This window comes from Amblyomma maculatum, chromosome 8, assembly GCF_055883805.1.
Source record: "Amblyomma maculatum isolate TAMU_Amacu chromosome 8, ASM5588380v1, whole genome shotgun sequence".
In the NCBI taxonomy this organism is placed as follows: Eukaryota; Metazoa; Arthropoda; class Arachnida; order Ixodida; family Ixodidae; genus Amblyomma; species Amblyomma maculatum.
Genome location: NC_139351.1, coordinates 6,202,341 through 6,274,429, shown reverse-complemented (window position 1 = coordinate 6,274,429; position 72,089 = coordinate 6,202,341). Strand labels below are relative to the sequence as shown.

The 72,089-nt window shown below is 45.2% G+C and overlaps 1 protein-coding gene across 1 annotated transcript; it reads left to right on the top strand.

The window, feature by feature from the left end:
- Positions 1-18,794: 18,794 nt before the first annotated feature.
- Positions 18,795-68,620, top strand: LOC146180483 (sphingomyelin phosphodiesterase-like). The gene is made up of 12 exons (XM_084577794.1): positions 18,795-18,941; positions 28,377-28,571; positions 29,139-29,294; positions 29,989-30,219; positions 38,517-38,686; positions 47,278-47,388; positions 52,334-52,414; positions 53,835-53,922; positions 60,835-60,917; positions 62,953-63,145; positions 64,017-64,207; positions 66,739-68,620. Exons 1-12 carry the CDS (start codon positions 18,801-18,803, stop codon positions 66,845-66,847), a joined length of 1,749 nt encoding a protein of 582 aa, XP_084433920.1. The 5' UTR covers positions 18,795-18,800; the 3' UTR covers positions 66,848-68,620.
- Positions 68,621-72,089: the final 3,469 nt, after the last annotated feature.

Here is a 72,089-nt window from a genome sequence, read left to right as displayed (position 1 = left end):
AACCACGAAACCCGGCATCAATACCATCCTTCATAATTCACTAAGGCCCTATCACTCTGTTTTACCTTCTCCACTATATTGATACTAGAAAGATGAAGCGAAAATGAATCACTTCGAGATGTTTACCATCCCCACTGCGACCGCCCTACGCCAAATTGCAGGTGCGGCCATCTCGGTACTCGATAATAAGATCGTGCCTGCTTCTGCAGCTGTCGGTGAGAAGGCAGTAAAACTTCCATTACATCTACCATCAACAAAGATAGAAGACATCAAAGTGGGGTTTTCGCATTTTATAATTGCTACAAGTGTTAAAACTGTTAAAACTCTGTTTAGTATCTTATGCTCTCTTCTGTCTATGTTGCCTAGGTTCGATTCCATCATACCACCCTCAGCAACCTCCGTTTACGTAAATATAGTTTTACTCCGACAAAAGTAAATCAAATATGCATAGGCTATTTACAACGACGCATTTTGACCACAGCGTAGAGCATAAGAATAAAAAGCGTCACCAGCTATAAGAAATGTAAACTATAGACGGTGGCAATATTGTCACAGACCAGATGAAGTACAGTCCTAGACGTCGAGGGGGACCGTAGAACGGCCGAGTGTTAATTGTTCAGATCAGAAGTAGCTCGAGCCAGGTCCGTGGCATTCCTACCCCGGCAAAGAAGAGCATCGTCCCAAGGTGAGGGTCAGTACAAAACAGAAATAGACGCAAAAAGAAAAAATGTAGAACATTAAAAAGAAATGTTTCGGCATAGTGCATGAAGAGGAAAAGCACGAATAAAATGATAAACATTTATTTTAAATTAACATGCAGAACCCGAACACAGTTGAAAGTGGAGCCTCATCGCCGTCACTCAAAAAGTACGGCTCAGGTCGCATTACATGCAGAATGTAAATGCGTCGTTGCCTACGACCGAGAGCCGCAGTTCCACGTGGATCAAGTTCATAATCCACGTTGCCAACATGACGGAGCACCTCAGAAGGTCCGAAATATTGGAGTAGCAGTATTTCGGACACTCCTATTTAGAACGAGGTTCCACACTTACACAGGGTCACCTGGATTGTAGGTAAGTTCTCTACGGTGCTGATTGGAACGTCTAGAGCACATGCTTGCTTAGCTCTGATGTGCATGCGAGCAAGCTGGCAACCGTGCTCGTTTGACGGAATCCGCATCTGCTGTCATGCTATCATCTGTGCTCGAAAACATGGCGTCCAGCATCATCTGCACTTGCCTTTTGTAGACAAGGGGAATGGTATAAAGCGGGTTATTCCTTGAGTCGCTGTGTTTTACACGAATGTGACTTACGGGAAGATTGGCTCTCACGTTTTGTGCTCTGAATCTACGTAAATAGAAATGATGTCGGCCAGTGTTTTATTCACGCGTTCTGTGAGCACATTTCTTTGAGGATGGTATGCTGTCGTAGTTCGATGGCTGGTGTGACTCCGCTCGAAGATGGCATGGACTAGCTGAGCTGTCAATGCTTTCTCCCGATTTTTAAAGACGAAGAACGAAGAGCCGTGTCAGAGCGTAATTGCCCGCATGAAGCAGTGCGCAACATAGAACGCTGTGCCTTGCGGAAGATAAGGCACCAAATAATCTGTCGCAACAGCTATCCATCTGTTTTCTCCCGGTGACATAAAAAATGGTCCTAGAATGTCCATGCCGATTTGTTAAAAGGTGTTTTAGGAGGCATGATCGACTACAACATTCCAGGCGGTTTCTGAGGTGGTGTCTTCCTACCTTGGCACTCACGGCGGGTTCGAACGTATCGCTTCGCACATGCATCAGGGTTGGGCCAATTGTAATTTTTCGAAATTCTGGCAAATGTTTGTGTGAATCGAAGGTTTAAGGAGCCCGCTCGTCGTCTTGTCGTGGCAGGCCAGGATGATCTCGTTGCGGAGTGAAGTTGGTATTACCATGAGGTACAGCCTTTGTTAAAATCTTAGAGCCCAAGGGGTCTGCTTCTATGTTGTAGTGGCTCTGATTTAGCATTAGTGGAGGTCCTTCCCATTATAGAGTGTAGAACAAAAAATCTTACCATCACGGAATTCTGAACACTGCCAGTGCATTACAAGCCCCATGAAGTGGCTCAGAACCGGCCCCCTTGGTGCTACACTTTCGACAAAGACTGCACCTCTTACCACTGGAATCGGAAATTTTCTTATAGAACACTCCGCCTCGAAGACACAGAAAACGCAGCCTGGGAGCCAGGAAGGAGGTGGTTTCTATGGATAGTGCCCCAGATGCTGTAGGAGGAGTTTCAACCATTCGTCTGCGCGTTGTTGGACGATGATATTGGATAATGTGACTGCACCAAAGAATTCATCGTCTTCTGCATTGTCTTGGTAATGTGGCACAGGTGTACGCGACAAACTATCAGCGTCGGTGTGCCTGCGACCAGACCTATAAATAATGGCGAAGTCAAATTACTGTAAACGTTAGACCTTAACGTGCTAGCCGGCCTCGTTGGTTTTTCAAGTTTGTCAACCAGTACAATGAGTGGTGTTCAGTTATAAGTGTCTGCCGTACAGATGGGGGCAAATATATATAATGGCCCATAAAACGGCCTAACCTTTCTTGTAAGTTGTAGAGTAGTTAATGAACGTGCACAGCTAGCATAAGCGATCACTTTTTCGACACTGTTCGGACGCTGAATGAGCAACGCTCCAAGACGACGGGGCCAGCGTCATCGTCGAAATGGGCTAGTAATGGTGGTGACTAAGGGATGTCGCAGATGGTCTAAAGTAGTTTGCTGCTCGGTGCGCCCCAAAATGTCTCATCTCGCGTCAAGCGCGTTATAGGGCTGGCCAGCATAGCAAAGTTTCTGATGAAACGCCGGTAGTACGAACGAAGGCCTAGAAATCGTAGGACGGTTTTTTATTAGTGGGACCGTAAAGTCCGCAACGGCTAAAATTTACTCCGGGTCTGCCCGGTTTCGTTCAGCGCTGACGACGTGCACGAGAAACCAATTCCGTAAAACCAAAATGGCATTTGTACGGATTTAGAGAAAGATGAGCTGACCGAATGCCTTCTAACGCTACCCTGAACCGCTGTAGATGGTGCGAAAATGTTGTTGAAGGAATTATTAAGTCGTCCAGGTACACAAGACATGTTTGCCATATAAGGCCGGTGAACACGGTATCCATCATCTCTAAACGTTGCCAGAGTACAGCAGAGTCCGAAGGGGAGATCACGAAATATAGAACGGAATAACGTAAAAGGAAAGTGTTTGAAATACCATCCTGCCCAGTGCTTTATTTTGTGTCAAGGCACAAGATGAGATTTAAAATGGCTTGGGTCCTACCCTTGATATCAGGGAGTGAACGATTGCTATTAGGAAGACTGAAAATTTTAATTGTGTCCTTATTGCATGCAAGAAACATATTGAAAGTAAGTATTAAATGCGTCAGATTTTTTTGCAGGGTTAGTAACAAAGTTCCCATCAATAATGAATGAGGTGGATTATGAGTTTGAGGGCAGAATTGAGCTCCAAAATAGGATTATTTATTAGAAGCCTTTTCAGTTGAAGGCGCAGGTAGAAGTCTAGCAGATTGCATTTTATTATGAAGCTCATTTTTCGCAGCTTTAAAGACTGCAACGGTATTTTTTCTTACCAGCCTTTTCAGTTGCACGCGGAAGCGTAAGTCAAGCAGATTACATTCTATTAAGAAGCTCATTCTTTGAAGCTTGCAAGCCAGCAACAGCATCAGGTTTACTGTTATATATCGCCAGTCTCAGCCGAGACACACGGTTTGACATGTGCAAAACTTCACGATTTTAATCCATAGAGAGTAGGATTTGTTTTGTTTGTTTTAAAGGAAACAAACCATTTAATGCGCAGCTTAACAATATTTTCAAAATAATCAACAAGTTCATTATATTTCCGTCGTGGCTAAGTGCGCAAAAGTAGTAAAAACACTCAGGCAGCTTGTCAGTTATGGAGGATTCAGCGTAATAGAAATCACGAAATGAGGTGGAGGCGTAATGCGGTCTACTAGAGAAGCGGGACATGGTGAGAAGGGTCCTAAGGTTAGAAATGCCATCAACACCCACACACTGAAAGCCGGTCTCCGTTAAGTTGGGGCTTAGGAAAATTAAACCTAGCAGTGAATCTAATCTGGTGGGGGATGTAACTATTTTGGTGGATCCAAGAGACTACGGCAGATCCATCAACTCAAATGCTATAGAAGCGTGAAGGCCAGAACAAAAGGTCAGTCAATACCAGAACATCCAAAATCATACGTGAAGATAATGTTTGGTACAGAAAGGCTGTGCATGAACTGGCTAACAGAGTGCAAAACATCAAGAGAAGTTTCAGGGCAACAGTAAAAAAAAAGCTAATTCTAACAGCTTGTTTTTCTAAAGAAAGCTCGCACCAAATTGACTCAATGTTGTAAGGAGTAGGTAGTATAGAGAATTTATGATATGGAACGAAAAACATAAGGCTACACCACCGCCTCTGCCCTCTTGAGGGTTAGCACGTATCACAACGTAACCAAGTGGGGTAAATTGAGAGTCATAAATGTCAGGGTTTAGAAAGGTTTCAGTAATGCCGAATACGTGAAGTTCATGGGAAGACGCAATCTCAAAATGATCGGGGAGTTTGTTAGAGATGTTTCTAGCATTAAGACATAGCGGAACAAGACTGGTTGGAGAGTTAGGTAGCCGTCTCGGTGATAACGAAATAATATGAGGAGATACGGTCACATCATCGCGGTGGTCTCGCTTCAGGCTACTTGATGCCTCATCCCATGCGTGCCTAATGCCATCAATAGAAACGTGGTTGTACCGTAGCTTTACTTTGGAAGCACTGTAACAGAGCGAGGAAGATGCATTCCATATTTTCTTTCGAAGCGCTTGAACACTCGCAGAGAAATCCGCAGAGGTGTAATAATATTTATCTATACGTTTTGAAAGATTCTTCAAGATAAACATCTTCCCACAGAAATAGAGGATCCAAAGTATGACAGGTCCCGTACGCCAATTACACGGTCTACCGATGGGATGGTTGAAATCTGGGTCAGTTGGTACATAGTCTTAGAGAACAAAAACCAGCCAAGGGACGAGGACGAAGGAAGACGATGTACACACGGAAGCTGGAACTAACAACAGTTGTTAGTTCCAGCTTCCGTGTGTACATCGTCTTCCTTCGTCCTCGTCCCTTGGCTGGTTTTTGTTCTCTAATACCGATGGGATGACAACGCACAATGCGCGGACATTCTATGCGAATGGTTTCAATAAAAATGCTGAACATTTGGGCAATAGAGCACTGCCATCTTCGTCAGGACTCTTAGCCAGACCGTGCGCACAAGGTTTTTCCACCTCGACCGACTTTCTAAGTCTTCATTATTTACAACCAAATTTGATATTGTTTTTTTCTAACGAAGTAATGTTCGAAAGCTGGTTACCGCGCAAGGTCTCAGAGCCAGAAGGGTTTGTACACGATTCTAGGGATGAGACACGACCCTCAAGTGCATCGAGGCGAGCTTTAAAGGATTTCTTAACATCTGCAATGCCACTAGCAATCTATTTTTGACCAGGCAATAGTTGCGATAACTGGGAACGCAAGTCTGCCACCTCCGGAGTGGACGACACATTAGGGCTAGAACGCATTGCCCGCTTCCTAGAGAGGGGCTTGTTTTTAGACGAGTTAGATGATGCTGATATTTTAGGAGGAACATGATTTTTTGAACATCCCCACTCTGGATAAGACGACAGAAGCAGAAGACAGAATTCGAACGAAGATCAACCAAACAAAAACTCTGTAGTCAGGAAATAAGCAGGAAGCAACGATCATCAGATCGAACGCGGCGAGCGTTTTGCACGAAGAACTGCACGAAGAAAATGCTCCGATTAGGCATTTTGCTGAGATGCTGCCGTCCTGCCCACTGAAGCGGTATGCCGACGTGGTCCAATTTATAGCTCGAGGAACAGCTGTCATAGACCACGAGCCGATGGTGATTGGACGGAAGCCGTCAGATGACCAAGGGAGCACACCAGATATATCACCAATAAGGGTGACATGGTAGTCCGTTTCAAATTATTTTAAAGGAAAGAAACGGCACAGTATAACTCGCAGTTCTCCACGAACACCTAGCCGAGACGCAAGAAATATGAGGAAGGTGGAAGTGTTAACGAGACAAAAAGGGGCCGTGGTGTTGGGCTTCACATTACCGCTCAAGAGAAGGTTTTTGCTCAAAGCACTATAGGGGTCTAAAGTGCCCCCTAGAATATTTTAGAGCATGAATTCCGATCTCAACCTCTCATCTCTAAGTCGAAGCCCGAGTTGGCAGCCCCTGGCAACGCGGCCATTTCATATACGCCCTGATTTCGATCGACACCATGTCCAGTCCGAGCAGAACTTGTCGCCCAGCAACTGTCACCTGTCAGAAGAAGTCTATTGATTACTCATTCCTGAGGCCATGCAGACGCCAATAGCGTCGACGCATCAAAAGCAAGATGTCATGGCATGAGATGAAAGAGCACTGAACAAAGGTAGGCGGGGTACGCCTCAGTTCGCAGGTCGAGCCAACGTTCCGACAAGTGGACGTATCGGAACGTCCTCTCGTTCTACATCTTCCTCTCGTTCTACATGGCATATGATGGTGATACGTTGACAGCATTACAAATTTGGCATTGGCAAGACGATCAAATTAGGAACGCCATATGTGACGGGTGCGGAGCCTATTTTGTCATGAAGTCAGTCATATTGTTTGATGACCCATCGCAGTGCACTGGGACATAAGGTGTACCTATTGCTGAAACCGATGAACCCAGGACCTATAGGGACCAAGCCCGTATACATTTTTTGCACAACCAATCCTCTGCAAAATGCTTAGGTGAAGATCAATATTAGACAATACTATCTCTTAATGCACCACCTGAGCAAGTCGATGCCATTATCAGTGATTAGGGATGTATAGGGTCGAATGCGAAACGCAAATGAGTATAACAACACCACGGGGTGGTTAAAACGACTGTAGGAATGATCACACGCTAAAGCAATGAAAACGGGACTTCAATTCAGATTAACGGGTCTCCAGAGAGGCGTTTCTTTCAAACCAATTTAGAGAGCCCTAGGAAGAGGCGCAGTGCTCACTTCTTATAGCAACTAGAGACCAAGTGTCTATTTCGGGCAAACAACAGTTGGGTAGAATTGAATAAGAGTATAGACAGAACAAAAGAGATTAAAGAACCAGGAGCGTGTCTAGACGGATGCCAAATTATTTGCAGATTGCACAGCACCTCCTAATGTAAACGAGGAGCTGTCTCGAAGCGCGGACGCATAGAACCCTCCATAACTATCACCACAGCGAGATCTTGAGTTCCAAGCATGCGCCACGGTACAAGTGCATAAACTCCCAATATTTTGAGATGAATCAATTCTCTCGTTCTTCAAAAGCAAATTTGATGCGATTTAATTAGAAGTTTTATACAAAAGAGGGTGTTGCTGCCAGTAAAATACGCTTTTTTCCAAGAGGAAGATGACGGCACGAAAATGTTCAATTTTTGTCTGGTTAGATGAAGCGACATACCTAAATCGGAAATGAAAACTGCTCGCGTCAATGCACCCTTATTGTTTTCAGGTCGCCGTGTCTGCGCATTTTTCAGGAACACAAGAGCGGTTGAAGTGTCTGGTCACGTGTAGGATATACATGTAACGTTCTGGAAGTGTAAGAATTAAATAATGACGCAAAAACATACGTAAACACTTCAAAAGGTATTTGTTTATACGATTATCAATAATCACGTGATCGTATGTCGTATTGAATTTTTCTGTTCGCCGTTGAGTACTGGGCTTACAGTTCTAGTTTAACCCCGAGGCCAGAGGAAACTCTGGTGGAGGTCCGAAGCGATTCTGACGTGCAAATCGATCGTCCGATCCGGGTATAGGGGCGAAAGACCAATCGAACCATCTAGTAGCTGGTTCCCTCCGAAGTTTCCCTCAGGATAGCTGGCGCTCGATGGGAGAGCAGTCACCTCGGGGTTAAAGGTGGAATTCAACGCGCCAATTTGCCGCCCGATGGCGTTTTTTCGAATCGGAAGCACTGAGATATTTTTTCAGAGGATTCTTTATATTGAGAAGTTCTTTTCTTCCCTTCTTTACCTTACTTGGTTCTTGAGTCTGTCAAGGTGCATACTTCCCCTTGCCTTTCCCGAAGAAAAAAAAAATTTGCATTCAAAGTCCAGACGCGTGCTATCAAAGTATGGCTTCTAGAGGAAAGCCAGATTTAGAAATTGGTACTGCTCTATCTCACATCCAGAACTAGAAAGCCGAACCTAGGTGGATGAGTGTAAATATCTAGGCGTCACGATAACTAAAAACTTGAACTGGACCAGCCACACCAACAAAACCTGTGCATCAGCCTTCAGGAAACTAGGTTTTCTTCGTTCTAAATTAAGGTCAGCCCCTGCCCATGTTAAGCTGCTAACATACAATACGCTTATCAGATCTCAGCTGGAGTATGCTTGTGTGGTGTGGGACCCGTACTTGAAAAAAGACATAACTAAAGTAGAAAAGGTACAGAGAAAAGCAGTTCGTTTTATATTCAATGCATATGGCAGATTCGATTCCCCATCGTCTCTAATGAGTGATAACCACATTTTGACATTAGAAACGAGAAGAATGATTTCCAGATTGCGGTTTCTGTATCGGCTTTGCAATCACCAACTTGATATTAATGCACAATTGTTCATTCATCCACGCGTGGGTCGTCCAATCCGACACTCCCATCATCACGACCTGAAACCAATCTTTGCCCGTACTAACAGATTCAAGAACTCTTTTTTTCCGCGCACTGTCTCCCAGTGGAATGCACTTCCAAAAGATGTTTTCTCCGCTAATAATGTAACAGTTTTTGAAGAAGGTGTACGAAAAGCCCTGCTTTGATTTTTTGCTTCCCTCTTTACTGATTCAATTTTTTTTCCCATCATATGTTTGCACTGTACCCTGTTCGTTTTATATTTTTGCTTGCCGATGGTGGCGCTGAAATGCATTTTCTTTTGTCCTGTATTGCCCTCCTGCTTGGTCTATATTGACTGCAGTATGTTCTAAATAAAAGAAAATAAGTAAACGCATGTCTCCTTGATTTAATTTGCTTTGGTGCCAAATGCCCCAAAGCGCCTCAGACAATGGGAGACATCGCAGTGGAGGGCTCAAGAACTTTCCACTACGTAGACATTATTTGTTTGCTCTGTCGTTGTACAGCACAAGAACGACTGCATTTCACCCCCATCGAAACACGACCGCTGCAGCATCCTTCGAACCTATGTATTCCGATTCAGTAGATGAATGCATTACCAATAAGCCACGGCTGTAGCAGCATCTGGCTTCTATGTCTTTACCGTTGCCATAATATTGATGAACTTTATTCTTCAATGACGGTTTAAGTCATCAAGGGACAGAAAATACGAATAAGCATTTCCACTTCTCATCTAACGATTTAAAAATCCCACAAGAGGATGGATATCTCGTCAGAAAATTACAATACTTAAAATGTATTCCTTTAGTGCCATATATTTAAACGAGAGCCACACGCAGCGTGACTTAAACAATTTAGTCAAAGCATTTGCGCCGAATATCGCTTTGTAACATGAGCTTCCCGTATTCTTTCCTATATGTTTTTTTTGTTATGTCGAAATAATGCTTCGTCTTGGATCTTCCCGTTTTCATATGATGTTCTGCTTGGCAGTTTTTCGCGAATTTTCCGTTGTTGTTTTCCTATTTTGTTTCTGATTGTGCTTCTTGTAATCGATTGTTAGCCTCTGCTGGTATTTGCTCAACTCCGAAAATCTCTTGACAAGTACTTAGCTGCAGCTGTGTTGGTTATCATGTTGCTTTGGAATGCTTGTTCCCTTCCCAAAAACACCTGCCAACATGGAACCTACTCCTGATTCTGGCTCATCATGTACCTAGCATTGTACTTTTCCTTGCCACTAGTGCAGTCAGCTTATTTTCTCTGTCAGGTTTAGTTTATATCAGTGCAAAAAGCATGGAAAAACAGAACGGTGTCTTGCAACTAAATATTTAATGAACGAGAGTGCAGTTCTACTGTCTAGACATGCCCATGCGGGAACAAGCATAAAAAAAAATTACAAATAGTAACGTGCTGTCACCAATGATGTAGATTCTGAAAGGACGCTTCTCATTAAACCAACTGAGAAAAACTAGTTTCCCGCAAAGAATCTCAGTATGTAACTCATCCTCCCTCACAATTGTTTGAACGAGAAGCCGCCTTCCTCTAGCAGCATTATCACTAACGACACGTTCCTGTTAGCGATATTTCGTGCTTTCCTAGCCTTGCTTTCCAACATGAGCATATCTAGATAGTTTAAACGTACTTCTTTCTGTCACTTAAGATTTCAGTTGGGAGATATCGCTGTGTCGGTCCGTTATTCTCGGTTGTCCTTGTTTTTCGTGCTAATTTCTGACTTAATAAAACCATTCCAACCAGCCCAGTTCTCCGTGCTCATTGACGTCTCTTTTAGGTTTCGGCAACGCAGGTTTTATATTCATAAAAATTAATCCCCAAGGAACTATTCTTCATTCCGTGCCATGCTCATCTCCTCCGTCGCTCGATTAATTTTGCTCGTGGAAAATAAAAGCCCATACAAACCCTGCCAGTTACGATGACGCGGCCGAAAGGCAAGTAAGAATTCATCTTGTCGAAACGTCAGCTTGACAACTGAGGTCTGGGGAAGCGCAAAAAGTATTATAGTCAGTTTTCTTTACAGGTTTTTCTATAAATTGCGCTCTTGGATTGTACCCTCATACGTCTTATGGTGTTTAAAACATGGTGCACCTCAGAAAGGACGTTTCACAGTTTCTCAATTTGTTCCAGGATATTTGTGGTCGCTCTGGGCCAAAACGCGGCATTATAAGTACCCTGTGATTGCTTTTAAAATGTTCTCTTCCATATTTTCCGAGTGCGCGTGGGCAACTTTTCTCCCCCAGTCACTATGGCGTCCGAAAACGTCGCATTTGTTTGTAAACACGATGTTAGTCATATGCCACGCGCGCTTTGGGTCGAGTGCATATAAGTCCAAAGTACTGTAATAACGCTGAGAAGAAGGAAATGTTCAGACCCACTGGTTATAGCGTTTAAGTACAAATGAACAGAGCGTAAAAGAAAAATTTGGCTTCCCCCGGAAAATGTAATTAACGATGAAATGATAAAAAAACAGCGCATATATAACTTTTCTGGGAAGAAGGTTTTCAGGCGGTTGAAACTACAACTTAGGCTTGAGAGTATATATACTCCGGTAGCACAGGATGCGGGGCCCCAGTAGGTTCGATGTAGGCAAGTGGGGCTGGGGCAACCATCATAAAACCTGCATCGGTCCCCGATGTTGCAAAAGTGGGCAAGCCCCATTTGGGCTTGTCCCTGTTCCTCCTGCATGGGTCCCATAGCGGCATTGCTCGGGCTAATGCTGATCACATTCCTGCATCCAGTCCACAGGGATCCCTTGTCGGATATTTGAGGGCAATCCAACCTAAATGTGGGCTTTTTATGGGAAAGCCATCATAGAAACGAAATAAGGCCGCCCCCATTAAATCTTTGTGGGACCACCATCGGCCGTAGTGGGGCAAGAAAACGGACATACCCATATGCTGCCCCAACCGGCCCCTTGTAGGTTACTTGAGGGCAGGTTAAATATGAATAAGAGCTCAATTTGGACCAGTCCTCGTGACGCCCAAATCAGTCAGCCTTATCTAAACCGCTTTAGGTCCCACATAGGCTCTAATGGGGCTGGAAGGCGGGCGTGCCCGCATGGTACCAAAATCGCTCTCTTGTGGGGACTTTGAAGGCACGTGCAACAGCAGGTGGGCTCTATAGGTTCAAAACAAAATCACCCATCCCAATTGGGGCTGCCCACATAAAACTGCTTTATCTCCCACATGGGCCGTAATGGGGCTGGAGGGCGGGAGGGCCCGCATGATACCAAAATCGGTCCCTTGTGGGAAATTTGAAGGCACGTGCAACAGCAAGTGGGCTTCAGGTTCAAAACCAACACCCAGCCCAATTGGGGCTGCCCACACAAAACCGCTGTAGGTCCCACATCGGCAGCAATGGGGCTGGAAGGCGTGCGTGCAATTCCGTAATCATTCTTTCCAACCTTTATTTGTATTACATGTTGCCCTAAATTACTATTATAGATGATTGGTATAACAGTTATTGCCATATTTAGTCGGTTAGAAATTTACATGGCTTTAGTTCTCGCGCTCATGCAAATTGCGCTAAAGATACTAAAACAAATCGATTGCTAACTGTTCCCCCTTATGTGGTTGCTGTGGACAGCCTGCAATTCTAAGCACAATATTACTGTTCAGAACACACATCTCCGTGGCCTGAACAAGATGTACATAAAGTCATTTAGGCTAGATGAATGTTATGAATTGTGGGTGCTCCAAGAGGGGCCGACATAGGCCCCATGGGCCCCACTAGGGACCGATGCAGGCAGCCCTTGCGGGGCTACCCACATTTTTCCGGCATTGCCAAAAGGGCACATCCCGCAAACTCCCCCCGATGGTCCTACTTTGGACAGGTTTGGGCAGCCGCTCTGGATGAATATTTTTTTATTTCGGTTATGCCCTCAGATTATATATATATATATATATATGTACTCCTGATGAAGGCCAGTTTCTGGTCGAAACGTCGAGTCCAATAAATGTTTCTTTAAATGAAGCGTACACTTCGCTCTATAGTTTTATATATATATATATATATATATATATATATATAGAAAGAGAGAAAATGAAAGTAAGAGCGGCAAGGAAAGGAGTCTGTCACATGTCTAAAGATCTATAGTTCAATAACCGCACGAGCTAGCCAATCAACGAGGAAAGAGAAGCCGAATTAACGTTTTGGTTAAGTAAAACTATTTCAAACCTTTTACCTTTCTCTGTTACTGTTTTTTACTAAAACCAATCGAATAAAATACCCCTTTTTTCCCCAGTCTGACCGCTCCATCAATAGTATGGCCAGCCATTTATTGTGGAGAACAAAGCTCCGGTTTCTTTTATGCGACCAACGTTCTTTAAAAATAAAAGACTGATAGCCAATTAGTCAAGTCACCTCTGTGTTTGTTTTCTCATCACCGTGCCTATGAAAATTCTTCGGCCATCCGTACTCATCACCAGAACACTGCCTAAAGCACAATGATCAAAAATAAATTCACTTGTACTGATCTAAACCCTCATATGCGGCTTCAAATCCAAGCTAGCCGGTTTTTATCGGTTCGACTATCGTTGCAAAGAGCGCGTTTGTTATCTTCGTCGCTACTTCTCTGCGCTGTTCCTTTTTGTGTGGGATTAGTCTAACAACAAGAATCCAGTTTAAAGACGTTCAACTTGGGACTGTTGAGAGGCCACAGGATGAGGATAATGGAACTAGAGACTTAGAGGCTGGCCTCCCACATAAAGCAGCTAGATGCGACTAGTGTGACTAATTGACGCCTGCATGGTCGAATTCAATATTCGCATGTTTTCCGGTACTACGACACCAGCAGTCCGTGTCTAGGCAATCCCCCACTGGGTGACGGATCATTAAGGTATCCTCCAACGACACATCGACTCGTATGGGACTTTTCAGACTACTAACCCCCAGCAGTAACCTTGTGCACCCCTGCTAGTCGCCAGATGTCATTTGTTGAACTACGGTCCCTATCTATATTAGCACAGCACTGGCTATATGCATAAATATGTACAAAGCTCACAGAAATTTTGTATATTGATATATTGTGATGCATAAAGACACACGTGAACCACCACTCAAAATAAAGATGCATAAAAGGATTTTATCCTGCTCATTTGTGGACGTTATACTCCTTAATCGGTTGCATCAAGCAAGATATGTATTCTAGTTAGGGTGCAACTAGAGAACGTCTGAAATGATTCCGGTCATGCCTGGGTATTAAATTATAGGTAGAACGTGCAAATTGATTCACCTAGGATTCAAAACAATATGTCGACAATGATGAAATGCCTCATTAGAGGGAAATTTTCTGCTTCATTTACTGTGCATTAAACAACTATATTTAGGAAAAAATATATAATTCAAATTAGGAAAGATAAAAGTAACATATCGGGTGTCAAAGGCGCTATGGCTGCTCTCAAATCGCATATCTCGTACATCTACATTTCCCAAATTTGAATAAAATTTATAGAACTAAGCAAACATTTGACAGCCAGAACAATGTTTTCGCAAAGGCCACTCGCTCAGCGTCCAGGCTGCCTTTTCTTTCGCCGTTCAATCTTGGCTGCGCCGAAGATTAGCAAGATCTGCACTGGGCTTGCGGAGTAAACAGATTTGAACAGGCGACATTTGTCTTTTCCGCAATCAGCCTCGTCGGTAGCACGTGATCATGACTAACGCAAGTGGCGTGTCCTGTCGCAGCAGCCGATAGCGGGCAGCTGACGAGATGGTGGGTGTGTGGAGCCGGGGCCTATCGGCTATCCCCCTGAGGGCACGTGACGAAGGCGCGGTCCCGAGATAAGGCAATCAGGAATACAAGGCTGGACATGATGACTGCTATAAGATTCGAAAGCACGACGCTGAGCCGAAACGTCTCTCTGCCGAGGAAGCCAGCGGGTGTTGCTGTTCAGAGCAGTGGACCTCTAAGAAAAAGGTGAGCCTCAACGCAATGAACATCATTTCACTTGGAAACGTGCACTCAGTACTGGCTGCAAAGTGCTATATAAAGATTTTTTATTATTGGTTCAGTGCATTGTACAGCTAGGGGTACTGCATTCTGAACAATAGTTGTAAGAAAAATATTTAAACATGTCTCATGCTTTCAAAGCTTATTAGGTTCTCTTGCTTTGGCGTGCCGAATTGTCTCGTAACTGACAGCTAACAAAATTGCATCCAACGTTTTCAGTTTCACAGGCAGATCTCTGTGACAACAACATTTTCGTGAGATTACAACATAGCTTACACCACTTTAGATTGCCATATTCTTTTATATTGACCTACCGTAAAAAATATGAAATCGTGTTTTGTACCTTGTAAAATTTCACACATATAACGTCTCAACCCTTAGAAGAGTTTATGCGAGCCGCAACCACACACAAAGCCCGAATAGCTTTCGTTTGAATAAGAACATCATCCGGCTGAGCTAATTACTTTCGCTACAAAATACAATCAATTTAACAACGAAAACAGAAGTGCGGCCTGTTTACCAAAACCGTGACTACTTGAGCAAATACATTCTTGGCAGGACCACAACGTGCATTGGCTGAACATTGAAACTGCCGGCATATCTATCTGTTTTGCTTAGATAAACAGCTCCTTTGTTTCTAGACAAATGTGTCCCGGAGAAATTCGAGGTATAGGCAGTACCACTGATTTCCGTATTGGTGTCATAAGCAGTTTGTTAACGAGCAATGACTGCTTACGCATAGTTGATAAATACAGGCGCAGGTCCCAAAGCCAAAAACTGAAGAAGGGAGCTCCTTTTATAAGCATGCAAAAAATGATGGCATACAAATAACAGCGGATGCAAGTGAACCTATTAAGCAATGTAAATATAAAACTCGCTGAAATACAAGACAGCGTGAATATAATCGCAACATTACCGAAAATAATATTACATATATCAAAAAAGCTTTTTAAAGTTGTATCATAAAACGTAGACTCTCGTGCCGCGAGTTTGCCTGTGAGGCATAGTGTCCACTAAGTCCTGTTCAACATTTCAGGGATAAATTGAATTAATATTGTAGGACAGGAGTATTTACAAAGCGTCCTATGAAAACATTGTTCAGTACGTCTCTTGAAACGTGAAATCTACCATTTTTATTTCGTCAATTATCCCAATCTTCCTTTAATAGGTATGTAAAGGCCCATGAAAGAATCGTTATCAATATCGCATGCTCTTTTCCGTTATTCTTACTCTTGTCGTATGCTGACTAAAGCTTCATACTGCAAGAAAACTCCATCTGCCGTAGAAAAAGTGATAAGCTTACATCGATGAAACACTAAGAGACATGCTTCGCTTCCGCGCAGACTGCCGCATATGTCCTAAAGTAAGTGCAGTCGCTATCTAAGAGCTAAATTCCCGCAGCTCCTATGACGACAGAAAGCAAGAAAATTCCCATAAAGAAAGCTGTTCGGCAAGGAGACAAGATCTCCTGAGTATTATACACAGCTTGCTTAGAGGAAGTATCCAGACTTGAAATGGGAGCAGTTAGGGATAAGGGTAGATGGAGAATATCTCAGTAATTTGCGATTTGATGATGACATTGCCTTGCTAAGTAACTCGGGGGATCAACTGTAAATAATGATTGATGACCTAGACAGGGAAACTAGAAAGGTAGGCTTAGAAATCAATATGCACAAGACTGAGGTAATGTTCAACAGCCTCGGGAAGGAACAGCAGTTTACGTTAGGTAGTGAAGCACTGGAAGTAGTAGGCGAATATGTTTACATGGGACAGGTAGTCACTGCAGATTCGGACCATGAAAAAGAAATAACAAGAAGAATAAGATTGGGATGGAGCGCATTTGGTAAACACTCGCAGATTATGACCACAGCTTACCGGTATCGCTCAAGAGGAAAGTATGCAATATTTGGCTCTTACCTTTACTCACCTGTGGGGCTGAAACGTGGAGGCTAACCAAGAGGGCTCTACTTAAGTTTAGGACAACTCAGACGGCTATGGAACAAAAAATGGTAGGGGTAACATTAAGAGATAAGAAGCGTGCAGAGTGGGTCAGAGAAATAACTCACGTTACTGACATTCTAGTGGAAATTAAGAAGAAGAAATGGGAATAGGCAGGACATGTAGTCCGAAGAGAGGATAACCGATAATCGCTGAGGGTAACAAACTGGAATCCAAGGGAAGGAAAGCGTAGCAGGGGGCGGCAGAAAGTTAGGTGGGCCGACGAGGTTAAGAAGTTCGCAGGGGTCAAGTGGATGCAGTTAGCCCAGAACCGGGGTAATTGGAGAAATATGAAAGAGGCCTTCGCCCTGTAGAGGGTATAGTCTGGCTGATGATGATGATGATATGACGATTTTCCTTGCACAGTCTCCAGTTTCCTTTCATTTGAAATGGAGTAGGTCATGCTCAAGAAACTTTCCGCGCTCACTGGCAGCTGAAAACGAGTCACAAAAGTATGCGCGTTTGGATGTTGAACGGAAAGGCTCGGCACATTTTACCATCCGAGTGTGGCGAAGCACCATTGATCCCTGCTCTGCATTTGGATTCAACACAGCCTCAGAGTTCTTCGCTGCGATTTGTAACGTTGATGGCTAATTAAATTTAAACCATATAAAAAAATATCTTGGAGAAAACAGCAAAAGTAACTGAGAATTGTTGAAATTTATCTCATTCTGAAGTATCACAAGCGGCTGTTTAAACCATTCATTAAGTATATAAACAGAGGATGTAGCAACAAACAAATGAGTAGTATCAATGCTTAGGAAGGAATTCAATTGTTTTAGTTGTTCATTAACCATATATAAAGGCTCAGGCGGCGTTTACTGGTTTCTTTTACGTTTTAGTAGTGAAACACTTTATGTATTGAGTAACTATCCTCCGGAGCTATTTCGGTGTATACACGTACTTTTTTAGAACGATTTCTTTTGTATATTATCAGCAGCCATGAATAAGATGTAAGAATTGTTGGGCAGAGCTGGATACTGCTCTTCTGTCCAGGCTTTCAAAACACACGTGGGTCGGAGAGAACAGCAATCAAAACATGGCGCTTTAATGTGCACGTGAATGATACAGAAAGAGCTCTGGAAAACCGCGTATTGTTCTGTGGACTACCATAGCAGATGCGTTGGCGTCAATGCAAAAAGCAAAAATGAGGACTTCGCACTACTTTTATTTCCCTTCCCACGTGCCGCAAAAAAGCGATGTGGTGGCCTAAAAAACCTCACGCTGGCGATAGGCGCTGCTTGCGCTTTGATTCGTCTCACATTGCCGGTGAAGAAACGAATGTGAATTCTCAGCGAGGTGCTGACGAAGGATACCTACATCTACAGTAGGTGGAACATCGCACCACCCCGACAATGCTGTCGTGCTCGTTCCATGTAAGACCCTTTGAGACGCGAAAGTCGCAGTTGTCGCTAGATAAAAAGTGTGCCGACGTTTTGAGTGCCTCAAATTTCAAAGGATATCAATATTAACTTAGTGCAACCGTACTCTGAGAGCTTAGGTGAATTCCTTAGCGCTTTTTAGTGCAGAACAAAAACTTTCAAGACGCCATGGACTGTAACTCTTTGAAGCTCGCCGACATATTTTCTAATTTATACCGGATGAGAACCGAACATAGCACCTAAATCATGCCCAGTTGATTCAGCCGTACGACGAATGTACCCAAGAGTACTCTCGTGTACCAAAGTATCCGTGTATTTGTATCCTTTCTTCATTGCAGTAATAAATAAAGAAGTAATACTCAAGAAATCGACAAAAACAAGAGTTGTCTTTTATTTTATACATATACATCGCTAAGCTTATAAAGCAAAACATCGTTTTTTTCTCCCTTCCTATAGGATAGCGTTCTATTTCTTATTTTTAGCCCCAGGGTAATATCTGTAATTAATGGTACATTTGCAGCGAATACAACACCATATAATCGACGTTTACTGCCCGAAGAACTAAGCAATGTTCATTAAGTTTTGATTTTCAATTAATACTGCTTTTTCATCGACATAACAGTGATGAGAGCCCATCAGCGTATTGTGCGACCCGCAGTCTTGCCCCGATTCATGGATTGCGCGATGCCTGTACTTCACTTTGAACTATGTCAATGGGACATTTTCATTCGCAGCAAACCGCAAGAACTAGGATGCGGCACGCGCTGATAATGACGTTGATGGTAGGCCTGGCATCCTGCAACCCGACCTGGCATCGGCCGCGGAGCGTTTCCGAAGATTACTGGAAGGAGCGCTTCCACAAAGCAGCCATCAAGCTGCGCAAGATGGCCAAGGTAAACTTCAAAGAGATCACACTTTATCTGTCCTAATTTTTGCTATTGTAATCCAGTGCAAAATGGATGCCAAGAAGCGTCTGATAAGGCGTTGTGCAGGCATTGCTGCATGATTACCTACTCCACTTCGCAGAATTCGTCGTATTTAGCAATAAAAAAATCACGTTTCCGCCTGGTACCGTAATAGATAGTAGGTGAAGCGGGATTGCAAAGTTTAAAGCCATTCTAAACCTCGTGTTTAATATCATGGGACAATACCTTATGTTTCGTTCCTGTGAACGTGTAAACCACATGATAAACATCCACAAGATGAATAGAATGCATAATCACGCTCGAATAACGCACGCTGTTTCTTTCAAATCTTTAAAAATGACGGCCTCTTGGCGTACCGTGTCTAAGAGTAGAGACGTCTTCAGCTGGTTAACGCTTAAGTTCTAGCACTTGCTATTTGTAGTGTTACAAAACTGTGCAGAGGTTTTGCAGTGCTGCCTCATGTTGAGTTTCCATCAAGTGCACAAAATGCAGCTGCAGGGAGCAATGTGGTATCGGTCACAAAGGAGCCTTTGGGTGTCCCATAAAATCTACGCTGTAACTACACCCGAAACTAAGGCATTGAGCAGCGCAAGCAAAGCACCAAATTGCGTGTGTTGTCAGTGAAAGCAGCTACTTCGCGGTAGGAATAATGATCTAAAAAAAAGGGCCGACGTCACGATACCCTCATTGTGGGCGCTCTACTAGGCGAAGCAGGGGAAACGTCTCTAAGATTTTCAGAAATCGGTGGAGCGAAGAACAAAAGTTGAAAGCTAAAACACAAACAATTAATTCTGGTGTCCCGCGACTGCGGTTCTTCAAAGCAAATTTAAAACATTTCAACTGTGGTTGTTTTCAGAAGTAGCGTCTCGCTTTTTCTACGTTTAATTTGGTTGCAGTAGGAATAAGGAGCTTACCTACTACCCCTTTAGAAGGCCGTTTGGGGATAATGTAATCAATAAATAAGCAGGTGAATTTGACGTGCCTAGGTATGTTTAGTATACCTCGTGCCTCTATGAGATAAACAAACTCAATGTAGGGAGATATACTCTACGTAATATTCTGAAGGAGAAATTTGTTCTACAGTGAAAAATAACCAAACACATTGTAGTGAACCGGAGAAGTAATATCGAGCTCAAATTTTGTGCCCGAAATCAGGTTGATTACCAGCCTCAAGAAAAACGAATTTCTCTGTAGATATCTCAGCCCGATGAGATCGTTTCAGCGTTGTGAAGCATGCTTGACGTGTCGTTTTTGTTTTCAAGGCAAGCCGGCCAACAAAGGTTTTTTCAGCGTCGTCTGAAAGGTTCAAAAGGCACAAAAAATTTGAAAAGTCTGTGAATATTTTGTTTACTTTCTCTGCGTAATTATTGAATAAATTTTATTTTTGGGGCAACCGAAACAAAGGGACTTAGTAAATGCCAGTTTTAAATTATTGCAATCAAAACACTTGACACTGAAGCACTTTAGGACAACCCTGTCTCCTTTACCTAGTGCGAGATCACGTTTTAACCGTATTAACACTAGCATAGTACTTTGCGTCACCTGTCTTTGAGAAGCAATAGAAAGGCAGCTGATACAGGGTTTGAGATGTTTGCACAGGGCAGCCTCCTTTAAAGATGGCATATGGGCCTGTGATCTTGTTGCGTTATCAACCTATAGACGCATCAGGAGCTTCCTTGCTTAGTTGCCAGCCACTTAGCGAAGCCTCAGGTACATGTCCAGGCTTTTAATTATCGTTCGCATGTAACGTCGCAATGGGGGGCCATAAAGATATTGACCTCTTTCAAAGGCCTGGAACTGCACTCAAACAGCACTGAAAAATTATTTTGAAGAAACATAATTTTTGAAAGCTTGAGCAACCTAAACGTTTACGAGATATATCCGTTGTATGGACATTATGTGGCAATATTGTGACATATATACCCTGCATCGCTGGACGTTAAAGAGGATAACGATCAGAAACAGTGACACAGAAGACGACAAAGTGGTAGCAACGTTTAGTGCTAGAAGACGGTTAACGCTGTTGTGATTCTGTGCTTTGTGTGCTGCGTCAACATGGACTAATCTTCGTGCACTAACCGTGCCACGTATCATCGTGGTGGAGGTGACCAAAGATCCCCGTGTGCACACATAAATCCATTTAAGCAGCCGAAAGCTGGATTTGCGCAGTGGCCGCCACCTACCTGGGATCACAACGTCAACAACGGCCACTATGACCACTGAGGCAGCTCCTACCACCGCAATAACATCGGCGCAACCACCCGTCCTCACAAAAATCCGCCACCCTCCGATCTTCAATGGCGAAGACAAGACAGACGTGGATGACTGGCTGGATGAATATGAGCGATGTAGCCGGAACAACCATTGGGACGCGACCATCATGCTGGCCAATCTGATATTCTATTTGGCGGGAACCGCTCGCACATGGTTTCAAAATCACGAGCATGAGCTGGTGACCTGGGAAATTTGCAAGCAAAAGCTTCACGACTTGTTCGGGAAACCCATTGGACGGGCTCTCGCAGCCAAAACTGAACTTTCGTCTCGCGCCCAATCCACCACGGAGTCCTACCTGGCCTACATCCAAGACGTGCTCTCGCTGTGTCGCAAGGCGAACAGCTCCATGCTGGAAAGTGAAAAGGTAGGGCACATCCTCAAGGGCATCGCAGATAAAGCGTTCAACATCCTCTTCTGCATGGATTGCTCTACCGTCGAGTCGGGGCTTCAAGTCTGCCGAAGATTCGAGCAGGCTAAACAACGACGCCTGGTGCATCGCTTTGAGCGCCTTCCGAACACGGCAGCCACATCATCCTGCGATGATCTGGCTCCTCTGCAACAGCCTTCTCAGTCCGCAACAATGACTCGGATCGTCAGGCGAAGACTCGAGGCATTAGATCCTGCACCATTCCCATCTCCAGTGCCTGACACCGTGCCCATGATACAGGCTGTTGTCCGACAGGAACTTGCCAACGTCGGTCTTTCCTCCAACGCCGTACCGCCCTCGTCACCATCGCATCCTGTTCCTGTAGTGGCTGCTGCAACCACTAGCCAAGCTCCCCCACGTCGCTGCATTAATCGCAGTCCTGCAGAGTGGCGCACCTCAGATGACAGGCCAATTTGTTTTATTTGCTGTCGAGCAGGCCACACTTCCCGTTATTGCCGCAGTCGCGCCTTCCCCACACCTCGTTCTTATTACAACGCTGACCATCGGTACTACTACGGACCTCGACGCTTCCCTGCCCAACCTAAACAGCTCTGCCCTGCATATGATGGACCTGGACACTTCCCTGCTCACCCAGATGAACCTCACACCGAAGCCGTCTCAAGTGTCCGTAACCCCAGCCAATCTCCATCTCCACGGTCTCGTCGATCTCGTTCACCGCTGCCTCGTCGCAACTCCTCCCCATCATACGCCGGCGCCCACTCGGGAAACTAGCGAGTGCAGCGCCCGGGAGTGACGCTGCATTACCGACCCGGACTGTCAACTCGGAACTGACCCTCGCACCCAGACGTAACCTCATTGACATTTTTGTGGACGGAGTCTCAGTTTCTGCCCTTATTGAGACTGGCGCCCACATTTCCGTCCTCAGTTCCTCGCTCCGTCAACGCCTCAACAAAGTCCTCACACCCGCTTCCTCATCTACCGTTCGTGTTGCTGATGGCAATGCAGCTACTGTGAATGGTATGTGTACTGCAAGAGTTACCATTGCCGACCGCCATATCCCTGTCCTATTTACAGTCCTCACCAGTTGTCCTCACGACTTTATATTAGGACTCGACTTTTTAACTGCGCATTCCGCGCTCATTGACTGTTCTTCTGGACTGCTTCATCTGGACCTGCGACTCTGTCCTGACCAACAGGCCTCTGATACTTCAACGCTCCGTCTCCGCTTCTCTACATTTACTCGTCTGCCACCAGAAGCTGCAGTGTATGTGCTCATGACGCCTTTCCCCTCCGTTCCTGATGGCGACTACGTTGTTTGCCCCATAACCGACGTGACACTGCAGCGTAGAATCGCTCTCCCTCATAACATCGTGCACGTAGAAAATAACAACGCTTATATTCCAGTCCTGAACTTCGGCCTTTTTGTGCACGTTCTTCCTGAGGGAATTACTCTCGCCGAACTGACCCCACTGTCTGACGTCACAGTTGGCGCTCTTTTGCCTGACCCTACTGCTAAAGTGTCGACACCACCTACACCGTCCCCATCTCCGGAGGCTCGCATATCAGGAATGGTTGCACATAATTTGCGCCCTGACCGTGCTACAGCACTTACGAGTCTTCTGAATTCGTACAGCGATATTTTCGATTTTGGTGACCGCCCCTCAGAACAAACGTCCCTCGTTACACATCGTATCGACACCGGAGACGCCCGCCCAATTCACAGAAGACCTTATCGAGTCGCTATTTCAGATCGACGCGTCATACAAGATGAAGTGGACAAAATGTTAGCAAAAAACATTATTGAGCCTTCGAGCAGTCCCTGGGCGTCGCTGTCGTGCTTGTTAAAAAGGACAATACCTGGAGGTTCTGCGTTGATTACCGACACCTCAACAAAATTACAAAGAAAGACGTTTACCAGCTCCCCAGGATAGATGATGCCCTCGACTGCTTGCACGGTGCCAGCTATTTCTCTTCCATTGATCTTCGTTCCGGTTATTGGCAGATCGCAGTCGACGACCGGGACCGGGAGAAGACCGCCTTCGTAACTCCCGATGGCCTGTATCAATTCAAGGTGATGCCTTTCGGCTTGTGTAATGCGCCCGCAACATTCGAGCGCATGATGGACTCTCTCCTGCGCGGCTTGAAATGGACGACGTGCTTGTGCTATCTCGATGACGTCATTGTATTTTCTTCTACATTCGAGAGCCATTTTCATCGCCTTGATGCCATTCTTGGCGTCTTCCGAAGAGCTGGCCTTCAGCTGAACTCGAAGAAATGTAGCTTCGGCCGACGTGAACTCAAGGTGCTCGGTCACGTGGTCGACGCCCGTGGCGTTCAACCCGATCCAGACAAATTACATGCTGTAAGGTAATTTCCTACACCCTGTTGTACCAGTGACGTGCGTAGCTTTCTTGGGCTTTGCCCCTATTTTCGGCGGTTTGTACCTAACTTTGCGGAGACGGCTCGTCCACTTGCCAATATTTTGAAGAACGACGCTGCATTTTGCTGGGACCACGAACAATCCGAAGCCTTTTCTGCGCTCATTGCAGCCCAACCCAACCCGCCCGTCCTGGCACACTTCAGTCTTTCGGGACCAACGGAGGTACGCACCGACGCCAGTGGTCACGGTATTGGTGCCATACTCGCCCAGCAGCAGATGGGTCGCACTCGCGTCATTGCTTATGCCAGTCGCCTCCTTTCTGCGGCTGAACGGAATTACTCGATCACAGAACGTGAGTGCTTAGCCTTCGTGTGGGCCATTACAAAGTTTCGCCCTTACTTGTTTGGCCGCCCGTTCTCCGTCATCACCGACCACCATGCCTTATGCTGGCTTTCTACGCTGAAGGACCCTACTGGTCGCCTGGGTCGTTGGGCCCTCCGCCTTCAGGAATACACTTTTTCCGTCGTCCACAAGTCTGGCAGGCTGCACGCTGACGCCGATTGCCTGTCCCGCAACCCGGTAGATCCCCCACCTGCGAGCGAGTGCGACGATGACACATATGTGTTGGCCATCTCTGACCTTTCAAACATTCGCCATGAACAGCGCCTAGATCCCAAGCTTTGCAGCATAATCAATCGCCTCAGCACCGACCACCTTGATGCTACCCTTGCTCTGTTTATGCTCAACAACGGCACTTTATACCGACGGAATATGCGACCAGATGGCGCTGAGCTTCTGCTCGTAGTCCCCGAACACCCGCGTACCACCGTTCTTCAACAGCTGCACGACGCACCCACAGCGGGTCATCTTGGCGTATCGCGTACGTACGATAGCGTCCGCCGCCGCTTCTTTTGGCCAGGCCTCTATCGCTCTGTTCGACGTTACGTTGCTTCTTGTAACCGGTGTCAGCGACGGAAGAAGCCCTCGGCTATGCCTGCTGGATCCCTGCAGCCGATCGACATCGCGATAGACCCGTTTTCCCGAGTTGGCCTTGACCTCCTCGGGCCTTTTCCACTTTCTGCGTCGGGGAATAAATGGATTGCCGTGGCCACGGATTATGCTATGCGCTACGCTGTAACCCGAGCGATACCCACCAGCTGTGCAACTGATGTGGCTGCGTTTCTTCTCCACGACGTCATCCTGCTCCATGGTACTCCACGCCAGCTGCTCACTGACCGTGGCCGTTGCTTTCTTGCTCGAGTAGTCGACGAAATTGTTCGGTACTGCTCCATTAAGCACTATTTTACCACCGCTTACCATCCACGAACGAACGGCCTCACCGAACGCCTCAACCGCACGCTCACGGACATGCTGTCTATGTATGTCTCGGATGATCACCGTGACTGGGATATTAATTGGCCGTTTGTAACGTTCGCGTACAATTCCTCTCGTCACGACACAATGGGCTACTCACCGTTTTATCTTCTATACGGCCGCGACCCTCTCCTTCCTTTTGACAGCGTATTGCCTCCCACCGCTAACGCCAGTTGCTATATTCGTGACGCCATCTCCCGAGCTGACGCAGCTCGTGTTATTGCTCGCCTACGACTGGCCTCCTCCCAAAATTTTCAAAAACGGCGCCATGATTTTCGCCACCGGGATGTCCACTACTCTCCCGGCTCTATCGTCTTGCTCTGGACTCCCGCTCGTAAAGTTGGGCTGTGTGAGAAGCTCTTGCCACGCTACGCAGGACCCTACCGTGTTTTATGGCCAGTCACCCCTGTGACATACGAGGTCGCCCCTGTACATCCGCCGCGACAGTCCTCTATGCCACGCACCGAGATTGTTCATGTCGCCAGAATGAAGCTGTACTACCCTTGCAGTAGTTCGTCCTAGTGCGCACCGGGACTGTGCTTTTCGTGGGGGGGGGGGGGGGGGGGGGTAATGTGACATATATACCCTGCATCGCTGGACGATAAAGAAGATAACGATCAGAAACAGTGACACAGAAGACGACAAAGTGGTAGAAACGTTTAGCACTAGAAGAAGGTTAACGCTGTTGTGATTCTGTGCTTTGTGTGCTGCGTCCACCTGGACTAACCTTCGTGCACTAACCTTGCCACGTATCAATATGATTAAGTCGAATTTAAAATTACCCCCCTAAATAGTGCTAATAGCTTAGGAGGTAGCACTACTTAATAGCGCGAAGTTGTAGAGGTATATTGTAGCGCAGCCTATAATACTGATTGATAGTTGTGTTAGTAGTTGTGATTCTAGCCACTTTTTTGATGTATCATTTGTCCACTATTGTGTAGGGTACGCCGTCTGATCTGTAAACCTATTTCACAAAACTGATGGCGGAAAGTCAGAAGAAGCGCGCCTGGTTTGCAAGCCCAATTCTTTTTGTGCCCACAATAGCACTTTTTTTCTTTCTGAAAAAGCCGTTCACACATTGGTTGAATGACGCCATGAATGGTCATTCGAAACCATGTTGATCTATTGGGAAATTTATTTCTTTCTCGCAGCTTTTGGGCCGATGTGTGTTTGCAAAATCTCGTGGTAAGCAATTTCTGTGATGTATTTAGAGATTGAACGTATATTTATTTAGAAGCGGTTGAACAAAAGTGTGCTGGCATTTGGGTTCACTGTCTTTTGAGTCCCTAGCGGAATTGCCAACTTCTACCGCAAAGAAGAGTGCTCGTTTTTCGGAAACGTTTATGGGCCTTAAAAACACTATTTACGACAACTAAATGTCGCTGTAATTTAATGTGTGCCTACTCAGTACGGCACGAGGCGGCCGCATAAGGCCCCTAAACTTTTGCGAAAAACCAGCACTCTTCGGTGCGGTAGATATAGACCGTCTGGTTAGCGACCCAAAGACAGTGAGCCGAAAATACAGTGCACTTTTTTTCAGCCGCTTCTGAATAAATATATGTTCACTCTCTAAAGACACAACTAAATTGCTCACCATAACATTTTGCTAGTACACGTTGGCCCAAAAGCTTCTAGAAATAAATTTACCGATAGATCAGTATGCTGTTCAATTAACTACTCATAACCTCATTCAAACAATATGTGAACTGCCTTCTCAGAAAGAAAAAATGGTATTGCAGGCAGAAAAAAAAATTGAACTTGCATAGCAGGTGCGCTTGTTCTGCCTAACTGTCCACCATAAGTTTTGTGTAGTAGTTTTACAGACCGTAGATGGCGTACGCTTACAAAATAGCAGACACATGTTAAATCGCAAAACTAGCTATAATAAAAACCAGTAACACTACTACTAATCAGCACTATAAGCTGCGCTACAATATGCCTCTACTTAAAGAAAATATTACTAGCGCTAACAAATAGGCAATCACAAATAGGCACACACAACCGGCGCTTACTCTAACTTGGTTTTCGAAACAACACCACATATAAACGTCTTCAACAAAAAAATGCTCCCATACCGTCGGCAGCATATGCATGGTAGTTTAGGCATTCCCTATATAGGGAAACTTCAAAACACGACTTTTACTACTAAATAGTAGTATGTATGTAGTAAAGATTGTATGTGGTGTTGTTTCGAAAAGAAGTTGAAGTGAGCGCCTTGCCTGTGTGCCTATTGGTTAGTGCCTATTTGTTAGCGCTGTTAATCTTTCCTTTTATGAGCGACGCACCAACTAGCCCAGTAATTAGTTTTCCCTTTACTACTTCACTTAAGGTAAATAACACTACATATTGCACTACTAGCATTAACTAGGGCTGCTAATCTTTAGTTTTAGTAATTATTATTGGCGCATAATGATATCTCATCAACATATAGGTTGCTTAAGCTGTCACTATGTCACTAATTGTTTTTCTTCAGAAGCATTTCACAATGCAATCTCACTGCAGTTAAGAGTGTGTGGACGATGTCAAAATTCTATATTGTCCGCTGCCAGAGAAATTGCCGACTCGGCCATACCACGTGAACTCGAGACATCACACGCGAGCTGCAATTCAAAACCTGGAATGTACGTGAGGCCCCGCTGAGTGCCTGGCAACTCAGCAAGGAAGCCCCTGATCAATCGAGAGGTTAATGAAGCTACAAGTTCACATGCCCTCATCGAGTGCTAGTTGTAGACATCACTTACCACGTCATTCTTTCAACAAAATACAACATTTCATCACGCGTGCCACCGGAATTTTGTGGCAATTATGGACTCTATGCTATCTCAATGAAATCAACACGAAGCCTGTCGCTACACTTTGCTAATTTCACAGAGCTACTTCGTTACATTGAATCACACGTACGAAAATACGTACCATAATGTGTTGTGCGTATACTTTGTCAAACCACGCGATACTTCTACGCATCATACCATGCTCTACAATGCAGGAGCTGACTGCACTATCATCGTCCAGACAAATGCCGAGCTGCGGCATCTGCAGCTGGGCGGCGGGCAAAGTGCTAAAGGATATTCGGAGCGGTATGTCCGAAGATTTAATCGCCGATAACCTCAGCCATGAATGCAAGCTTGTCGGGATAGCCGGCACTGACCGTGTCTGCGACGGCCTCGTGAAGAATTTCAGGGTACGTCTCGAGCTCACTCATATTAATGCGCTGTCTCGTAGCTATATTATTTGAATTTAGAAAGCCTGGCTCCTCTTTGTTCCTTTTATTTTAACCGTTCTCCTTCCTTTGCTCACGGCGCAGTGCATCAAAATCTTCTGCACAAGAATGTGCTCCATACATGTCTCGTAGCTGTTCACCTACAGTACTGTCATACGAATAAGTGTTTAAGCTGCGTCGTGGGTGGGGTAATCTTTGGTATCCAGTTATAAGTGAAATCATTTCGACTAGAATTTACTACTTACGGCTGTTTGATAGGGCTTTCCCGCCAAGCCACTGATACCGATATGCATTAAATATGCGTGTTTGAGTAGTCGACCTTTGGCAGCTAGTTATTGCAATAAGCTCAGTAGTACAGCGATTTTATTATCTGAGACCGTGGCTTTACCACTGATGTGTAATGGTGTACTTAGTTGTTAAGTCACTGTGTTAGAAGAGATTTGAACAAGAGGCTGATATGTTTTGTGTCCGACGCCTTAAACATGCGCTCTCAACAGGAACAGCAAGAGTACTCATAACTGTGTGCAGGACGAGTTCTTCTATGTGATGAAGCGAACTACTCTAAGCGCCAGCCAGATCTGCAGCTCAGTGCTTGGAGAGGAGTGCGGAGATAAAGAGGCGTTCAATTGGACCATCACTCTGCCGCCACGCCGGAAGTCACAACAAAAGCCTAGAAAGCCCAAGGTATGCCGCCGACCACTATAATCAGCTGTCGTTCTGCGTACCCTGCGAGAGTAATTTCATCTCTCTTCGGTATCCCTTTTCCTCTAACCAGTAGCAGCCATAGCCGTTCTTCCTCGGATACAGCGGCGCTCGTGCCACAAGACTCTGCCTTGTTTAATATTTTCTGCTTCAGACAGAAACCTTCTGCTATATGCGGGCTCGAGCTTAACAAATGTATATAAAATTTACTGCGCTAAATATATTTCTGAGTTGCCAATCAGGAGATCAGGTAATTCGCAACTACCCTACTAAATCATGAAACCTTCCGACATTTTTCTCTCCTGTTAAAGCTTGGCAATCTGTGCGATAACACATACCTTAAATATCAGCTGGCTGCCACTCAGCTGAGGCTATGCGATTACCAGACTCAAAGCACGTTGGAGACATTTTAAAGCCCAACACCTGAAAAAATAATGTTACGACGAATGCATGCATCGCTTATCTGTATACATCCAGCACAAAAGAATTCGTTTCCTTTAACAGTGTCGATTGCCCTATGTGCAACGTCCCTGAAAGGAAAGGAGACACACGCACCATCGACAGTAACAGACTATGTCACATACATCTATTTTCTTTTTCAAAATATTAAGAACTGCATTCAACTAGCGACAATCCTCCGAAGTAATTCCTTCATGGCTTCTCAACAATAATGCAGCAAAGCGCTCTGGTCTTGCGCTTCCTGCACATCAGCGACACCCACGTGGACTTTCGGTACTCGGAGGGTAGCCGCGCTGACTGCCCTGAGCCACTCTGCTGCCGCGAGGAGCACGGCAAGGCCAACTGGATTGCCAACGTTCCCGCAGGCCGCTGGGGCTCCCTGGGCAAATGTGATCTTCCATCAAAAACTTTCGAGAACATGCTGCAGAATGTCCACAAACATCACAAGGCGAGTATGGAATTATCAGTTCAGGGGACAATGGTCTCCAGAAGTACGGAGACTGCACGAATGGGGCAAATGAGCGTTTGCTTTAAAATAAGAGTGGTGTATAACCACAAGAAACACAACTAAGTGTATCACTAACAGAGTACCAATATTGGGCCGATGACCCGACCGCCAGGGATGGGCATTCATACTATAACGGAATTACACCGCTTGGACAGCATCACGACGCTTACACCCGGCGTTTGCCGGCTACCTAATAAAGTTATACATACATACACCGTTTTTTTTCATTGCCACATTTTGTGAGCCACTAATGTTAATCCCACAGGTCATTATCGGCTTATCATGGGATCATAAAGTTGTCTACTAGTGTACTCGGGCATATTAGTCTTATTTCTGGAATTCTATTGCAAGCTCTTTCTCTGTACGTATTTGCTGATAATAAAAATGTCTCACAGCTGAACAATATTAGGCGCGCACTTTAAAGTTTACATGGGCTATTATGACTGGTACCAGTTTAATGCATATCCCCGCATTTTACTAGGGCAGCTATCCGCAAAATCAGTACGCATCTCTCTCGCCTGATTTCAGACGAAAATTTATCGGTCAACTTTGTCGTCGAGAGCGCATGAAAGCATCGAAATAATATATTGTTCCAGAGCGCAGTATCGAGACGTCGACGACGTGCTGGTGAGGTGCAGTGACAAAGACGACGCTCAGGCTGAGCTGGATTCGTTCTTTGGTGTGCGGTGTATGGTGGTGCGTCTAACAGTGAACTAGCGTTTACCGCTTTGTACATTTCTGGAAGTACGTAAGTCATCAAACCTGGATCTTCGTAGTGGCCGCCAGATTGGTACCATCACAATGCAATCCGACGCGACACCTTCTTCAGCGGCACCATCATCTCCCACCATTGTCATGACGCAGTCTCGTGATCCAGCCACCTTTTGTCGACGTCGAAGACTGGCTTGCTACGTACGAGCGGGTCAGCAAGCACAATCATTTGACGCGACCTTCATGCTCGCCAACGTAATCTTCTATCTGGCAGGTACGGCGCGCATCTGGTTTGAGACGCATGAAGACGACATCACATCGTGGGGTATGTGAAAGGAGAAGCTTCGAGACCTATTTGGCAAGCCGATCGGACGCAAGCTCGGCGCACAAAAAGACCTCGCATCCTGTGCCCAACGTTCCACGGAATCATACTTCTCTTATATTCAAGACATTCTAGCCCTATGCCGAAAACCTAACTGCGCCATGTCCGAATTAGACAAGGTGGGCCACATATTAAAGGGAATTGCAGACGATGTTTAGAATCTGCTGCTTTGCAAAGACTGTCCGACGGTCGACTCAGTCATCAAAGTTTGCCGGCAGTTTGAGCAAGCAAAACACCGCCGCATTACTCACCGCTTCGACCGCTTGCCAAACACAGCTGCTACGTCCTCGTGCGAAGATAGTCCAACATTGCAGCAGCCATATAATCTATCCAACTTGACCAGGATTGTTCGCCGAGAGATAGACGAAATGACACTCGTTGGGTTATCTCCTCAGCCAGCATATCCTACTATAGCCTTAATCCAATATGTCGTTTGCCAGAAGTTCGCAAATGTGGGCCTAAGCACGAATCTGGGCTTCAACTGTGGCCAGCCTTCCCCACAGCCCTTGCTCCAACCTAATGTTCCAGTCGTAGCAGCTGCGGCTCCTACTACGCCCTTTCCGACGCGATACCGCTACTGCTACCGCAGCCCAGACGAATGGCGAACCTCGGATGACCAACACATATGCTTCAACTGCTCACGTGTCGGCCACATTTCTCGCCATTGCCGCAGCCGTTGGGTTCCGCCGCCTCGACCTCGCTACTATCCTGATCGCAGCGCCGACTATGTTTCACACTCAACCTATGTCCGTGATACGTGCTTTCGTGAATTTAAAGGTCCACAGAAACGGTCACCAAGAAGGGTAAACAACGCCATAATACTAATAGATATTGAACCATTCATCATTCTCCCGAAAAAAAAAAAAGCCGATCTAGCTTATGAAACACCAGAGATATCGGAGATTAAAAATGACAATTCCACTTTTCGCTCTCCACTCGTACGCGAAGGAAGTCATAAACAAATAAAGAATACAAGCAAGTTCAAAGCTCCGCCCAGAAATACGTCACTTCGACGAACTTCCGGTTGCCGCGCGCCTGCTCGCTCGCTGGCGTACTCGGGTCAACCCGTCCTTGCTCGCACACGCATGAGGAAATTGCCAATTCGCGCAGCCTAACCGCGGTTACCCAAAACCATGGTTAGCCCATGTTACACGGCGGACCGAACCACGATTACACCACTAACCGCGGTTATCGCAAACCGAGCTTGGCAACCTCGGTTTGCGTCGTTAGCCGAGGCTATGGCGGCGTCTGCTGACGGAGGCTACTCGTCGGCGCCCGAGTGCGCGAAACGGACGAGCGGGTCTGCTTCACAAAGTTATTCATTTGCCTACTATATCACGTTTAAAGATAGAATATGCGGTGTCTACTGTGCCGCCCGACGTCTTCGATTACGGCCGACAGCGCAGCAACTGCGTACTTGTCCTGCCTGCAGTATCGTTTGAATGGCTTGTTTCTAAGTAGAACGCCAAAACGTGCACAGCCTTAGCTGTAATGAAAGTACACGAGTTTGCAACGCTTGCATCACGGGATGCCGCGAGCAGGTTGAAGTAAGCTACACTTTACCGCGGAAGTGGGGCGCGCGAGCGCGGCGAACGACGGCGCCGTGCGTGACCGTCCCTCGTCGTCGCTATGCCTAAATTGTTTCACTTCGAAGCCGCTTCGGTCGGCTCTTTGGAACTGATCAACGCTGTCGTAAATCGTCTACTCATAAAACTGCCTTATTGTGAATCCGATCCTGCCGTAGTAAAAGACTCATAGGATTAGCTCTAGCGACGCATTAATTGCAGAGCTAGTACGAGCAGACCGGATCGGCCGAAATGCACCAGAGGCAGCTGGCTTGAGCAGGCACTTGCCTATATAACGGCTATCGCTCTTACCAGCAATTCGCTGCTGATCAGCGATCCTCACAAGGGCTTCCTACTTGATATTCGGCTCAGTACTCCAGACGTCAAACTTTTTAGCATGCTTTATTTCCGACATCGGCGCTAAAAAACGCACGTGGCCAACAAACCACACTGACTTTCTTCGCTGTACGACGCTTACGCCCACTTTCATGCGGAGCTCTCTATTGGCCTCGAGTTCGAGCAGAGTCGCCACCTTGCGGCTCAGCGGCGAAACCTACTCAGTGTGGATGCGTTTTCGCGTCGCGGGCCAGCCTGCAGTGATTTAAGCGCGTGCATGCGGCTTGTACAGGAGTGTTTTTGTTTGTTTCGCGGTTCCTGTGAGATTTTGCTTACCTATATGCCTCTGGCAAAATAAATATGAACACTCTATAACCCTACGCGTCATTAAAAAATATATATATACTTGTCCGTATCGAGCATGTCATGCTTTGATAAGGACCTCATCCATCGCGGTCTTGTAGTGGTCTTCGGCGCTTGAGATCCTTTGACATGCAATGTCTCAAACGAAGTGGTACTGTCGTTACCGCCGTGTCAAAGCTATACAGTTCGCTGCCGTCAATAAAGGTTAATGCAAACGCTCAGAAATTGCATATTCCCGTTTCTCTTTGGAATACCGCAACTACTAAAACATATGCCACCGCAGACTGCTTCACATAGCAGAATGCAGTTTGAACAGGCCACTCTATGCCTGCTATGCTGTAGAGTTGTGTGAGTACTTTTTTTTTTTGCTTTTAAACCTCTGTCGCGGTGTCCCAATGGTAAGGGCGCTCGACGGCTGATTTCGATAACGGGGAATTCAATCACAACCGTTTCGAAAGGCGCTCCTCTGCTGTGGGATTTGACTGCACAATAAACAATCCTACGTGGTAAATGTGGTGTTAATAATGAAAAAAAACGACACCAAAATCAGCCTCTGCAATCATCAGTCCCAGCCGATGCCGCTTTCATGCGTTAAACCCCGGCCAATATGCATTTCTTTTCTTTTTTTGTTGTTGTTGAAGGCTTCTGTGCATCCGTAAAAGTTTTAGTGACCACATTTTGCTTTAGAGAAATGCTCGAATGTTTGGGAAACATATTCCCTGCACCTAATTGTTACCATAAATATTACATAATACACCTAGATTAATGCACATTACTGGTAGCCTATTATAATCATTTTAATCCCTTTTTATCCAAGTGCTGCCTTCCGAGCAAACTCATCGTTTCTGACAAGGGCAGTAAAACAGCTTCAGGCGGGCTGAAATATCAGTGTTTAGTTGGGGAATAAATACATCTTTATAGTCGCATGATAAGATGACCTCCATTTCTTTTGGAGTAGTTTTATATCCAGCATCTGTTTTGGAAGCAACCCTAATATTTTACTTCGCATAACATTTAGTCACTGCTAAATAATTCCGGACGTGCAAGCTGGGTTTCGCAAGGGCAGAGGAACTAGAGACCAAATTGCCAACCTTCGCTGGATCATGGAAAAAGCAAGAGAGTTCCAGAAACCCATCTACTTCTGCTTTATTGATTATGCGAAAGCATTTGACTGCGTAGATCACAGCAGATTGTGGCAAGCTCTCCAAGAGATGGGAGTTCCAATTCAACTCATCAGTCTCCTCAGGAACTTGTATGAAGGGCAAGAGGCCACAGTCAGAACTGGGCATGGTCTTACTGATTGGTTTCCGATCGAGAAAGGAGTGAGGCAAGGCTGCATACTGTCGCCCTGCCTATTTAACCTATATGCAGAGTGCATCATGAGGAAGGCCGGTCTGGACGAGTCTTCAGCTGGAGTGAAGATTGCTGGAAAACGTATCAACAACCTTATATATGCGGATGATACCACTTTAATGGCAGAAATTGAAGTGGAACTCAAGAGACTTCTGATGCGCGCACAAGAAGAGAGTGAGAAGTTTGGGCTTAAACTGAACATTAAAAAGACAAAGATCATGGTGTCTTGCCCTATCAAGTCCTGGAGCATCAATGGACAAGAAGTGGAAGCTGTGACAGATTTCCTCTTCTTGGGCTCCAAGATTACCTCAGAAGGAGACTGCAGCCATGAAATTAGGAGACGCCTGCTTCTGGGAAAAAGAGCAATGGTTAGCCTTGACCGCCTAGTAAAGAGCAGAGACATTAGTCTGCCAACCAAGATCCGTATAACTCGTGCTATGGTCTTTCCAGTTGTGATGTATGGATGCGAGAGTTGGACTGTGAAAAAGGCTGACCGCCGAAGAATTGACGCATTTGAATTGTGGTGCTGGCGAAGACTCTTGAGAGTTCCTTGGACTGCCAGAATATCAAATCAGTCGATATTGTCGACCATAAAACCTGAATGCTCATTGGAGGGTGAAATTCTAAAGTTAAAGCTCAGCTACTTTGGTCATCTGATGAGAAGAGAGGAGTCGCTGGAGAAAGATTTGATGTTGGGAAAGGTTGAGGGTCGGCGGAAAAGGGGTAGGCAGCGAACGCGGTGGTTAGATGGCATCCTCGGGGCACTGCAGATGAAGTTATGTGATGTTAGGAAGATAGTGAGAGACCGGTAAGCGTGGCGTGACATGGTCCATAGGGTCACGAAGAGTCGGACACGACTGAACGACTGAACTGAACTGAAATAATTAGTGACAAAGAAATTTTCAGCCTGTAAAATTGCTTCCCAGAACATGAGAATGCCCATGCGCAGTTTATAACGATGTCTTCGCAGCAGGTAATTCGTAGCTTGCACTTTAACGTTACTGAAAATTAATCGCTGATTATTGTAAATTCTGTCAAGTGTGTAAAAGTTCTCTCACACGGTGAAATGTATTGGCATTGCAAAACAAAATAATTACACTACTAATTTACTGTTTTATATTAACATTACACACATCAGAAATGCCGTATACTTTCTTCGATTTCAGGAAATCATTTACAGTTAGTAGCGAATGCAGTAGTACACTATCACATTCTTTGACAGTGGCCGCAAAAAGCATCTCGGCAAATTCAATCCACTCAGCGCTGTACACGTGAACAATCAGCTTTCCTGTGCGGCGAGTGTCCTGTATAGTGTCGGCGTGATCTCATTTTTGGGGAATACTTGTGCGTGGTTGTCTGGGTCAGAGTTGATTTGAACTCAGTCTAAAGCAACTCGTCATGCAGTGCGTTGCCAGTGCTGCACTTAACCTGCTTAATCCTCGAGTCAAGATTGATATAATGAACCAGGCTTTCTCGATTCAATCTAGAGTACTGCAGGTATCTGCGTGGGCTTGACACTAAATTCGCCGGTCTTACTCGCATGAGACACGCGCAAACTGTTTAAAAGTCGATAAGAAAAACAAAGCTGTCATTAGGCAGGCCAAAGCATTAGGCGCGTGAGCGCGGTACAGCGCAAGAAACGTGCAAAGTAAATCTAGAAGTCTGGTGGTTGCGTGCTTTGTTTTCCTAAACTCCGCTCTTCTTCTGCTGCATTGGCGGAATCCTTGGATCGGTTTCTGCGATATTGCAGAAATACTGCAGAAGACACGTTTTCATTGTCAACAAACCCGCCGTTAACTCGGACGCAGACCTACGCAGCGTGTGTTTCTGCGAGCGCCGCCGGCTGCCGATCCACACTACCGGAGTGACGGTGGCGCCACCTCTACACCTCTAGGTCGATCTCGCGGCGAATTTCCTCCGAAGTTTCTGAAGTGCTCCGAAGTTTCTGAAGCGCCTTCATTCTCCCGGTATTGAGATCAAGACGGCACTCTTTTCTGTGCTGATAATGACACCTTTGGACACCTTGTTCCTTATTGCTTATTCATCCTACAAATCGTGCTGCCACTCTTCTCGTGTCCTGGGGAGAGAGGGGTAATTCGAAAAGTGCATAATGACAACTTTGACCTTTGACTACACCATTTAGAGTGCAAAAGCGCTATTTCACACTCATTTTAAATATTTAGCTTGCATCTTCCAAGCTTCACCGAAAACAAATATTGGGGCGGGGCGATTTCCAAAGGCGGGTTTTTCAGAGCCCGCTAGCAGCAAGGAAAGTCGCAGCTATCGCGACAGCCGATTACGCCACGGGATAACCTGCAACTTAGCACCATGTTGTGTGCTGTACGCTGGCGTCTTCATAAACCTCTTCTCAAATGAAATTGTATGTGTAACGTTAATAGATAGGAAGCGTTCAGAGTGGGTCAGGGACATACTTCGAGTTACTGATATTCTAGCCATAATTAAGAATAAGAAATGGGTATGGGCAGGGCATGTAGTTCGAAGAAAGGATAATCAATGGTCTCTAAGAGTAACCAGTTGGATTCCGAGCGAAGGTAAGCGTAGCAGTGGCCGGCAGAAGATTAGGTGGGTGAATGAGATTAAGAATATCGCAGGGGTCAAGGATGCAGCTAGCACAGGGCCAGGTTAATCGGAAGAAAATTGGAGAAGCATGCGCCCTCCAGTGAATATAGTCAGGCTGATGATGATGATGTTAAAAGTAATCGCCGTTCAAACTAAGGTTTACCTACTTTGAAGTCCTACTAATTTTCGCACCAATTGGGCGACTGTATCTACATATTTTTTCTAAAAGGACACACAATGCTTTTCAATTAAGGAAACGACGGAATAGGTGAAAAGCATTTAGGTTTAGTCAGTTTGGCCAGAGGCTCAGAACGGTTCGAGAAAAAAACATAATCAAGCTGAAAAGAAATTGGGGTAATTCGATTTTCAAAAGGGAATCCAAACTTGGATCTTCGTATTTTGAGACAAACATGCTAACCATAAGCCAAAGGCTTATCAATAATGGCTTAGGGCGAGACGGACGAGGACAAGGGAGGAAAACAGGACAAGCGTTAACTTACAAATGAAATTGAAAGCGAAAAAAAAAAGACTGTATGAGTTCAAGAAATCCATCTCCATCAAGGTGCTTAGCTATGCACTTCTTTCGATCAAATGGAATAGACAAAGAGCGCAATGCATTTATAAGTTTGGACTTCAACACGTAGGTCATGTTCAGTGAGATAAATCATTGCTATGTGGGTTTAGAAAATTGGATTTATGGAGGCAAGGATTACGAAATTACCTTGTGTTCAGCCGGTCGCAATATGGGCATGAAAAAAAAAAAACTTTTTAAATGCAGCTAGGCATTATTTGTGTTTAGCATTTTAAAATCATAACTTTGAATACACTTAATGTTTTGCTGAATTTTAGGAAGAAATAAAATATGACCTGTGTATTTTTTTGAGCTTACAGTGCACGTTGTACTCACGTGTTGCGTCTTGTTTACTGATGCTTGTGCTGCGATGCAGATAGACTACGTGATATGGACCGGAGACATGGTCCCCCACGACGTGTGGAACACATCTCGTGAAAGTAACTTGGCCATAACAAAGTACACGGCTGATGCGATCGCCAAGTTTCTACCAGGAGTGCCTGTCTTTCCCGCAGTAGGGAACCACGAGGGACACCCAGCGAATTGGTGAGCATGGGCAAGCGCAGGACTCTGTGTGTAATAGACTAACCTATATTTAAAACAGACTCTACTCGCGAACTAAAGACAAGTTGTGCATTCTGCCTTTAGCGGGGCTACTGCGTCCCTTATTCAGGTTCAAGATTATGACGCCCGAATAATAAACTGAACCAGCTCTATGGCGGGTCGCGAAACAGGAGAAAGCATGATCCTGATGGCAATTTGTGTCAAAGCCAGGAAAAGGCGCAATAGCGAGGGCTCCTGTCGGACGCCTTGAACAATACGGTCACTGTCGCAAGTCTTTGTGCACTTTTTCTAATATGCGTATAGTCAAGGCGTAAAGGCGCGGACACAAGTAAACGGAGCACGCTTGATCATTCACCATAATAGGCTGTATACTACTCTACTTGATAGATCTACAGTAACGTATGACCTGCGAACACGAAAAAAACTTGTACCTATTACTCGAACCAACTATAGAAAACAGAAATTAACTTTTCAGGTGCCATCCCTAATCAACAACACACCAAATGTGGAATTTTCATTGGCACCTAGGGTATTTAAAAAGAACGTAAGACAATATTTAAATGAATATCCCCTATTATTGCAATGGTGGTAGTAACTGTATTTTTCTCATATACAATCTTTTTTGTGTAAGTAATTTTTGCTTTTAGTGTAAATATTTATGTTATTGACAGCGTGATCTGTTGATTTGTATATCCAATGAATACTGCATGTATTCATATCTTTTACATATCGTATGTAAGTGTTGCATAATGTTTTTATTGTATTTTATATACACTAGAGGTGTGTGCTGTTGTCTGTTTTGGGAGTCAAGGCCCAGTCAGGCTTGTCGCCTTTTGCCTTGGCTTCCCCTTTCTTGTAAAAGAAAGAAATAAACTTTAACTCCAACTCCAACTCCAAATAAAAACCACACCTTATGCATGGGGATAAGAAAACAATATTTGTCCAATGAACGGGTGCTGCCGTCTACGGCTGGTTCGCACATACCACGACTGCCAGTTTATATTATATAACACGTGAAAAAACTTGGGAACGAAATTGCGCGTTCCGTGTACTTTTATCTGCACAGGTACATACGTCTCAAGTAATTTAGATCCTGGTGTGCACCACAGTAGTTAGAATGAGCGGCAACTAACTAAAAAAAATGTATATCAATCAGACAGGCTGAACATATAGCGTCCTTAGGCACTGCTCCGCAACTTCTCATGAACGGATTGGACTTGTTGAAACACATCAAAAAGAAAATCTCTGGACTTCACTATGTCATGGAAGTCGTTTAAGCAAGCTAAAGTTTGGAAATCAAATATTCACATGTTTGCAGCTTTAATAAAAATGTTTGCTCTAAAATTAATTTCTAAACCGGATCAATATTCCAAGCATTTCTTTTTAGTTTTGCTGGCAAGAATAAAAAGACAAAATGTATCATTTTAGTTTTTGATCTCAAGTAGCTGGGGCGAAACTGGGCGGTGCGGGGCGCCGTGGCGACTTGCTCTATTTATTTTTCCTGCGCACCGACATGCGCTGGGTTAGAAGCGGAGAAGAGGATCGTCATTTCCGATCGCGCATATTCTTGGTGCTAATGAAGCAGTGAGCATGAACATTTTTGCGTTACAGAGAGGACAGATGTGATGCCTATTGCTCGTGCCCGTTTTCTGCTTTAAAAACAGCTTTTCATGTACCCTCTAAATAGAGAAAGTCAGATATTCCAGAGCGGCATATTTTTTCTACAGCAAAATCGTATTTTCTGTCTCATGACGATATGTCGGCGTTTTAGGGCTGACGCACGGGTCACGCTCACACCGGAAGAGCTTGGGTCTGTGTTGAGCATTATGTTGTAGCATTTTCCGCTCAGTTGTTAAAAAACTGCACGGCTCGCTTCAGATATTTGAAATCTCATACTGCGGCTCATCCAGTAACGTTCAGTGTTCACAAGAAAGTATAACTATAACTAACAAAGTAGTAATATAAACTCGTATATGCTCACTGCAATTTGTATACTCGCGATTCTGATTGCCCAAAAGACTTTGCGCGGGGTAATGGCGGAAATGTAATCTTAGTGGGCGGTTACGACACCCCACAGTGTGTAATTGAAGCACAGTAATGATGATGTATAATTTTATTATTTTTGGCTATTATGTTTTTGTAATAGTTGCGTGTTATACTGAACTGATCTATTTCCTTCATATGCAAGAAATACCGATTTAAAAACGAGATAAAGCAATAAAAATTAAATATCTGCGTTATGAGGCGCTCTATTGTCAACATGTCAACGTTATACTTTTGCTTCTATTAGTACTGCAAAGACCATCTGCTATAGCAATATTCATTACCGGATATAATTTATACTGCAAGATGTTTTCTCCGCGACATTTCTCAGAATTTATGATTTTCGAATTCAGCAACAATACCTCTCGCCCGCGCACTGTATGATGGCGATTTTTTCGCTACCATGCAGTCTCCGCAACTGTTTCGTTCACTAATCTCCTTATGGGAGCACGAGACGGCGCAGAAAAGGACACTTACATGACCAGTGCATTCTTGTGGTCTCAGAAGCAAGAATAACATTATGATCCAAGAGAAGGGAGAATGACATTATTATCACAAGCGTGCATTTTCCCTTAATTCTCGTGATGTGACCTGCACTTACGGTCACATCGATGCTGCCCAGTCCACAAAACTCCCAGTACCAAATCACAGTGTCGACCATAGCTAGTTTTTTCTCACGATCAAGCTAACTATAACATAAAAACGCTACACATGCTCATGTTGGCGCCAGAAACAATGAATTCTGCTTTCCGTCACAGTACTGTCTTGTGGACAGCTTCTTTTCTTCCTACAACGGTACGTGTTAATAAAGTAACATCCACCCACCATAAACGCGCTTCATACCATATTGTAGCGTGTGCAACAACAGCCGCTAGGCGGCTGCTCATCGAGAGTCTCGTGCACGGACTCGAAGAAGTGCCCCGTGGCGTTCGAGAAGAAGCTGAAGTTAGCTGCCGTCTCTCGGTGCTCCGACCCTGATCTTCTGCGCCTGCTAGCTCAACCCCCCATTAAAACCCAACCTTCTGGTTACGGGCCTAAACGGCTACGTGACATTGGTGGAGGTGAGGCCTTGAACTACATGTCTCGGGCCTCTCGCAGCCGCTCATCGAGTCCCAACCGGCTTCCGCTCGTATCTACACCCGTTCATCGCTGCAGCCGTCGCCTCCAGGGTCTGGCGCCGGAACTCGCTCCTCTACCTGAACCTACGCCAGCTGACCAGCATTTAGAGACTTCTGAAATGGCCCAGGCAAGTCAGCATCAGTTGCTGCTTCAGCAGCCTCGTACGCCCCCCAGTTTCCATGGCGGTACTGGGGAAGATGTCGACGACTGGATCGACCAGTTCGAGCGAGTGGCGCAATTTAATCAGTGGAACCCGGCTCAGAAGCTGCGCAATGTGTATTTCGCGCTTGAAGACTGTGCTAAAACGTGGTATGAGAATCGGGAGGCCAGTCTTCAAAACTGGGATTCCTTTCGCCAGCAGCTGCGGGAAACCTTTGCCAACCACGACCGCCGTGATCGCGCACGCCGCCTCCTAGAAGCTCGTGTCCAACTACCTAACGAAAGTGTGGCCATGTTCGCCGAGGACGTGACGCGTCTTTGCCGACGGGCTGATCCCGACATGACGGAATCAGTGAAGTTGCGCCACCTGATGCAGGGCGTAAAAGAACCCCTCTTCGCTGGTCTGGTTCGGAGTCCACCTCAAACCGTCGCGGACTTCATCAATGAAGCTACCCTCATTGAGCGAGCCCTGCAGCAAAGATACCGGCGCACGGAGTCTGCCTGTGGTCAGCCCTTCAGCAGTGTCGCCACATTGAACAGGTGCACTGACGATCACTCTCTGCGTGAGCTGATCCGCGAGGTAGTTCGCGAGGAGCTCCTCAAGTTCAATCTTGGATCGCCTAACCCGACTGCCATGGCTGTCAACGAAGCCGTGCGGGAAGAAATACGTCAGACATTGTCACCGCCTGAGTCACTGTCGGAGCCACGTTCTATGAACTACGCAGCGGCTCTTCGTCGGCCTGCAGTGCCTCCTGCGCAACAGCTTCGTTTAGAAGCACAGCCGCCACCCACTTTGCAGCCACCGTTCTACCAACCGTCCTTCCAGCCGCCATACCAGCAGAGCCTCGTCATACAGCCGTCCGCTCCTCAGCCACTATACTACCAGCCTTCCTATCAGCCACCGCCCCAGCAGAGCCCCGTCATGCAGCAACCGGTTCGGAAGGCAGACGTCTGGCGCACTCCTCGCCAGCGGCCGCTGTGCTACCACTGCGGAGAACCCGGCCACTTGTACCGTCGTTGTCCATACCGGGAACTCGGTCTTCGGGGTTTTGCTCGTGATTCCCCGCGTCCCCGGGTCGGCGAACGCCCTCCAGAAATCGAAGAGTATCTGGCAACCCGTGCAACCTCTTCGAGCGACAGTACACAGTCTTCTCCCGTGCGCTACTCGTCACCCGGCCGCCGTGAGTTTAATCATGTGCCGAGGCGCCGGTCGCCAAGCCCACACAGGGGAAACTGAAGGCGGCGACCTCAGGGGGGCAGGTTGCTGACCAACGGAATCGATGTCCCGAAGACCCTCCCGTGACGACTGAGCCCGATGCTGTGACTACGATGCCTCCGCCGCCCCATGAACCCGAAACTCCCAGTCAACCTCAAGCCGATCACGTTGTTAGCGCCGACCTTTCCGTTCTCGTCGACGGACACCCAGTAACCGCTTTGGTAGATACCGGAGCAGACTTTTCAATAAGCAAGAATTTCGCAGATCGGCTCTCCAAGGTTAAAACTGAATGGCTGGGGGCGCAAATTCGTACTGCTGGCGGTCACCTTATGACGCCGATCGGACGATGCACTGCCCGAGTAACCATCGCCGATTCAGCCTTTGTAGCCGTTTTTGTTATCCTGCCACACTGCTGCAAGGACGTCATACTCGGCATGGACTTTTTACGTGAGCATGGGGCCATTATTAATGTTCCTCGCCGTACTGTCACGTTTTCGACGCCTGCAACGACGACCGCTGACTCCGAACGACGCCACGCACCTTTACGCATCGTTGACGCGGACGTATCTATGCCGCCACGTTCGTCTGCTCTCGTCACAGTCAGGTGCGACGACCAGTCCTGTGCTGCCGGCGTTGCCGAACAGAACACAGAGCTTCTGTTACAGATGAACCATTAGTCAGATGAACTATACCGCGTTGCACGCGGTATAGTTCATCTGACTAATGGTCTAGCTCACGTGCTGATTACGAACTTCGGGAACGAACGGCAACGCATCGCTAAAGGCACCACGGTAGCCTACTTTGAAGGTGTCGCAGAAGCAGCCCACGACTGCTTTGTTCTTGAGACCAACGCGTCTGCCAGCCAAACGCCCAACTTCGACCCTGATGTGAATCCCGCTCTATCATCGGCAGAGAAGGACAGACTCGTCGGGCTACTCTTTCAGTTTCAAGACTGCTTCTCATCCACCTCCGCGGTTAAACAGACGCCCTTACCGACGACCGCACCCGACCAGTCCGACAGAACCCCTACCGAGTGTCACCGCGGGAACGCGAAGTCATTGCTCAACAGGTAGACGAGATGTTAAATGACGGTGTCATACAATCATCGAGGAGTCCCTGGGCTTCTCCTGTTGTCCTCGTTAAGAAGAAAGACGGAAGTTTAAGGTTCTGTGGGGACTACCGTAAGCTCAATCAAGTCACAAAGAAAGACGTCTACCCGCTGCCACGCATTGATGACTCATTAGACCGGTTGCGCCAAGCGCGCTACTTTTCATCGCTTGATCTTAAGAGCGGTTACTGGCAGATCGAAGTCGATGAACGTGATCGCGAGAAGACAGCGTTTGTCACGCCCGACAGACTTTATGAATTCAAAGTCCTACCTTTCGGATTGTGCTCCGCTCCAGCGACATTCCAGCGAATGATGGACGCAGTTCTATCTGGTCTTAAATGGCAGATGTGTCTAGTCTACCTGGACGACGTTGTTGTGTTTTCACCAACGTTCGAGGAACACCTCCAACTTCTCTCCGCTGTGCTACGGGCTATCAGATCTGCCGGCCTCACGGTAAAACCACAAAAGTGTCACTTTGGCTATGAAGAGCTCCTGTTCTTTGGCCACGTCGTCAGCCATCGAGGAGTTCGTCCCGATCCCGCTAAAACAACAGCCGTCACCAAATTCCCTACTCCATGTAACAAGAAGACAGTTCGCCGTTTCTTGGGCCTCTGCGCCTATTACCGCAGGTTTATTGAAAACTTTTCACGCATTGCCGCTCCGTTGACACGTCTCACCCGGGATGATGTCACCTTCACCTGGACGGACGAAGAGCAAAAGGCATTCGACGAGTTACGGCACCGCTTGCAGACAACACCTGTGCTTGCCCATTTCGATGCGAATGCCGAGACTCTGGTCCACACAGATGCCAGCAACATGGGTATAGGTGCTGTACTCGTCCAGTGGCAAGACGGTGCCGAGCAAGTTATCGCATACGCCAGCCGGACTTTGTCCCGTGCCGAATCGAACTATTCCACCACCGAAAAAGAATGTCTGGCTGTTGTATGGGCGGTGATGAAATTTCGACCCTATCTTTATGGCCGGCACTTTCTGGTTGTGAGTGACCATCATTCTTTGTGCTGGTTAACGAACTTGCGAGACCCCTCCGGACGCCTTGCACGATGGAGTTTACGGCTACAGGAGTTCGACATGACCATCGTGTATAAGTCTGGACGTCAGCACAACGACGCCGACTGCTTGTCCCGTTCACCTGTCGAGGCTGTGCGGGAAGACGAAGAACCAGACTTCCCCCTTATCGCAGCCGTCGACGCGCTCACTGTTTCGCAACAGCAACGTGACGACCCGGCTCTCGCACCACTTATCAATTTTCTGGAAGCGCGCTCTACAGAAGTTCCCCGTCTCTTCGCCAGAACGCATTCATCGTTTTGCATGCGAAACAATGTTTTATACAAGATCAACTTCGCATGACGAGCCCACCGCGGGTCACCTGGGGTACGCTCGAACTCTGGCCCGAATTAAAAAGAGTTATTACTGGCCAAACCTTGCGGCCGCAGTACGACATTACGTGAGGACATGCCATGATTGCCAGCGACGGAAAACACCGCCTGTGAGACCGGCCGGTTTACTGCATCCTGTTCAAGTGCCAAGATACCCATTCGAACAAGTTGGCATGGATCTGTTGGGTCCTTTTCCAATTTCTGATTCGGGAAACAGGTGGATAATTGTCGCTACAGATTACCTCACGTGTTACGCTGAAACGAAGGCTCTCCAGCGCGGTACAGCAATCGAAGCAGCGAAATTTTTCATCGAACGCATCGTCCTGAGGCACGGCGCCCCGACAGTTATAATAACGGACCAAGCCACTGCTTTCACTGCCAAGCTACTGGAATCTGTCATGCAACTAAGCGGCACTACCCATCGCAGGTCAACCGCCTACCATCCACAAACTAATGGCTTAACAGAACGTCTGAACAAAACTCTCGCCGACATGATGTCCATGTACGTGGATGTAAAACATCGGTCGTGGGATAACGTCCTGCCATACGTCACGTTTGCGTACAACACGGCGCAGCAGGAAACAACGCAAATGACGCCGTTCTCCTTATTGTATGGCCGCGAAGTTTCGACAATGCTCGAAGCCATGTTGCCCCACGACGGCCGTGACCTCGAAGTTGGCGCCGAGGAGTTCACTCAACGCGCAGAAGAAGCGCGACAGCTGGCGAGGGCACGCATCCGGAACCAGCAAGGTCGAGACGCCCAGCGTTACGATCCCCGCCACCGTGTAGTGACTTTCGAACCGGGCGATAGAGTGTGGCTTTGGACTCCGATTCGACGTCGGGGACTATCGGAAAAACTTCTGAAGCAGTACTTTGGTCCATACAAAGTGCTCCGTCAGCTGAGCAACGTCACGTACGAAGTGCTTCCGGACGGCTTTTCTTCTACTCGTCGCCAGCAGAAATCCGAGGTTGTCCATGTCGTGCGCATGAAGCCGTACTTTTCGCGAGGAAATTAGCGCACCGCCTACCGCATGTTTCTTGCTTTATTTTTTTATCTCTGCTTTCGAATTCATCAAGTTGACATTTATTTTTTTTAGAGAGGGGGGGTAATGTAGCGTGTGCAACAACAGCCGCTAGGCGGCTGCTCATCGAGAGTCTCGTGCACGGACTCGAAGAAGTGCCCGTGGCGTTCGAGAAGAAGCTGAAGTTAGCTGCCGTCTCTCGGTGCTCCGACCCTGATCTTCTGCGCCTGCTAGCTCAACCCCCCATTAAAACCCAACCTTCTGGTTACGGGCCTAAACGGCTACGTGACAATATATTCAGCCACTGCGCATACTCCATACAGCTCGGTGTGATACGAAAATTTCCTCACTGCCACGACGTGCTTTACTATATTCCCTCGAGAGCTACAGAACAGCCCAGCAACACTAACCCAGCTGGATGCTAGTTGTAGTCGATCAATCGCATAAATATTAAGAAACTGTGGCACGAGCAAACAGCTAAATTATGCCCCGAACTTCGTGCTTCGCAGCTTCGCGCCGCCTGAACAAAAAGGCAAGATGTCGGCTTCGTGGATCTTTGGAGCCCTGGCCCAGCAATGGTCGCGTTGGCTACCCTCGTCGGCGACCGCTACAGTCCGCAGGTGAGCTTTTGCAGGAACCTTTGGAAACGTTCAGTTTCGTTAAGTGGTAATTTATGCGCTTATTTCTGGTTAATTATGAATACTTCCAATTCTGATGCAGTTAATCGCATTCTTTCTTTGGTTTTTCTTGTGGGGACCTGTGTCGGAAAAAGTTGAGAAAACGCGTACACGGTCTCGATACTATAAAAAGAGCTGAATAGAACATTGGAATCAAAAGGAGAGGGTTCTGGTAGGTGGGTAAATTACTTGGTGTTCTATAGCATCACAAAGGGACAAGACACAGGGGCTTGTATTTTCCCCTCTGTTTTTAGCGGTGTAGAAAATCAAACATTAAAAGCATTCTGCAACAATTCAACAAGATGCTATGAAAAATATTTTTGTTATATTTTCATGCGTGCATGGTGAGGGCGATGGCATCCTTATAATTTCGTTGAAGCAGTAAAGAAATAGAACATGGTCAATTGAAAACGTCAAAATTACGTGACAAAAAAACAGCAGTGTCCGTACGGATGCAACTGGCAAAGATCTGTTGTGAGCGGGTACCTCGGCGCTGGATTCAGTGTAAGCCCAGCCCATCAGTTCAAAGCCCATGGCAGTAAAGGTTTGCAACACAAGTGGTCAGAAAACAGTAAAAAGTGATAACATGATTACCGGGAAACTTAAGTTCCGTCTGTTAGGGTTCGATGCGAAATCATTAATGGTTAATGTTTGCCGGCTACCCATGCGGATTCTTGTTCACGTACAGTACGGTCCACTGCCAACGCAAACGTGAAATGGCGGATCCCATACACTTCACAGAGGGCTCCTGCCGACAACTGGAAAGGATGAGCAGCCCTCTAATAAGGGAGTAATTACTCATTCACATCCATCCAAGAGCAGCCGTACGGCTACAAAGGAAAGGTATCAAGCTTTCTTAGAAACTTCGTAGTTAAAGAAAACTTCGTCCTGATCTGGGGATAGAACCCCGCACCGCCGTCTTTCCGGGCCAGTCTCTCTACCGACTGAGGTAACCAGGATGGCTAGCAGATCAGATGGTAGAGCGAGAGCGAATTGATCTATAACTCGAAGTGGGAATGGTGTTGGTCAAATATTTAGGGGAATCTCGCAAGATGGTGTAGCTTTTTGATCAGGGAGTAATTACTCATTCACATCCATCCAAGAGCAGCCGTACGGCTACAAAGGAAAGGTATCAAGCTTTCTTAGAAACTTCGTAGTTAAAGAAAACTTCGTCCTGATCTGGGGATAGAACCCCGCACCGCCGTCTTTCCGGGCCAGTCTCTCTACCGACTGAGGTAACCAGGATGGCTAGCAGATCAGATGGTAGAGCGAGAGCGAATTGATCTATAACTCGAAGTGGGAATGGTGTTGGTCAAATATTTAGGGGAATCTCGCAAGATGGTGTAGCTTTTTGATCAGGGAGTAATTACTCATTGACTTCTACCCCAGCACAGCCTTACGGCTACAAAGGAAAGCTATACAACTTTCTCGGAAACTTCGTAGTTAAAGAAAACTTCGTCCTGATCTGGGGATAGAACCCCGCACCGCCGTCTTTCCGGGCCAGTCTCTCTACCGACTGAGGTAACCAGGATGGCTAGCAGATCAGATGGTAGAGCGAGAGCGAATTGATCTATAACTCGAAGTGGGAATGGTGTTGGTCAAATATTTAGGGGAATCTCGCAAGATGGTGTAGCTTTTTGATCAGGGAGTAATTACTCATTCACATCCATCCAAGAGCAGCCGTACGGCTACAAAGGAAAGGTATCAAGCTTTCTTAGAAACTTCGTAGTTAAAGAAAACTTCGTCCTGATCTGGGGATAGAACCCCGCACCGCCGTCTTTCCGGGCCAGTCTCTCTACCGACTGAGGTAACCAGGATGGCTAGCAGATCAGATGGTAGAGCGAGAGCGAATTGATCTATAACTCGAAGTGGGAATGGTGTTGGTCAAATATTTAGGGGAATCTCGCAAGATGGTGTAGCTTTTTGATCAGGGAGTAATTACTCATTGACTTCTACCCCAGCACAGCCTTACGGCTACAAAGGAAAGCTATACAACTTTCTCGGAAACTTCGTAGTTAAAGAAAACTTCGTCCTGATCTGGGGATAGAACCCCGCACCGCCGTCTTTCCGGGCCAGTCTCTCTACCGACTGAGGTAACCAGGATGGCTAGCAGATCAGATGGTAGAGCGAGAGCGAATTGATCTATAACTCGAAGTGGGAATGGTGTTGGTCAAATATTTAGGGGAATCTCGCAAGATGGTGTAGCTTTTTGATCAGGGAGTAATTACTCATTCACATCCATCCAAGAGCAGCCGTACGGCTACAAAGGAAAGGTATCAAGCTTTCTTAGAAACTTCGTAGTTAAAGAAAACTTCGTCCTGATCTGGGGATAGAACCCCGCACCGCCGTCTTTCCGGGCCAGTCTCTCTACCGACTGAGGTAACCAGGATGGCTAGCAGATCAGATGGTAGAGCGAGAGCGAATTGATCTATAACTCGAAGTGGGAATGGTGTTGGTCAAATATTTAGGGGAATCTCGCAAGATGGTGTAGCTTTTTGATCAGGGAGTAATTACTCATTCACATCCATCCAAGAGCAGCCGTACGGCTACAAAGGAAAGGTATCAAGCTTTCTTAGAAACTTCGTAGTTAAAGAAAACTTCGTCCTGATCTGGGGATAGAACCCCGCACCGCCGTCTTTCCGGGCCAGTCTCTCTACCGACTGAGGTAACCAGGATGGCTAGCAGATCAGATGGTAGAGCGAGAGCGAATTGATCTATAACTCGAAGTGGGAATGGTGTTGGTCAAATATTTAGGGGAATCTCGCAAGATGGTGTAGCTTTTTGATCAGGGAGTAATTACTCATTGACTTCTACCCCAGCACAGCCTTACGGCTACAAAGGAAAGCTATACAACTTTCTCGGAAACTTCGTAGTTAAAGAAAACTTCGTCCTGATCTGGGGATAGAACCCCGCACCGCCGTCTTTCCGGGCCAGTCTCTCTACCGACTGAGGTAACCAGGATGGCTAGCAGATCAGATGGTAGAGCGAGAGCGAATTGATCTATAACTCGAAGTGGGAATGGTGTTGGTCAAATATTTAGGGGAATCTCGCAAGATGGTGTAGCTTTTTGATCAGGGAGTAATTACTCATTCACATCCATCCAAGAGCAGCCGTACGGCTACAAAGGAAAGGTATCAAGCTTTCTTAGAAACTTCGTAGTTAAAGAAAACTTCGTCCTGATCTGGGGATAGAACCCCGCACCGCCGTCTTTCCGGGCCAGTCTCTCTACCGACTGAGGTAACCAGGATGGCTAGCAGATCAGATGGTAGAGCGAGAGCGAATTGATCTATAACTCGAAGTGGGAATGGTGTTGGTCAAATATTTAGGGGAATCTCGCAAGATGGTGTAGCTTTTTGATCAGGGAGTAATTACTCATTCACATCCATCCAAGAGCAGCCGTACGGCTACAAAGGAAAGGTATCAAGCTTTCTTAGAAACTTCGTAGTTAAAGAAAACTTCGTCCTGATCTGGGGATAGAACCCCGCACCGCCGTCTTTCCGGGCCAGTCTCTCTACCGACTGAGGTAACCAGGATGGCTAGCAGATCAGATGGTAGAGCGAGAGCGAATTGATCTATAACTCGAAGTGGGAATGGTGTTGGTCAAATATTTAGGGGAATCTCGCAAGATGGTGTAGCTTTTTGATCAGGGAGTAATTACTCATTGACTTCTACCCCAGCACAGCCTTACGGCTACAAAGGAAAGCTATACAACTTTCTCGGAAACTTCGTAGTTAAAGAAAAATTCCTCCTTAACCGGAGATTGAGTCCGGCATCACCGCCTTTTCGGGGCAGTTGCTCTACCGACTGAGCTGACCAGGACGGCTAGAAGGTCAGATGGCAGGGCGAGAGCGAATTGATCTATAACTCGAATGTGAATGTGAATGCTCAGAAAGAGCAGATGGTGATGCTTCCCCCGCATGCACTTTCTCCCATCGCTTCATGCCGGATCTTGCGGGAGCGCTTTAGACTGCTGCAACCAGACGGTCTCATGTTCTGTTTAACAGTAGATTGTGCTTTACATAAACTCCCCAACTCGTACTTCCACTATTTTGGAACCTGTGCCACTATTATGCTGCAAATAAAAATCAGCATGCAGTCTTGAGCAACCACATTTTATGGCAGAGCTCCCGAGGCAGTCGCTCTACCGACTGACCTGACAGTAACGGCTAGCAGATCAAATGGTAGAGCGAGAGCCAATTGATCTATAACTCGTATGTGAATGTGAATGTGAATGCTCAGAAAGAGCGACGGTGATGTTTCCCCCCTCCGCATGCACTTTCTCCCATCGCTTCACAACGGATCTTGCAGGCGCGCTTTAGAGTGCTGCAGCCAGACGGCCGCATGTTCTATTTAACAGTGGACCGTGGTGTACATGAACTCTCCTACTCGTACTTCCACTATTTTGAAACTTGTGTCGCTATTATGCTGCAAATACAAATCAGCATGCATTCTTGAGCTACCACATTTTATGGCAGAGCTCCCGAAGGAAATACGAAGCCCGGATTCGACGTTTCGATAGCGAACGTCGATAGCGGTATCGACGTTGCACTGTGGCCTAGGAGCAGCTGCTCTAACAAGAAATGCAAGGGTCCCAAGAAGCTGCTTTTCACGCCACCCTACCACCTCAAATTAAAGCTGGAGTTGGCAGAACCATCCAAATCGGCCATGTTATGGGATCCCGAGTAATCACGCACCCGACGACCAATTAGTTATTGTCATGGCCAAGTGCCGCCAGCTATAAGCATGCCGGAGATCTTTAGCCTACTGTGGCGCCGCAATATTTTCCGGCGAAGGGGGTCTGTGTTGCTTTTCGGTAAAATTGTAAAAAAAAAAATATTCAGCTAACACTGAGTGCAACCTAATGTGTATCACTTCATTGCCGTTATAGAGCGGGATTTTACTCTGCGCGACCTTTTCCGGGACTCAAGGTCATCTCCCTCAACACGAACTACTGTAGCAGCCTGAACTGGTAAGAAAGCTATCGTCGAAGTATTGTTCTTCAGCTTGGATACAATGAGATTAATGTTCGCACCCTTTTATATGAGAAAAGAGGAATATAGGCTACAACCAAATGAGGCATGCATAGCCATCGAACATCTCGCCGAAACGGCTGAAACATGCGTTACGCGTAAGGCGACATTTGAATATAATATAGTGAGTAGTATTTTGCATGATACATTGTGGTTGCCAAAAATCTGGCCCTTTTTCGAATACAGAATGTGTCGCCGCGAGAATGACGCAAACAGGAGCAAAAGTGTCACAATAAACGATCACCTGTGACTCTATGCTTAATGTATTTGTTAGGAAACAGGTGATTTGAGAAGAAGAGGGATTACATAATTCATACTTTTTAAAGCCCTAATAACTATAGGGTTCATTTTGTGGTCGTTAGGCCCATGAAGAGAGTGCGACTGACTGTTCCGCTAACATCTCTATGGGGAAAATACATGCAACAAGACGTGTTATTATACTGGCTGCTTAACATGGCATTCAGTAATTATCTCTTTAGCTGTCCGCTAAAAGTTCCTGCTAACTTTAACTGACGCTTGCTCTCGAACTGATTATTGAGTCGTAAGTGCAATCTTTTACGAAGACTGCATAATAGATGTTTCTTTTGCACGAAGATCCCATTTTTCAACCGAAAGTTGTATGCGAAAACATACTGTTCGCAAATTGTTTATTTCACCTATAACAATCAACATATCCGCACATTGTAGATCTTAAGTCTCAACGTTTGTTGCTGCCGTCAAATACGTTCTGTGTTAGCTTGCTGTGGCAGCCATAACCCCTTGATTTTAACAAATAAAAACTCTTTAAATGAATATCCTCTGACGCATTGAAAAATCTGACAAATCCCTTCAATACTTCGATAAAAGGATCTTCTAATTATTCCAGAGTCGTTTCATCCTTAAAACTACTATCCAATAAATCTGGGCTTGGGGAATATCCCTCATTGTTCGCAAGGCCCATCATATTAGGCAACTGCAATAGCTTTATGATTTGTTTAAATACGTCCATAGCTTTTAGCAGGTCAGGAATTCAATGCTTACATTCCGCTTTTTTCTTTTTCTAGTTTTGATGCCTGTCCATGTGACCATTCAGAATAATAAGCTATGACCCTTGAGACTCATATAACAACCGATATCATAAGAAAGCATTGGAGATTAATGTCCCAAGTAAATAAATTTTACTCAGAGCAAGTTGCTTCACTTTGCTTCTTGATATAAAGACCAGCGCAAAGGCGAAATCACAAGAATAAGAATACTATGAAAAATGACGTCCTAATAAGTGCTTTTTTGTAGTGTTCTGTTTTCCACTGTTTCGCCGCTTCTAACCTACTTCAGCAACTACGCCAGGAAAGACTTACAGTCTCATTTATTTGAACCCAGGTGGCTTCTCATTAATGCAACCGACCCTGCACAGCAGCTAGAATGGTTGGTTAACGAGCTTGAAGAGTCAGAGACCAAGAGAGAGAAGGTGAGTGCAAAGTACATCGGCTTACTGTCCTGTGAAATATCCGAAGGCTCTAAAGATTACTCAATTTGCACGCGTCGACCCTACATACACCTCAACTTTTAAATTTCCGATTTCAGGAGCAAAGACAGTGCCGTTCAATTCGAGTACACCACAGTTATTTCTTATAAGGCAAAAGCCTTTTCGCTCATGCGCGCCGTATACAGAAAGAGCAATCAGTAATTGCTGTTTACACCAGCAGTCAAAAGAATTGTTCGTCTTCCACGGAAACCAAACCACTATCCTTAATACTTCCAGAAAAGCACGTAAACTTCTACTGCACGTCAAGCTGGCGACATAGATCGTAATTATCATTATTTGACGTAATGATAATAAAGGCGACGGTAACAACGCAGCAGTTAGTGCTAATGATAATGATTATGGTAACGATTACAAAACCGGTGTGTTTAAATTAAAATGGTTATGATGACAATAGCAATTATTCTTGTATAGCGTATAGATGATAGTAGAATCATATTTATGGTACTGATAACGATCATAGTAGCAATACCAGTAATGGCGAATTTAGTTGATAATTGTGATATAGCGATAGTGATAATGGTTAGGGTAGCGCTCGCAATGACAGTGCATTTAGTTGATAAAGTTGATGACAGTAGCGATTGAAATGATGGTATATTTAGTTGAGAATGACGATGATACTATTGATGTCAATGACAACGCAGCACTGAAACATTACTGTGAAGGTATTCTCGCCGTTTATATTTATCTTACGCAGATTGAGGCGCCATCTGCGACCTTTTTTTAGAGAGCTCCATTCCGTTAGTTGAAGCTTGCCAGGGCATTTGAAGCGACATCCGTCTGCCTCTAAATCTATGGGTCAGTCGCAGCGCTGAGAAAAGGCTCCTGGAAATGTGTGCGTGTTTTTATTAGACAGTAAATGGTATTGTCTATAACTGCTTAATGAGCGTGCGTCACACCAATGAACAGAAGAAAAGTTATGAGCAGTTTAGCATCAGCTATAGCTATTTACCGTTTGTCATACCTTAGCATTGCTTTGGTTTGTTGTGCCATGTCCTTATTACTGTTCGTACTTTTCAAAGTCTATAGGGGGCATGGTTGTATCACTGTCATGGCGTGCGTTGGGGTGATGGAGATTGACAGAAGCGCGCGTATGAGGAACCGTGCAGCGAGACGATATTTTTCACTGGCAGATTGAAGCGCTGAGGCCTGTTGTAAGGATTGAGCAACATTTAATTCCGGCCATGTAATAGGCGCTGGCATAAGAACTATGACGTACAGCGACCTTTGAGTTGAGTCGCTGTGCCTACAAACAAGCGTGCGGAAAGCCCCACCACACGCCGTGACCATCGATATCTGCCGGAAAAAAATACCGTAAAGGAAAGTAACAATGGCGTAGTTTTTCTCCACGCACGTGCAACATTTCTGGTACCTTTACTTACATTGCGTACCCCGTCCAAGTGCAGTGCGTACGCTTACGCAAGAAATGCGGCAGGTGTAAACAAACAATCCAAATTGGGCAGTTTTAATAGTAATAATAATAATAATAATAATAATAATAATAATAATAATAATAATAATGTTTCGGAAGAGCGTGTTGTCGGGCTAGTTGGTTGTGCATAGTATATAAGAGAAATGCGCAACAACTTCAACAGGACACAGGAAGAAACACACAAAACAGAACACAAAACAGTTCACGAGCGCTCGTGAACTGTTTTATGTTCTGTTTTGTGTGTTTCTTCCTGTGTCCTGTTGAAGTTTTTGCGCATTTCTCTTATATACTATAATAATGTTTATTTGCATCAAGTAGAATGAACAAGATGACTGATTTACCGCGGTCGTATAAGTAGCGAATGCACGTGCAACATTTCAACATCTTTTCAACGGTCACACATGCGCTCCGAAGACATAGACGAACAAGAAACATGACGTGTTCGTCCGTGCCTTTATCGCTCCATTACGATCTATTGGAATAAAACACCTATCCTAAGCTGGAAGTACAGTTTTTAACTGTGCTTTGTTGGAATGCATACTAATAATTGACAGCGCGAATGGACATGGATGAGCACAGGCACAGAAGTATTAAGTAATATAAGTTAACACCAATAAATATTATTATTATATAATTATTAGTTAACACGCTTTTCTTTGTGAAAGCATGTAACTGCATTGAAATATATATATATATATATATATATATATATATATATATATATATATATATATATATATATATATATATATATATATACCGGGTCTCCCAGCTAACATGAACCAAGGGTTACAAAATAATATATTTTAGGTGGGTCAATAAAACCAGTTGCATACAACTGGCAGTCGCCTTGCGCACTACAGGAAATTTTTTGTTTTGCAATTACTTAATTAGCTAAATATGTTAATTTTTGTAATTTATGAAATATTCATCTTAGACCAGAAATGTGAATTGGAAAGTTGTAGAGCACCTTCAGAAACCCCCATTTCATTAATTGCGATAAAGAAAATCTCACGTGTATCTTTTTTTCCGGGCTCAGAAGAAAGCCCGCGAAATACAAATAATACCACGTGACTAGTGCATTTGAGCGCCGCGATTGTGGTGCTCTCAGTCGTGGTTTGAGCGAACGAAATTAGCTGCGGCCGCGTCTTCTTGGCCCCGTTAAAGCGGCAGGCCTATATGCCTGCGATGGCTTCTTCGCCCGCGCCAGACAGCCGGCCCACGTGACGGTGCGACGGTGCAGTACCAGCGAGAGCGGCGCGCCGACACCACCGACATTCTAACAAGGCCTCCTTCTCTCCCATCAGCGAACGTCACGACAAACGGATGAGCGATAAGATATCAGCCACTGAATCTGCGCATACAGGCTTGGGTAAAAGGGCGAGATGACATCATGTGGCTCAAAAAAATTAGCGCTGCACCTTCATTTGCCGGTTCTTTATCGCCATCCGCCTGTCGTGATGTAGGCTGCTGCGTTGCGCAGGCCTGGCCAAAATCGCGGTGGCGACGGGCGAGCTCGAGGTCGCTCGAACCATCGCCAACATTTCTGCCTGCCGCTGCAACGGGACCATCGGGTCACGGCCGCAGCTGATTTCGTTCGCTCAAACCACGACTGAGAGCACCACAATCGCGGCGCACAAATGCGCTAGTCACGTGGTATTATTTGTATTTCTCGGGCTTTCTTCTGAGACCGAAAAAAAAGATACACGTGAGACTTTCTTTATCGCAATTAATGGAATGGGAGTTTCTGAAGGTGCTCTACAACTTTCCAATTCACATTTCTGGTATAAAGCTGATATTTATTAAATTAGAGAAATTAACATAATTAGCTAATTAAGTACTTGCTAAACAAAAAATTGCCTGTAGTGCGCAAATAGGCTGGCAGTTGTATGCAATTGGTTTCACTGACCTACCTCAAATATATTATTTTGTAACCCTTGGTTCATGTTAGCTGGGGCACCCGGTATATATATATATAGGCATGATTTTAGCCAAACTTATTCAAGTTATTCTGCCTACCTTTGGAATAACGCAAAGTTAAACATCATTCATATTCTCAGTACTGATTTCATTACCTTCCATTAAATGTATTCACTTGCCGCCCTCCGAAAGCTTTCCTTATTGTCTTGCGTTGCATACTTCAGGAAAAATGGATTACCACAGAGCAAAAATCTTCATTGAAGGGCTCACTGCATAGAAATTTGTAGTCAGTCGCTTTCTTCCCGGTTGGCAAATTCAGGATCCAAAGCGACTTCAGTGTTTTTATTCCTCTGGGAAGTAGTGCAAGTTTACTTGACCTAAAATTGGACGATTTGTGCACAGTGTAACATACACATACGATTGCTTTTCCCTTTTCGTGGCAGCATGTCCATCCCGCAAGCATTGTTGCCTGCAGTGTGAATGTCGATCACCTGTGGGCCGCTTACGAGAAAAGCCGCGTGATGGCGCCAGCCTCGCTGATAAGTTCGAATACGTCCACTCCGAAATTCAATGCCGTCTCGCCCGCTGTTACCATGCTTCAGCATTGTAACAATCCGACAATCCTAACTAGCGTTAGTTAGTCTCCATGCAAACTTAAGAGAGAAGATACCTCGACTTTAAATTTTCTCTTGCACTTACACCAAATATTCAAGTTCCAAAAAGAAAAAGAGACAGACCATTCAACAATATCGACCCAAACTCGAACTGTGCCTAGCTCTTATGTTTTTATATTTATTTCGATTTGATGGTTGGTTTTCATGAATAAATGAATTCATACAAATAACACTGATGTGGTTTACCACTGCCCAACCCAGAAGAAGCGAAACCTTTGTTAACTTGTTTAGGCTTCTTATTACAAATAATTATCATCACTCTCGCTAATATCATAAATATAAAACAATATGCCATCATTGTTATAGCTACTAGCTTAATTTTCATTATCACTAACTGCAGCATCATTTTCATTGCTACCATCATCATTATCACTAACTGCTTTATCATTATCATGGCTACTATCATCCTCACTCTATGAATGAGGACTGCGATCTGCTTTTCACGATCATAGCATTGAATATTGGTTTGCCCGCACTACTAGGGATCGAAGGGATTGTGATTCGGTTCCCGGTGGAGAAATTGTTTTTAAATGCCAGTATAGCCTTCGCTATACTGGAGGATCAGATAACTTGGAGAGGATCCTTGGAGAGGATTCGCTTGGAGAGGATCAGATAACTACAGATTTGCTGAAGGACGGGGGGGATATCGTGCTAGAAAAACTGGCCACCCTGTATACGCAGTGCCTGGTGTCATCAACGGTACCAGAAGCATGGAAGAATGCAAACATTATCCTCATTCACAAGAAAGGGGACTCTAAGGACCTTAAAAATTACAGACCAATTAGCTTACTGTCTGTTACGTATAAGGTATTTACTAAGGTAATCGCTTATAGAATCAGGACAACCTTAGACTGCAATCAAGCAAAGGATCAAGCAGGGTTTCGGAAACGGTACTCTACTATCGATCATATCCATACCATCAATCAGGTGATAGAAAAATGCTCGGAATATAACCAGCCCTTATACATAGCATTCATTGATTACGAAAAAGCATTTGACTCAGTTGAAACCTCGGCGGTGATGCAGGCATTGCGAAATCAGGGGGTAGACGAGCCGTACGTGAAAGTGCTGGAAGATATATATAGTGGCTGCACAGCAACCATAGTTCTACATAAAGAAAGCAACAAAATTCCCGTAAAGAAAGGTGTTAGGCAAGGAGACACAATCTCCCCAGTACTATTCACAGCTTGTTTAGAGGAAGTATTCAGAGACTTGCAATGGGAGCAGTTAGGGATAAGGGTAGATGGAGAATACCTCAGTAATCTGCGATTTGCTGATGACATTGCCTTGCTAAGCAACTCGGGGGATGAACTGCAAATAATGATTGATGACCTAGACAGAAAAAGTAGAAAGGTAGGCTTGAAAATCAATATGCAGAAGACTAAGGTAATGTTCAACAGCCTCGGGAAGGAACAGCAGTTTACATTAGGTAGCGAAATACTGGAAATAGTAGGCGAATATGTGTACTTAGGACAGATAGTAACCGCAGATCCGGACCATGAAAAGGAAATATCAAGAAGAATAAGATTGGGATGGAGCGCATTTGGCAAGCACTCGCAGATTATGACTAGCAGCTTACCGGTATCGCTCAAGAGGAAAGTATACAACAGTTGCATCTTGCCTGTACTCACCTATGGGGCTGAAACATGGAGGCTAACCAAGAGAGTTCTACTTAAGTTGAGGACAACCCAGAGGGCTATGGAACGAAAAATGGTAGGGGTAACATTAAGAGATAGAAAGCGTGCAGAGTGGGTCAGAGAAATAACTCAAGTTACCGACATTCTAGTGGAAATTAAGAAGAAGAAATGGACATGGGCAGGACATGTAGTGCGAAGAGAGGATAACCGATGGTCGCTTAGGGTAACAAACTGGATTCCAAGGGAAGGAAAGCGTAGCAGGGGGAGGCAGAAAGTTAGGTGGGCGGATGAGATTAAGAAGTTCGCAGGGGTCAAGTGGGTGCAGCTAGCACAGAACCGGGTTAAGTGGAGAAATATGGGAGAGGCCTTCGCCCTGCAGTGGGTATAATCAGGCTGATGATGATGATGATGATGATAGCCTTCGCTCGCAGCCACGCTTTAAATCGAAGGTGAAATGTGAAAGCTAAAGCGACACCAAATTGTGGTGCACGATATTTGATACAGCTATGCTTTTTCATCTGACTCAATGAAGGTCAAATGTGAGCCATTGCTGACCCTGGCTAGAGGTGGGGTAGTGAAGCTTTCTCTTTAAAATCTGTGTCGCCTAGCAGTGCCGGCAGTATTGATGGCGAGCTATACATTTTAGGGCGACTAACGACCTTTAGAAGGGTATTCAGACAGTGCTGTACTCTGAATTTCTTGCCCATGGATGAAACTCGATGAAGACAACGATGCCTGAAGCAGCGCTGGAGACTGGCTGTTGAAAACGAGGGATGCTTGGGTACAGCGACTGGTCTAACGCAATGGCCGGCAAAGATGATCTGTTCGAGTCGCTTTTTGATTAACGCAGGATGGTGGCCTTAAAGTGTAATAATTTATTTCCCCTAAAATGCAGCGTTGCCACTAGCACTCAAGGACGGCCTGGAGATAGACCGTCAAAATTGATTAATACTATTTCTGTTACTAGCCATTAAAACAATAAATGCGGTTTCTCCTCGCTCGCATAACAGCGACAGAGAAATCGGATCATTGAGTATAAGTACTGTCATGCTGTGAACTTACTATAAATGTTCACAAACGGCTTCAGATGCAAACCTTGTGCTAGCCCAGAATTTCTGGCTTTCAGAGTACATTGAATACTCTAATACTATTTTTCACACGATATTATTTGCAGGTGCAGATCATCGCGCACATTGCCCCAGCCTCCTCCGACTGTTTGCACACTTGGAGTGATAATTATCACCGGATCCTAGAAAGGTGACTCAATCTGTGAAGGAGATATAGCTGCTCTTTCAATTATATATTCTGTTGCAGCCGAAATGGTGTGAGGTGCTAGTGCTAGTTACCTTTACGTGTATTCGTGGGATCCATAGGATTAATTTATTCCTGGGCTAGAGAAAGGGACTGCTTCACCTCCAGGGGAGAGGAGGGATCTAGAAAGTAGGAAGTCAGAGCGGTATTTGGCCTAGCGCTCTTGGGAGTCCGCCTCGGCGTCGGAAGGTAATTGGTTCGAATCCAGCAGCCAGAAATGTATAGCGGCAAATATCTACCGTGTTTGGTCTATGAAATGAGGTCTGAAAACTCTGATGCACTATGTTAGCAGCAAACTCAATTTCGGATACCTTATAGCTTGCAAATGTACATTTTGTTACCGTTTTTGACCTGGAGTTTAAGTTGACGTTGATAGTTTCAGCCGAAGTGCTTCATTTCGTTTCTGCAAATTGTGTGTTAGCATTTTTCTCAATAATTACTTACCATTATACTTACTGTTTGCATAAAAACCCACCCCTTGTGTAATGTCCCCACGGGGGACTTTTAAGGTTATAAACGGAACTGAACTGAACTGTTAAGGCGCTCAATCGCTGAGCCAGAAAACACGGGTTCTCTCCCAGCTATGGCGGTTTCATTCTAATGGAAACGGGGACGTCGGGACGTCGGTCACGGGGCGCAAGACACGGTAAGGGCCAGTGTAACGGGGCAAAAGTTTTTCACACAAGCCCACAGACACCACGGATTTAGGACCTGCCCTTCCAGTAATTGCTGCCACCTCAACCAACGCCGGTTTCTCACCCCGATATCGTTACCGCAACCCAAATGAATGGCGTACCCACGACAATCGCCCCATCTGTTTTACTTGTTCTCTGTTGAGGTCACCGATTTCACAACACTCAGCGTCGTCGTCTTCTCCGAGTCTGTTGCACTTCTTCATCCTCATCACGAACAGCGAATACAGCTAAGTAACAATATGTTTCATAGTTGATACACTTCAATTGACGATTCTAAGCAGACACACATGCAACCTGTTAGCGCTTTGAAAGACGTTTGCTTAAGAGTACTTGATCGTGCAGTCTTCTGGAGGATCGCGAAAATTACGGGGGCAGGTAATATCTGGCAGGCGACAAGACTGTGGGCTGACTGGGTTGTGAAATTTTACGATATTCCATAATACGGCCGAGCGGCTATATGCTGCCAAATCGTTCTACTCCTTTGATGTTATTAGTTGAGATCAATATTCAGCCTCTACAGTAAGCTCGGACCCCAATAAGACGCGCTACCCCTGGGCTGCGCACACACGTTCACATAGCTTTAATAAAGAGAGGCTTTATGTTCATCCCGAATGGTCCTGCACGTAATGTGGCAGATTATCACTTCATGGTAATGACATGTGTGTGATATCAGAGGCAGGAATAAATGAGTAGTAGAAGTAAGTATCAAAATTCTTGTGTACGAACATAGATACTCAAAGCAAGCCAGCAGACAGGAGTCGTAACGCTGTGATGTAAGACGCTAATTGTAGAACCTAAGTGGTCCACTAATTTTATTGGCACAGTACCTAAGTTTTATTTCTCTTGTAGATGGCATTTGCGCAGAGAATAAGCAATGGGAAAGTAAGCAGCAAGGCTAAAAGCGACATCGCTTATAACATTGCAGCCGAACATTAAGTAGCAGCTAGCGCCCATTCCGCACTCTGAAGGCGTCTGAGTAGCTTTGTAAGAGATGCAGATCTTTAAAGTTTGAGAACGTTCACATCGCTATCAGTTATTGTGACAACGAGTAATTAGGAAGTTCTTATAATGTGCATACAATGCTAGAGTCGGAAGTGCTCATTGGAGAAGGTCGTCTAGGATTTTTTATTAAGTGTGTATGTTCACTTCGGCCTTTAGGATGTATTTAAGTTTAGTGCTACTTTATAAAAATGCCGAAATGCTCTCTTCAAGCTTTCTTAAAGGAGGTGAATTTACTATGCTTCAAGGTGTAGCCTCCTATGTCACCTTGACCTCATTGTGCCTAGATTTGAATCAACGGTGCAAGGTCAGTTCTTCGGTCACTCGCACGCGGACGAGCTGAAGGTGGCGTATGACTCCCGGCACAAGAAGCGGGCCATCGGCGTGTCCTACCTGGCGCCGAGCCTAACCACTTATGGTTCGGGTCACCCCGCCTTCCGCATCTTCACTGTAGATGGTGGCTACAAATCTGCTACTTGGGTGCGTACGATTGCTGGGCAGTGTTATAATCTGTTTACTCTCTCAAGAACTGTTTAGCTGGATCCGAAATCGAAAACAGAAACTACTACTGCAACTTCGGGAAATACATATAGGTTGCAGAATTATGATGCCGGTGGGTATGAATACTGCACCTTATACAAGACACAAACATTCAGTGACCCTGAGTGTCTGTGTTGCCATGTGCCTTCGCTCGTTTCAGTAGTCGTATTTCTCAGATATGCACAAACTCAATTTTCCATAAAGACTAGGCCACATAATGAATTTTTTATAGTACGTTCTTTCTTTACCAGCTGTCGATATCTCACATTTCGTTAAATAGTGTAAGCTCTTCGCCTCCCTAAACAAAACCGCACTTGTATTGTTCTCTGGCATTTTGCTGCATTCTGCTTCCTGTAGTGATAAATTGCCCCTGTGTTGTTCTCTGCCTTATTTTATGCATTATGCCGACTGTGGTAACAAATTTCCGAACTTAAGGCTATCATATTAATATCATCATATACCAGATACACCTATGAATAATTAAGGGGACCGATTTTTTGCAAGCTTGTACCATTAAACGCCTGAAACCATCTTACTCAAGCGCCCGAGCACTGTCTGATATCAGTTCCATAGCATCAAGTTTTGATACGCTATCTTTGTCCTTAATCTTATCTGGTCGACTAACAGACGATGACGTATCACCTGTGTGCTTTACAAGCTACTTAATCTCTGAAAGGTGCTCAGTAAGTAGCGATGGCCCCCTAAATTACCTCTAGCAAAAACACTACCGTTGTAGATTGAAACGTTTCTGTCGTCAGCTTTGACCTCCTGCCGAAGTGCGCATTTTACTCATTTCATGGCATCACTGCAGTCGCTCCTGGACCATCACACCTACCTGCTGGACTTGTCCGTGGCGAATGCCCATCCCGACCAGCCACCTAAGTGGGAGCTTGAATACAGTGCACGCAGCGCGTACAACATGCCCAACCTGGAGCCTCAGCAGTGGGACAAAGTTCTTCGAAAAATGGAGCACGATGACGCACTCTTTAACAAGTTCTACAAGTAAGCACGACGAAACTCTCGCTGCTGAACGACTTGCTCGCCAGTCAGGAGAGACCTCATGCTGTGCCATCATGAACGATGTGAAAAATATTTGTTGGATCTTAAAAACCTTAGTTGGTCACGGTATTTTAAACCAGATATTTCTTCGTCATTACTCATAGTGGGCGACGTCACCTTATTCATTATCTTATATAATGACGGAAATTTCTTTCTTCGTTTTCTGTACCAAATACAGTATACATATCTTATCGGCTGCAGAATAGACACTCTTGATATCCGCCTTCCATATCAAGTGTTGTTATAGGCGCGGCTTAGGTGTAATTTCGACCTGGCATCTCTTAAGAGCAGGTTAAAGTGGCGTGGAGATTAGCAAACATCATTAATCCAGCAGTTATCAATCCACCACGGAGTCACGAAATATGAATATTTTTCTTCGCCTGCGTCCGCTCGTTATTAGTCCTTACCTGTTCATATTCATGATGAGTTTAACTTTTTATTGCACTAGCGATTCCGCAGCTTCATTTCTTGACAGTGTTTTGTTCTGTGGCCCTGCAACGTTTAGTCCATCATTTTCAAAAAGAAGCGACGCCCAAGAACACCTTATTTCCTCGCTAAACAGGCAGGAATCAGGGCAGTGAAGACATTGTGGCACCCTGTACGGTGTGATTTTCACAGTAAAGGGACGCGTCCGCAATCCTAGCTCAATCTTGAAAACAGCGTTTGAATATATCCAGCGTCCAAGCTAATTTCAGCCAAGGGTTAAAAAAATAAACACTTGCGATCGGCCAGACAAACTACTTGTTTACAGGTGCCAGCCATCTGGTGTACCTTAGTTTCTTACTAATTGTAATTAAGATAATTTTCTAATTTACGAGTATTGCCTTTAGACTGTAAATGTGCTTTGCAAAGTTGGAGAGCACCTTCTGAAACCCCCATTCCATTTATTACCGACAAAAAAAACCTCATGTGTATGGCTTTTCCAAGCTCTAAAGAAAGGCCGCGAAATACAAAAATATCACGTGACTGGCGCCTTCGTGCGCCCCAGTTGTGCTGCTCTCAACCTATGTTTCAGAAAAAGAATTCAACTGCAGCCTTCGCTCCACGACCTCGTTGCAACGGCAGGCCGATATTTCTACGGTGGTTTTTTCGTGAGCTTGAAGCAGTCGGCGCACGTTACAGTGCTAGTCGCAGTGAGCTCACAGCTTTGGCACCAACCATCGCCAACAATAAGCCTACCGCTGGGAAAGGGCGGGCGAGTCACGGCCGCAGCTAATTTTGTTGACTAAAATCAGGATTGAGAGTGCCACAGTCATGACGCACGAATGCGTTAGCCCATTGATATCTTTGTCGCATTTCGTGGCCTTTCTCAGAGCTTGGAAAAACGATACAGGTGGGAAGTTCTTTATCGGAAATAGATGTAATGGGGGTTTTGGAATGTGCTGTTCAACTCAGCAAATCCATTGTTTAAACGGAGTGAATAAGAAAAAAGATCTTAATTAATATTTACTTAATAGAAAAACAAAACCTTCTTGTAGTGCGTCAGATGGCTGGCAGCTGTATACAATTTATTTCTCTGGCCCACCTCAAATGTTTCATTTTGTAACCTTTGCTGAAAGTTAGCTTGGGGAACATTTATGTTGCATTTACACTAAGCCGTTTAGTTTATATTTTTAGCAGGGACATTTCGGACTTTGTTGGGAAAAAACTGTTATAGTAAGCGTGTTAATAATGGTCATGCTAAGATTTGGCGCCGCTTCGCATATAAAGCAGAAATAGTCTTTTAAGGCAGATTTGTTATAACTTTGCCTCAGACGTCTAGGTATACAGACTCACTTTCCGTATGCCTGTTAGAGAAAATTATGCCCAGTTCTTATCTGATTATTGCTGCAAAGGTGCCTCCCTCCTATATTACCTCTCATTTATAGATATGTGAAAATCAGTACCGCGTTCCCTAAGGATAAACCACCAAAACTACTGGTGCTATCAAAGTGCCCAAACGGCGGAAGCACTGAACTATGAACTCATTTGAATAGTCTTTAGGAGTTGGCCAGGCGTTACTATTACAATGAATCTCAACGCTGCCGAAATGTATAGACTATTCCAAATGCGGTGCTTTTCTTTAAGCAATAAGATACGTTTCGAAAATAGTACATGCTATTACATGAAAGTGCTAATTGCCGCATCGCGATTAATGTTTCGTTGTTTTTGTAGTTTCAGTTGTTGTTTCTGCCATTTCGCATTGTTGCAGCTATTTTTTTTCCTTGGAACATCAAAGTTCGCATCAAAGTTGTCCCGAGCGTAGGAAAACATTCAGCTTTGGTTGACCCGCCGACCACGTGAAGACGCATTATTTGCTATTTATTTCGTAGTTCTTTTTTTCAGCATTAGGCATGTCTAGTAGGTGATTTCGAGTGTACACTCGCATGCAAACACAAGGCAAGACAAAATGAATATACTCATCTTAAGACCGTGCTTGTACGGATCAAGAGCTGCGAGCTAAGCCACCACACCAATTTTTTTTTCCCACGCAGGTTCTACCGCAAGGGCGCACCTGAAAAGAAGCGTTGTGGAGCATCTTGCCGGAAGAAGCTTCTATGCGAACAAATGACCGCGCGGTCGTCAGACCTTAAGTTATGCTGAACACTCTCCTGGAAGACAGCGTCGACTGGAGTTACCTAAACATCGCAACCCAATTGCATTACGGCTCAAACGATAGCTTTTGTGGGGGCCTCGGAAGCAATAGGACAATGTGTTTGGTTAACGTATTTCGAATCGCACAGTGCTAGGCCATGTTTCATCTGCTGCCCAGTTTAATTCTTTACACGACAAATATTCGCGTCAAAAATAGGTGAGAACCTTTGATGCAATGCGCTGAAAACGATAAAAAGCGAAAATATTTCAATAATTTATAACTTTGAGGTAAAGTATCTATTCATATTTGGTTTAAACGTCGTCATTGTATCGCTTTTAATCAAAACTGACTTTTGGACGTCGCTTTGCACCTGTCCACAACTCTGTAGAAGGCTGATAGTTAATTGCAATCACAGATGTCAAGAGGCTGACAGGCTAAGCGACAAAACGCCTGAAATCGGCAGTCATTTGCGCCGAATCGGCTATTTGCAGCTAGGGCCTGGCAAGAGCAGCTAGCACAATGCTGACAAACACGAGTATACAGTGTACCTTGCTCTCTCATGCGCGTGTCTTCCACTATAAAACTGCCTACTTCTAGTAGGAAGAGCCATTTCTCGGCAGCAGTCCTTATTATTCCTCACCCTATGCTAGTTCGGCAATTGGAAAAGAGATCTGGATCTTTATCTGCAGTTGCAAAACTCTGCTTCGGTAACAAGTACATAGGTTGTACCAGAATAGTTTCGAACCTCGAACTGGCATTTACCATAAGATGTAATGCATGTCTGAAGAGTTTTTATGTCATATAGGGATCCCAATTTTATATACTGTTTACATTCGCAAAATCACCCTACCTAGGCTGGGCCTCTAGGAGCGAATGGTTCAACGTTTAATGCTGCGTAGGCTATAAAGGAAACATTTCGAGCAACGTTCGTGAAAGAGGAGCATCGATAATTGTAGTGCATACGACAGCTGCGATCTACGTAAGCTCGTTTGACAGATTGCTCGCTGCTAAATCGACTAGTTCAAGCAACAGGTGGGACGGCGGCATCTGTGTCCCAAATTTACTATGTAAAATATCATAGTGCAACATTATGGAAAAGGCATAAGAAACTGATTACATTCGGCATTTAATCTTTTTAGATATATTCTTTCCGTTAGCACGAAGCTTGAGTCCTGCGTATGCGGTGAAGTATGGCTGAAAATGCAGGTAATTTTTATTTTAAGCATATCACGCTTGCATAGCAGCTCCTCTCAAACATCAGACATGTTAACGTTGTATTACATTTACAAGCAAACCAAACGAACACGTCCAGATGCAGGAAGAAAAATGTTAATAAACTTTTTCCTGTGCGATAAATGGCACAACGTTTGAGAATCGCACCATAGCAGTGCTGCTAAGCGGTTCTAAATCACACTCTCTGGATTTTTTGAATGGAATCTATCGCCATACACAAGAAAGGACCTGATCAATGGATTGGTAGTAAGATTGAATAATAACAGCTTGTGATTTGCTTATAAAGTTAATAGGAACTAGGTGCAACGTCGACGAAGTGCGCTTGCACATGTCGGGGATGGTGAGCACTACAGAACCCGGTGTTCATATACTCCCCTCCAGTTCGCACTTGGGACAATGACGTTTTATGGTGTTAAAAGCGAGCATAAGAAGATAGCACTTTTCTTATTACGCCTCATTCGTGAGGTATACACTGCACCAGCTCCGGAACATGGTTGAAATTTATTAGTGCCCTTCTTAAAAGTTCGAATTTCCCCTTCAACTTTATTACTGCGGTCATATACATTAGAATGATTTTCGTCAGAGCAGCAGAAAAGTGTCATCGCTGTTATTAGACAGGCACAGGTGCGTTTTTTTTTTTTTGCGCACTTGGCTTTTCACCGTTGTGAAATAAGTTATGCTAATTGTATTTACAAACATACTGCTTAATTTAGAACGAAAAGATGCTGTAATATTTTTCTGTTCTTACAGTGCAGACGTGTACACCATTCCTTTTCACGACTTTCCAGTACAGCCAGCAATTGCCAGCAATTGCCTGTAAATAACTGAATAAATTTTTTTCCATGCAACATACAAGTTACTTTTCCGTTTTGCGACATCCAAGCCTAAACCTCGTCCGGACAAAAACGACTAAATGTGCGACAAGGTGCAGGTAAGCGAATCGAATAGTCAAACCCCACAACGCACTCCAGACCGCCTTGCCACTGGCAGCAATGGATGCTAATTTGCAGCAGCAACTTAATTAATTCAGTTTGCACTAATTCTGCGCATGCATCAGTGTCGTAAAGGCTCTACATCAGGTGTATAGGTGCCTGAAGACGCAGTGTTCCTTATGACGCCGGGAACAGAATGCAGAAAGCGGCTGCAGCCCAACTTAACTTAATAGGCTATAAAAGCTTTGGAATGTGAACCGAATAGCGCGGCAGCATTACAGTGGGTTTGCGCAGCCCTGAAGAACTTGTGTGGAAGTACCAGGTCTACTGCAAAAATCTCTTCTCATTTATTATGTGGTTATTCACGATATCTCTGACGTTGGCCTTACCAACAACAGAGATGTTGAATTTTCTCCACTTACGATATAGGCATTTTGAAGACAATAGAGAACACCAACGGTGTGACTGCCATATTGAGAACGGTAGGTTGTGCTGTCATGTAGTTTTGAAATCTGGCTTCGGGGAGAGCAGCTTTAGTTTTATTTAACAGCACGTACCTTTGCACCCCATTTTACATTACTATTCGCGCCATCTTTAAATACATATGTTTCATACAAACGTTTCGTACAGCTGACGAAATCCACTGTAATATAACAAATATATCATAACAATAAGACTGAACCAGCTCAATTCGTTAGACAAGAGAAAAGGTCATGTGCATTTTGTTTAAAGTACTACCAGCGCCCGTGTGCCTTATGTACGGATCAAGGTTAATTCTGCTGAGTCTAAATATTTGCCTAAAGTAAATTCCAACATAGTGGGCGTTTCATAAAATAGTTCATTTATTTCCTCCCCTTACCTGCGGGAAGTCTCATTTAGTCCGAAGCTTTTCAATTCTGTAGTCGTAGCTGCTGGTGATCTAAAATCCATCAGTTTAATCGCGTGCGTAGCCGTGAAAGTATATGCCATGGGAACGACAGAAACAAAATAACATTAGAGGAACGCCTAGGCTTCGAATTAGGATAAGACACGAAGCGCTTTTACCACTGCCTTTTCATTGAACTATTTTTAAACTAATTTTTGTTCAAATTGCTTCAATTACCGTAACACAGGTACACATCGAAAACAAACGTTATCAGGTCATAAGCACCCCAGTACGCACATTAGGTGCACCTCTAACACGCTTAGTAGCAACAATACCCTTCGTTGCCTCAATGAAGAAAACAATTATCCTAATCACCATATGCGTTGTGTGACCGCCTGGCACTAAGAGGATCTCGGCTGGAACTCCAGTGGCGAAGAATTTTAAAGCGAGGGGTTTACGTGAAAATACGGTCACCGGCGTGTAGACTCGGAGGTACCTCAAAAAAACTTCAGCTGTCCACAGAAGCAAGTGCGAAATATACAAGAAGAGAAGTGTTGTTGTTCGCATTTATACTAGCTTTGAATTAGAATGTATTCAAGTCAAGTGATCATAAGAGCACAGAATCTATAAGGTGATGTTTTATGTGCCTAAAAATTTGTATATGCAAATCGAGTTTGTACGGAGGCAGGTTTAACGACTACCTCTGAGGGGTCGATCGCATATTTCTGCCTTCTATGCTAGTTACTGCGATCTTTAGCACAGCATGCTCGTGAATTTTAAAACAGGTGATGGATGTCGTAAACATGTTTGGTTATGGGCATACTAAACCTGTGTGTGTTTTCTTTGCGTACGGAGTACATGGCACACTCACCATGTCATGACAGGAAAACTATTGGAGCCAAGCTTGGGTGACGCTGCTAGACAGCTCTGCTTATTGGCGTCTAAGGTCTACGCTATCGCCTAAGTGGCCAGGATAAAAGCTCCCACGATCAGAACGACGATGCGTTCCCGACAGAGCTACCATACCATTTTCGCTGCCGTACGCTTCCAACGCTTAATTCGCTAAAGTACAGTGGCGCCCTTTAGTGTGTTTCTACTTTTAAAGGTAAAACTGTTAACAGCTAAACAACTACTGGTCGTAATTTCAAAAGTGCAACAAATTCAATGACATCCAAAAACGCAGCGAATGAAAAAGACATCGGACTGAATGTTTTAAAAATCTACAGAGTCCTAATAACCTGAAATGTGATTTAGTCTCACGCTTCCCAGCGTACGTATATACGATAATGCGACCTGAACATTCTTTGCATACCCGGTATCTATACTAAAAAAGGAAGATAAAAGCATTCATGCCACGTTGAAAATTGAAATCCGATGTTAGACATTTATACTGTTCTTTCAGCATTCGTTTAAGAAACAAATAGCAAAATCTCAAAACTAGTATTACGAACATCAAATTTTCTCTGTACGGGCCAAATTTCATGTATGATGCCTTTAAACAGCACTCCTGTCATCTCTTTGAATTACAGTTGGCATTGCGCAGCAGCGTTTCAGGTGTTAAAGGGTTTTAAGCAGCAAGTTTGGCATAAGAGGAAGGGCAGTTGGGGCATGAAGGATGGCGGGGGAATTTGGTCAATTCCGCCGCGATCCTTCATGCTCCAATTGCCCTTCCCCTTATGGCAACCTTTCCAACTGCCTATTTTCCTGCCCGGTGGCATTGCAATCGGGCTTTTTTCCTCCCTCCCTCCCATACTATATGCACCTGGGTGAACTGGCTTGGCGGTGAGGGTGATGAAGAACAGCGCCTGCTCGTCCAGCAGACCATCGATGTAATAGGCGCCTACGTGTTGCATTCAATAAAGTCTTCTACTACTACTTACACTGCTACTAAGGAGCAACATTCATTTGCGCATGTACGAAACAATATAGATGCAAAAAAAGCGTCACTTGGTGTATCGGCTTGTAGAGAAAGTTCAATTCGCACTCTAGTTGGCGTAGTTTGTCAACTACGGCTTATACAAACTCAAATAAAGGAAGTGAATTCTCGATCAAATTCCGCAAAATGCATTCGTAGGGTCTTGAGGCTTCTGCTTGCTAGACCGCTGATTGAGTGTGCAGAGACCAGAGAAAATACCAAGCAGGAGTCCTGCGATGATTCCAGCCACGTGGCCGGGTCCCCAGAGAAAGGGCATCATAATTCGAAGAAAGACAACTTCCACG

Bases quoted from the DNA above. Each gene is read 5' to 3' on its own strand.
- LOC146180483 (XM_084577794.1), top strand. From the start codon at position 18,801: ATGCGGCACGCGCTGATAATGACGTTGATGGTAGGCCTGGCATCCTGC. The intron at 52,415-53,834 runs GTAAGAAAGCTA...ATTTGAACCCAG, and splicing joins TACTGTAGCAGCCTGAACTG to GTGGCTTCTCATTAATGCAA. The intron at 53,923-60,834 runs GTGAGTGCAAAG...TATTATTTGCAG, and splicing joins CAGAGACCAAGAGAGAGAAG to GTGCAGATCATCGCGCACAT.